The sequence below is a fragment of the Amphiura filiformis genome, chromosome 4 (genome assembly GCF_039555335.1).
Source record: "Amphiura filiformis chromosome 4, Afil_fr2py, whole genome shotgun sequence".
Taxonomy (NCBI): domain Eukaryota; kingdom Metazoa; phylum Echinodermata; class Ophiuroidea; order Amphilepidida; family Amphiuridae; genus Amphiura; species Amphiura filiformis.
In genome coordinates, this window is record NC_092631.1 from 39,860,647 (window position 1) to 39,913,557 (window position 52,911).

General features: G+C 36.0%; 1 protein-coding gene across 2 annotated transcripts; it reads left to right on the plus strand.

Moving 5' to 3' along the window:
- The first annotated feature begins 10,252 nt into the window (after positions 1–10,252).
- On the plus strand, positions 10,253–44,048 carry LOC140150887 (solute carrier family 49 member 4-like). 2 transcript variants are annotated; one of them, XM_072173047.1, is made up of 13 exons: positions 10,253–10,392; positions 18,767–19,053; positions 21,259–21,369; positions 22,232–22,322; positions 23,251–23,457; positions 26,136–26,167; positions 33,771–33,848; positions 34,071–34,200; positions 36,384–36,492; positions 39,785–39,852; positions 40,471–40,589; positions 42,218–42,400; positions 43,094–44,048. In XM_072173047.1, exons 2-13 carry the CDS (start codon positions 18,831–18,833, stop codon positions 43,216–43,218), a joined length of 1,476 nt encoding a protein of 491 aa, XP_072029148.1. In that variant the 5' UTR covers positions 10,253–10,392; positions 18,767–18,830; the 3' UTR covers positions 43,219–44,048. The 2 variants fall into 2 exon arrangements, with proteins under 2 accessions (XP_072029148.1, XP_072029149.1); XM_072173048.1 differs by having other exon boundaries at positions 10,254–10,396; positions 18,788–19,053.
- Positions 44,049–52,911: the final 8,863 nt, after the last annotated feature.

Genomic DNA, 52,911 nt, shown 5'->3' on the forward strand with positions numbered 1-52,911 from the left:
GACACAGTGCTATTTTAGGAAGCACGCAATTATGCAATGATCCGTAAAAGCGGGTTGTACAACTTGAGGTAATGCAATTTTGTATGCATTGCATGTATGGCCCTTTCAAAAATAGAATGCCTTCCCGAAACAAACGTGCCCCATATGTGTTTGATATTGTCCATATTTCGGTAATGGATGTTGATACTTTTATGCTATGAAGATTACTATAAAGCCATGTGCTGACTACTAAACATGCTTATGACCTTTAATATGCAATATGCATTTTGTTAAAGAGTGTAATGTATACTCGTGTTAGTTATTACATAGCCTGACGAACCTATTCAACTAAACATTGCTAAATAGAGAGCCTTTCAGAAGGAGAAAGGTGTTAAAGCTCATGTTTTTACATTTCATTCCAGCCTACATAAAACAGGAACAAAATATTTCGTCAATCTAATGGGAACTATTAACCCCACAAGTATTCCCTGCTGATTGGATACAAGAACATTATTATGATTGATGGAGCAAATGAGCAGCATCGTTATAGGTTTGGAGAGGATAGAGCTTTAATATCTGGAAGCTGTATTATAATCAATTGGTCACTCAGATGCATATATCGTTTGGACGTAGACGATTTTTCATGTTCTGTTTTTCTTTCTTACATCTAAGCCTACCGTTAACGTTAAATCAACATTATTCCAAATTTTACGTTGTATTTGGAAATGCATGAGAAGCAAAAATGTTCATATTAATGCCCCGTAGGATAATACATACTTCAGGTTGTGGTGGACGTACCATAATTCACCACATTTTTATTCACCCTATCTAAATAAAACATATCTAGGCCGTTACATTTTCTGGGGTAAGCAGAAAAATATGATCTTTCTTCTTTTTGAGAAAATGCTTTGCACTGGATATACTGATAGAACTGGGTTTGTTTTTTCAACTGTACAACACTCATTTGTATTATGTCTAGTTTTACAAAACGCTATGTTTCCATTTATACCTTCACATTCAATATCCATCGACATAACGCTGAAAACGTTCCAATCTTGTAAATCCAAAATCAGAAGCCTGCATGGATATAGTTGACATTTGTTGGTTATATTCGTAGCGATTCTTTTTTTCTGACGACAAAAAGTTCAGATTCAAAGAGTATCCTGTCTTTTTTGAAGTAATTGTAATCATTATTATGATATATCCGATGACAATGTAACAAGCATCTATTTCCGTTAGAAGGATTAGTTTATTGATGGGTAGCATTGCTTGTAAATCCGTCAACTTCATCTTTAAATCCAGATATAGATCACGATTTATAATTTGCAATATTATCGGCGCAGGAGCAATATTGTGTGATTCATGCATAATATAAAAAGTAGTATTACTTTAGACCTAGTACTACTCAGATCTAACGAAATGCAAGTGTGTTAGTTCTTATTCCTGAACTTAAAAATTACCTAGGTACTTTGAATGCAAAATATATCACACGAAAAAATGAATTGGAGTCACGTCGACATAAAGATATTCAAATGGCAAATATTATGCTTTACCACCACTGGTTTACGAACCTGTTCTGTAACATGACATCTGTACAACGTTTTGAATTAAATCTGGAACTTACATTTTACAACTTGCTACGTTGCACCTGATACCCTCAAACTTCATCAGGCAACTGACCCGCTGGTCTGGTCATGTGACACTTGAAGATGACTAGGGATCACCTTGTTGCCCGGTCCCATGCGTGAGATAAGTTGTGTCCCAGTCCCCTTTTTTGTGAAGTGATTGCTACTCTACTCTCTCCCAGATAGGTTCCTTGATGCATCTCCTGTGCCACTGCTCCTCATTATCAGTTTTTATCAGTATTTAAAATGTGATTCTGTGAAACAGTAGCGACCATGTTCAAATTTTGTTATGGAATTCTTGTAATTATACTCTAGTTGCATTGGTGTTCCTTGTGAAAAAATGCATTTGCATAGTCAATATTAGTAAATTGGCGTATTTTGTGAGAAATAGAGCTAAGAGGTGTCCTCACAGCATGCATAAGTAGTGTGTAGTCAAAAGTGTGTATTTAAAATGTGATTTTGTGAAGCAGTAGCAACCATGAGCAAGTTTTGTTATGGCGTTGTTGTAATGACCTATGCAATATTTATGTGTACAATCGGGGTGGTGAAATCTCAAAATGGTCTCCCAAACATCGCCCCATTCGCCGTGACAAAAGGCTTTGCCCCCTGACCTTTCCCCCTTATAAATCACCACCCCGGGGTATTATAAATATTGCACAACCCATAATTATACTTCTCTAGTTGTATACGCTGGCGAAGTTATGTAATAATCGGATTAACTACCAGAGCAACAGGTGAAAACAATTTTTGAATATACCGCGCTGCACTGGTACGTTCACGCGGTACCTCTGCATTGAACCATGTCATGTTGGTCACACGCACCTGTAAGATTAGTATCTTTGAAAAGACCGGTATTGTATTCAATCTATGTATGAATTGTTATCCGTTTACCCTTCACAATTAGACTCACCCGTACTAATACGGCACCACACATTTTATGCGTCATAACTCCCAAACAAGCATCAGTTAAAAACAACATGAGTCTAAAACTTTTAGAACTCCCGAAATCAATTCTCAGTATCTTCATATATCTGCATTTTCTGTAATTTCCCTTGTTTCTGTCGTTTCTGTTATTTCTGCATTCTGTCTTTAACACCTGCCGTTCCAGTAATAGATTTAATTCAAAACTTTAAACATTCATGACTTCTAAACCCATTTCCGTTCCTGTATGATCTAGTGGTTGAAGATGCAAAAAGTAAAAACAAAATCATTTAAGTCAGTGACTTTTTTGACTCCAAATCATTTCTTTAATTCCCTCGCACATTCAGTAAATATACCTGTCAAGATACGAACTTTTACACAGGGTTCGCAGGTTTTTGCCGCAGGTGGAACAAAACAACGGTTCTGCGATTTTAACCGCTTGGCAAAAACGGTTTTTGCCAGTTTTTGATGGCAAAAATGGCAAACACTTAAAAAGTAATAGCATGGTTTTGAGATCACCTATTTTAAATGACTATTGCCCGGGGAATAGTTTAGCTTTTACGTAACTCTTAAAAAGGAGGACATACAGCTAATTTGATGACTGCATTTATTAGCAATCAGATGCTCTGAATCAGATGACAGGAATCTATATATGAGATATATAAAAATGAAACCAATCACATTTTTATCCTTTCAGATTTAAGGATGATTCCACGGAAAATCGCAAACCCAGGGACCCATAGCGCCCTGTATTTGTAGACATCTGTCACGGATCATCACTGTATATTAAATAATTGTTATGTTAAATCTTGTGACATGACCGATTATGTTCGTCTCAGAGCGTCGAGCCAGTTACAGAATATGATATAATATATAATATCTACCAGTCAAATTCTTTGCATTATGATGTCAGGGGTGATGGATTCCATTTAGAGAAATATTCTGCAGACATTTTGACATGTAATATAAACGAGATTCGTTGACATTAAAGGCATTCTAACTGTTCTTCAAACCACTGTAATTCTCTCGGTTTAATTTTTTTAAATTTATTTTATTTGTTGTTCTTTGTTTTCTTTGTTTGGTTTTTTTTGCTTTTGCACGTATAATTTTTTCCCTCTATAAAATTGTAGCTTATTTTTATGGTATTAACACATATTGAAATTCGGTATTTGCGCGCTTCATTGAAAATACCAAGTAAACAAATCAGCCAGTGGAGAAAAAACAACAGTTAAACTAATCGGTTGCTTACTTTTAAAACTTTGCGGCTGATACCATCACACTTCATCAAGCAACAGACACGCTGGGCTGGTCGTCTGATACTTGAGGAAGCAGCCGTCACTAAACGAGAAAGGGGGACTGAGACACAACTAACCTCACGCATTGAAGTAGCAGCATAGAATGAGAAGTAAACGACTTGCACCAGTTACAGCAATTTGTAGGATATCCCCTTAGAGGATATCCATCTTAAACCGTGTGGTTACAGATCCAATCAGGACATTCAATAAAAACACAAGTAAAGACAGACAACTAGGAGGAAGTTCAATATATCAGCAAGAGAGCTAGAGGAGGTTCATTTTGGAAACAAATTGTTTTATCAGTGGCGGGTGTACTGGAACTTTTGTTAAAAAACTATATGGCTTGCGGTTCTCTGCTCACACATTATATTCAAAGAATAACTTTTGAAATTGGAGTTATCTCGGACTGTTTAAAAAAATAAACCAGACATCCAAAGCAATACTCTCAATACGCATAGTGCATTAGTTACTTTTTTGTAAGAATACGAGTGGTCTGTAATCACAGTAGTAAAATACAGAATTTCTGCACATTGTTCCAATAAAGCAATTTTTAACCCGATCATGGGCCAAAATTGAGTGAACCACAATAAATTTTTTGGTGGGGGTGTATACTAGCTATACTTTGATCAGCTCGTAATCGGCGGGAAATGTTAGGCTTTTACTACACTACGCCGAAAAGTAAACCCACATTAAGAGTGCTATAGTTGACCTATCTGCTGACTCCCCAGCAAACACAAAACGTTTTCGACATCATTCGCAAAAGCTATAAACGGTTGTCAGAAAATGTTTAAATGTCGGGTTATATAAAGGGTAAAAGGGTATAAAACGTTTTCATAACATTCAAAAACATTTGTTGATAATCTACTGCCCAACAAGCACAAAATGTTTTACAGAAAACGTTTAAATGTCGGGTTATATAAAGGGTATAAGAATGTTTTAATAACATTCCAAAAACATTTTTGAAAACTCGATACAAAACATTCTAAACAGAATGTTATTTTGCTAAAAATGTTTGCCCAAAATATTGGCAAAAACGTTTTCATGACCTTTATATAACCCGACATTTAAATGTTATTAAAACGTTTTGAATAAAACATTTTAAGAACATTTCTGTGTTTTCTGAGTGCAAATATTTTAACATAATGTTAAGTGTTGACAAAATATTTGGCAAAAAACGTTTGCGAAAATAGTTTACAATAACATTTTTAAAAACGTTAAAAAATATTGTTGTGGTGTGTTTTCATATAAAACGTTTTAAAACGTTTTCATGACCTTTATATTACCCGACATTTTAATGTTATTAAAACGTTTTTACCTAAAAAAAGCCAAAATATAACTTATTTATAACGTTTTTAAAACGTTTTTGTGTTTGCTGGGTCTGCTCTATTATTTTGTGAGTTAAAGAAAGTTAACAAAAGTATAGTGACTTGAATTAATAATTCGTGATGCTTCTGGCGAGATGTTCAATATAAAACATATTGATATTAATCCACGATGTTAAAAGGCCCGCCGATTACGAGCTGATCAAAGTATACTCGCGCACATTGTCCCACCTCAGGGTGTTTACGCTTTTTTGGTCAAAAAAGCCCCCCCCCTGAAAAAAGTCCACTTTTTCAAAATCAGCACCCCAATAAAATCCTGCGTACGGGCCTGAAAGCAACATCATCATTTTACTACACCAGACTCGGTAGTCTCGTTTGCACTCTCCGTCAGGTACAAGTACTACAATGAACACAAATTTACCCCGGTGGCATTAAAATTATTGCCATGCAGCATAACAGCTCTTCTTTTCTAATGTACACATATAGCATTGACCAGGGCCTTTAGGGATGAACATCATAATTTCATGTTGCCCCTATTGCTACATTGTTTTCTGGAAAGAACTCATCAACAGAAGTATTTTGGTGGTTAAATGGTCAAAATCGGTCAAAAACTTTTCGAATTATGAATTTTCAAAGTTTCCCATTCTGACCCGTCATTGGAACGAAATAAATTGACAAAGTCTAAAAATAGCAATGTGAGCAAAAGTGGAATAAGCATATATTTACCTTTTTATATTTCTTTATTTTAATATATATGCAAACATGAAGCAAGCATATTGTGAAAGTATCAAAGGGGTTTCTTATGAAATGGCACTTTACTAGCCAATAGCATTAAGTATTTCTTCAAACCGAAGCACTGAAATCATGCTTTTAAAAACATTTGCCAAAAATCATCCATAATGGCCGAAGTGGCACAAAATCAAAAGTCCAGGTGAACTTTTTTCCACAACAATATACACTACACATAAGAAAAATACTAATGTACTACAAGGGATTTTCAACATAGGAACCCAAACAATCAAGTACCAACATGCACAGCTTTGTCCTGATATCACTTCTGGGGTTTTTACAAAATGTTTAACCTATATTGTGATTGGCAGCAGCATAAGGTATCTCTTTGATAGCTGATAATGCCCAGCCATTCAGCAAGTGGCTAATAACTGACCTTGATAGGCTTGAATGAATACTGTCATCTGCTACAAAACCATCACACTCTAGGACCTGGTCACTCCATATGCTACAGGGAGCACAGTACTTTAACAATGGAGTGAAAGACTCATTATTGAATAGGCGCGTATTTTAAAAGTACAGCTCCTGTGCGTGTATAGCAGTAAGTCAGTGCAGATGGTATAGATAGGGATTTCATGTTGCCCCTATTGCTACCTCTTTGATAGCTGATAATGCCCAGCCATTCAGCAAGTGGCTAATAACTGACCTTGATAGGCTTGAATGAATACTGTCATCTGCTACAAAACCATCACACTCTAGGACCTGGTCACTCCATATGCTACAGGGAGCACAGTACTTTAACAATGGAGTGAAAGACTCATTATTGATTAGGCGCGTATTTTAAAAGTACAGCTCCTGTGCGTGTATAGCAGCAAGTCAGTGGTATGAATATAAGAAAATGTTTAGGGTTGAGATCAGGTGAAAAATACAACAAATGAGCACGAAACTTCACATTTATGTTCAGAAAGGTGTCTATTTAAGGGGGGGGGGGTCGATCTTTTGTGCGTAATTATAGAGGGCCAGGGGATTCACTCTATCATTAAAAAAAATATTTGAAGAAGTCAAAGAGCCCTATGAATAAAAACTGTAGTGTAATTCACGCCAGATACAATTTCTTTATACGACAAAATTAATTGTTGTAATCGATCAAAAAACAAACGTTTTATATCAATTTTAAATTTAGCCTGAATCCGTAAATATGGTACCTCTCGCCCTTTTTTAGGTCAATTCTATTTTTACCATTATGCAGCGAACCATTGTTGAAGCTATTTCACATACATGTACAAAACATTCTAGAGAAAGAATGAGGACATATAGTGTTGAAATATCTTTTGTTGATTTCGAATGATAATGTCATGAAGTCGTAAATTTTAAGGTCAAATTCCTAAAACCAAAACAAAACATTGCGACGCAGATAATTCCCGACTTACGCAATTTCATCATCACATCAGTGTCTTTATTATTTGTTTGAAACCTTTCCCAAACGTTCGTGCTATTTATGCATAAAACGGCTAATCTATCTTTACAAAACGCGTCTTTTTTAGTAAACAAAAGGCTAAAGATGGCATTATGAGATTTATCTTTTATCATTACACTCATCCGCTCAACTGCCACGGTGGCCGAGTGGTAAAGCGCTAGACGCGTAATCGAAGGAAGTTTCGAATCGCTGGTTCGAGTCCCAACGAAGCCTGTGGAAACTTCTTTTTTCTTCAAAATTCATGATCGCATTCCGAAATGAGTCACTTGTCGGTAAATCATGTATCGTATCCTTAACATGATTCGAAAGGTGTATGAAAACAGTCCAAAGGGAAGCTGGTGATTTAATTTTTAACTCGAGATCTACTTGTCCATTTTTTTAACCTTTTTACAGAGGGTATGATAGAGGTAATAACGACAACTCTGCCAAATTACAGCTCAGTAGGTTAAGGTTTTCACCTGATCTTATTCATCTGAATATTTTGTGCCATTCTGAGCAGTGCTGCATTTGGCCACTGGCAATTAAGCGCACTGTGGCGATGGACCAATTTTGACTCACACTTACAGAAAAACCAAATAAGTTATGTTGCTGTAATTTGCAGGATAGTTACAAAACATAATTGGCATTAACATCTCTAATTTTTACAGAAAAATTATGAAAAATAAAAGAATGAGCTCAATTTAGAAATGTCTGTGCAAGCAGTGCACAGTTGAGCGCCCTGCATGTCTATGGGAGTGTTCTAATCAAGTTGATGGTTCATTGGTCATCCCTAGTATAAATATAAGAAAATGTTTAGGGTTGAGATCAGGTGAAAAATACAACAAATAAGCACGAAACTTCACATTTATGTTCAGAAAGGTGTCTATTTAACATGATTCGAAAGGTGTATGGAAATTCCAAAGGGAAGCTGGTGATTTAATTTTTAACTCGAGATCTACTTGTCCATTTTTTTAACCTTTTTACAGAGGGTATAATAGAGGTAATAACAACAACTCTGCCAAATTACACAAGCAGTGCACAGTTGAGCTCCCTGCATGTCTATGGGAGTGTTCTAATCAAGTTGATGGTTCATTGGTCATCCCTACTATAATACTGTAGAGTTGGAGAATTGAAGGCATGACACTCCTGTTAATTAAATCAAAAGCTTTCTTGAAGTCGATAAATGTGATGGTGAGCAGAAGTTGACATAGCCTAAGATGAACTTATTCGCATTATTGGATCTATTGTGGTCTCTAATTCTTGTCAACGATATCTTGTTGTATAATTTCAGTTCAATCCCTCTATAGTTATTTACACATTGGCCTATTATTCCAGATTTCAATGCCCAATATGATGAGTAAGTATCTCTTCTAGTTATGTTCCAGTTATGTTCTGAGCAATAATGTCCTCTGGATAACATTTAACCCGATATTTTCATTGTGCTGTGTAATTATCTTGACGTGATAGGAGGAAATACGTTTTAATCATAATGACATTTGGATGACATTTGACCCCTAATTTTTCATGCAAAATTGTTGGCACCCCAATTATTCTAAAAACTTTCGTCAAAATCGAACAAAGCATATGGCTGCGATGGTTTATTATTATGTGATTGACAGAAGAAATAAACAGTACTATACCCTTAGGGATGAAATCGACCAGCGGTTGCCTACCGGTTCTGTCCGGTTCCGTCCGGTTTCCATTCTTTAGGGGAATAGAAACCGGACGGAACCAGACTGAACTTGCGGTCCGAGCCGCCCATCGAGTTTCATCCCTTAGCAAATGTTGGAAATTGGCTGAGGAAAATAATTTATATTAAATATTGCAGCATATGGCACTCGATCTCCAGATTCTTCTATGATTTCATTAAGAGTTTTGATCGAATTTCATCGAAATTACCCTTAACAACACTAACGAAAATCAAAGTTAGAACAGGTTTCAGAGGCGCTAATTAAGGAAAGGGCGCTAATATGATGGTAATTATTTTGATGCAATTTGATTCGGGGTAAATGCCAGTTTTTAGCAATATCAAGTATCAAAAAGCAAACTTCGGTATTATTAGGTCGCCTTTGTAAATATTATAAGAAGAATGACACTTTTAAATAAATAGTAATGTCATCATTTTTTGGAATAAAATGAATATTATGATCTTGTTTTGCCAAACGAAACACATGTAAATCCTAATTATTTAGGCTATAAAAGTTAAAATTCACTATTTGGCCAAATTTATGAATTAAGGGCCAACAACATGCATTTTGGCTTGTTTTTCTGACAATCGAGTCACAAAAATCAAAGACTTGGAACAAGTCTAAGCATTCAAAATCTTGATAATGTGCTGAAATTTTGCTCAAAATTTCACCTTTTGTGTTACTTTAATTAAATGATTGCTTATAAGAATGAAACATGTCTTTTCCAAAAATTAGAATGCATTAACTGAAATTAGTCTTGGTACAAGTCTTAGGGCTTGATTGTCACAGCATACGAAAAACACCCTAAAAACGCATGTTTATGGCCCTTGTTTACAAAAATTGGCCAACTATTAAAATTTCACTTTTTTTACCAGTTAGGACTAACTACAGGATTAGGATTTAGCTATCTTTCATATGGTAAAACAGGATAATATATTTTTAATCCCAAAATATTAGTTTTGTATTTTTCTGCAATAGGGAGTAATTGTCCTTATTGTGTTACTGTTTTTTACAAATCATCAACTATTTTCACTGTTTTCTATAATTATAGTATTACACATGTATCCAATGCCAATTAAGAGAAAGGTCCCATGGCACCACATATCCGTTAAAAATATTCTATGTAATATGAGTCAACGTATTTTGGTAAACCCTGTATTTTTCAAGTTCACTGGATCCTTTGTGTTTGCATACTATTTCCTTATTTCTAGAATACCCGCATGCATTAGTCATTGCATGGTGTTCAAATACATGACCTGTGAACTGTGCAATTTCCCACCGGCTGTGATGATACTCTTTCAGCTGACTCTTTGATGGTATGATTGCACAATAATACTCCGATTTACAGTACCGTATCGTTTTTATGCCTACATGCCGGTAAGTGTTATATTTATCAATAATTATGACTTTCAGATTTAAAATGAAGATTGATTGTTTTTTTTAATGATGATGTTCCTTTATAATTGGACCCATATGGTGAGTCGAAATATTATAGACATGAAATACATACAGATCCCCTCTGAAATTTGTTGTGCAGTTGATATATCTTGATGGGCTGTGCAATGATTATTAGCCCCTATAGTATTAGCCCGGGTAGGGTAAACTTGGTGGCAGGCAAGAATATATTGGGTAGCCAAGGAAGGGGGTGTGGACAAGCATTATTATTGACATGTCGAAAGAGGCAGGGCCCAGCAATTTGTGGTGGCATAATATTGACTGAGCACCTTTTAAAGTACACGCTTTCTTAGGAAAACACTATGCAAAATATTCTGCTCGCAACATGTATACACTCGCATATACATCCAGACAATTTAAGCTTAGGTTTGCAAATTTGCATTTTGGCATGTGTAAGGGGGGGGGGCAAAGTTTTTTTTTTTTCTGGTAGGTCGAGAAGGGAGGTAAGCAACTATCTGGCAGGCTGAGAGGCGCCGTTTGGTAATGCCCCCGGACCGGTTCATAATTATTGCACAACCATTAATTATTAAAAATTTCTATCTTACCCCTTCTCGATATAGATGTATTTATAAATGCTAGTTCTATTGAAAACATGCCCCATAAGATGTCGGATAAATGTGTACCAAATAGCGTGTATTTATATTGTATCAAAAAGTCTGTTGAACAAATTACAAGCAATAGGCACCAGAAGGTCTTGGGGTATTCAGTGGTAATTGCAACTTGTTGACCTTGCAGGTACTGCACGTGTACATTCAGCACAATATAGGTAGCAGTTCATGAACCATGTGTTTACAGCCGAATCGATCATCGATTTCGAAAATAAAGGTTACCATAAATGACCACAATGATGTTTTCCTTAATTTGAGATAAAGGTGACGGCAAATAATACAGAAATCATCAAGTTCTGATACAAAAACAGACGGATGGTACAGATTCAAAACTTGCAATTTCCGTTTCAGTGAACGCCAGTGTTTACTGTGGCAGACACCATTGATTTGCTTCACAAACAAGTAAGCAATATGAAAACCAATAATAACACCTTTACCCATGATAGTTGCTTACCATTGCATCAGATTTTGGGTCACGGTTGGTGCTTGTTACAGTTTTTTTTTTTAATGTTTAACCATTTTCAACGAACAAGGGCTTAAATAATTTAGAAAACACCAAATGTTGTGATTTTTGAAATCAACCGTCACATTAACTGCAAAGTATATATCCGCGGTATATAAACGGTACCATAACGTTGTTAATAACATCTCATAATTCATAATGCTTTTTAAGTGTTGAAAATTATTTTGCAAAACTATTTGCAAACATATATTTTTAATACAACAACGTATATGAGGTTATATTTTTGACCTGCGACCCAATTGTGTTTCATGTAATGTATGGAACTATCAAAACCTTTTAATCAGGTAAAATACATATTACATTCCGAAACCATGATCAATATTGAAAGTATATTATATTAGTGCAAATATTTACAGGGTGATCAAAACAAGGGATCGGATAGCAACGTTTGCACAGTATCTTTTGTGGACATGAGAGCACATATCGAATTGCATTCTTACTACGAGGAATGTTCTTTTGATATCAAGTAATTTTGTGTTTTTTTGGGATATATTCACATCTTTGGTAATGTCAGGGCGTTCTATCCATTAGTGACATCGTCAAGTTACCACCGTACTTCGTTTTAAAATAGCAAAACCTATCTTGACACTTTTTGTTCCTTTCCTTGTATTTAATGTAGTAACATCTCAAATCTCAAAGTTAGATCATTTTACCTCATCAGCCGAGACCCTCAAGAGGGCGCCAGCCAAAACATAACGCATTAATGATAGCCTAGCAAAACAATATTATCTCAAGATAGATCACCATTTACCATATTAATGAGTCTTGTTATAGTTGAATCATTTTCTTACGATCCGTGACCATTCACAGCATACCTTTGTTTCTCTGTGGATTTGACTAGATGGACATATTCTAAGATAAAAATAGCTCTTATGTCTCTCCCAAAATGGCGGGAAAATCTATTTATAGCTCATTTTTCAAAATGGCCGCCAGTGACATTTTGAAAAACATGAATATCTATATACCATGTTCTGGATAGGCTATAATGACAAATAATATGCCGTTTTCCACTATCTTTGGCATGCCCAACCTTTTAAGATAAAATTCAAAGTGTTGAGAGGTCATCTTGACCCCTAAATCCAAGATGGCCGCCAGTTCCATATTGAAAAACATGAAAATCGATATATCTTGAAGTGGATAGGCTATAATAACAAACAATGTGTCGTTTTCAACTATATTTGGCATGCAAAACCGTTTAAGATCATATTCAAAGAGTTTGGGGTCACATTGATCTCTAAATCCAAGATGGCCGCCAGCGCCATATTGACAAAAACATGAAAATCTATATACCATGAAGTGGATAGGCTATACTGACAAACAATGTGTCGTTTTCAACTATTTTTGGCATGCCAACTCTTTTTTTGTCATATTCAAAGTGTTTGTGGGTCATCTTGAACCCTAAATTCAAGATGGCCGCCAGCGTCATATTGAAAAACATGAAAATCGATATATCATGAAGTGGATTGACTATAATAACCAACAATGTGTCGTTTTCAACTATTTTGGCATGCAAAACCATTTAAGATCATATTCAAAGAGTTTGGGGTCACCTTGACTCCTAAATCCAAGATGGCCGCCAGCACCATATTGACAAAAACATGAAGTGGATAGGCTATACTGACAAATGTTCCACTATTTTTGGCATGCCAAACCTTGTCATGTCGTATTCAAAGTGTTTGGGGGGGCATCTTGACCCCTAAATCCAAGATGACTGTTATGAACATCGATATTTAAGATGTGACACACATGAGGCCAATGCTTATTTTTACTCAATTACTTATACTATAGATTTTGAAAGTGTTACCTTTGTTCTTTTAGGGAAGTTGCACGTTAAGAGCATGTGATGGAGAACAGAACAGACACTAAAGAGCTACAGAGCAACCAAGAGACTGATAAACTAGAATGCATGCTGAAAGATCATTGCCCAGTAAAAGACAGTTTAGAAAAAGTAGAGAAATGGGAGAACATTAAGGACAAATTTTTACAATGGAAGGGCCTTGATAAATTTCAACATGTCAATACAACAGTGGAATGGGATAAAGGACCTACAGGCTGAGTCAAAAAGAAGTAAACTCATGTTTGAGGGGCTGTAACTCGAAATCTTTCAGGAATCTGCTAAATATGAAAGTACCACTGGAAAGAGCAACTTCTACACATCTAAAAAAAAAAGAATTGTTGCAATTGCTCACAGCAAACTCAAGTTATACTCATTTGAATACAACCACCCATTTTTGTAGCTGCACACGGTTTCACTTCCCAAGTAGGGGCCTACCTATTATATTGATTGGTAAGGCGCGATATTCAAATGCAAATAAAGTTCTGTGGCAGGTGTGGTTTCGATCAATAATTCCTACATGTTAAAGGGCTCTTTTCAATATGAATTTTACCTCATTGCACTATATTATAATAAAACGGGCCAAATGACAACATGGCACCACAATTTACAGCACGGCAGCGCACGTTTCTGTCGACGATTAAGTATTATGAAACTAAGAGTCCCACTGAAGTTTCTGAACTACCTTTTTCGTCTCCGATTTCCTACAGCTAACCGGGTTTCATGTAAGGGAGCAGTATATAAGAATGTGAACAAGCTCAATGTGCATGGGACACTAAGGAACAGACAGCCGGAAGCTTCAGGCAGACCACGAACTGCTAGATCACAAGTAAACATTGCTAGAGTTAGACATGCGTTACAACAAGACCAAAGATCAGCTCAATCCTTTACCCAACATTCCCCAATCAAGTTTCTGCCGGATCGTTCATAAAGACTGGTATAATTGGTATCCCTACAAACTATATTACCGTCATGGACTTTGTTGAATATTAATTAAAGCAAAAGTAGTTTTTTCAACAATAAATCCTGTTAGCACTTTGCTGATTCGTCGCAATTGAAATGGATGAAAATCAATCAGCCGTGTGCAGCTACAAAAATGGGTGGTTGTATTCAAATGAGTATAACTTTAGTTTGCTGTGAGCAATTGCAACAATTCTTTATTTTATTTAGACGGGTAGAATTTGCTCTTTCCAGTGGTATTTTTCTTTTTAGCAGATTCCATGCAGATCTCGAGTTACAGCCCCTCAAACATGAGTTTACTTCTTTTTGACTCAGCCTGTAAGGGTTATCATATGCATGCTACCTGTTGTACCACGATGTCTAACACACACGCTCACTGCCAAGCCACAAAACGCAAGCACAAATCTGAGAAGAAAAAAAAAAAGGCTGGGATGTCCGGTCAGCAATCATCTTTCTCAGGACCTCCTCCCAAGAAAGTTCGTTCAAGTATAGGTGTTCTGCATGATAAGGCATTGTGCGTCCACAAAAGTCTGGTAACCGGGACAAAAACACTTTTGTTACTTTTGACACAAGATGCATGGAGAAGATTCAAGGCACACACTATCTACATTGCAGATGAGGATACACGAGAGCGGTTAGATACCTTTATAACGTCAATCCCAGACAGGCAAACAGCATGTGGCTTGGAAATCAGATACCACCGTCATTGCTGGCGTCAATATGTCAGCAATCAAGCGAGAGATAATCTCAGTTAAAATGCAGAACATCTACAGCATATTAACCTTCGGGAGGCTCAAGCTTTGTTCTTTCAACATATCGAACAAGTCATATTTAAAGATCGTGAAATACGCACCCTTGAAGGACTGCTCCAAGATTACATTCGCATTACTTCAAACTACGGGCACTTTTCCCAAGTAAGGTCCAGCTACCTCAAGGAACTTCTGATTAAAGAATTTGGAAAAGACATAGGATTTCACGTACGTATTCAGAAGAAAGTTAGTGAGCTTGTGTATGATACAAGCACTTCTGATACATACATCGAGGCCGCGCTGTTATCACTGGAAGTAACGGATGACCAGTTGGTCAAGAATGTCGCAACACGACTCAGAACAGGTCATCAAAACAACCACTGTTCCTTGGCCCCCGTATACATGAGGTGGAGCAAGCTGAAAACTTGAGTGAGCTCCTACTAAAGTTCATTACCTGGTTGAAAAAACCTAACACAGGTCTAACTGATGACAACCCAAAGGTCCGATCAATTGCGTCAATCTTAGGGAGAGATCGTTATTTACGACAGGGGAATGGGCATTTAGAGGGGGAACCTGAATTCTTTATTTGATCTTGAGGTGGAAACGCAAAATTGTTTGTTGAACCAGGAGGGGTGATTGTTAAGTTTAAAAGGGGGAATCTAACAATTTTTAGTGGACGCGAGGGGGGAAAGCAAATTTTTAAATTCCGCCCTTGTTTTTACGAATTTCTCCATTTAAAACTTAACAATCCCCCTCCTGGTTCAACAAAAAATTTCAACCCCCCTCAAGATAAAAAAAATCAGGTTCCCCCTTCAAAATGCCAACCCCTGTCGTAAATAACGATTGCTCTCTAAGATTGACGAAATTGATCAGACCTTTGGGTTGTCATCAGCTGAACCTTTTTTTCAACCAGTTAATGAGCTTTAGTAAAACTAAAAGTAACAAAGCCAAGGAACAGTGTTCTTTGATCCTGTTACTCTAGACATTGTTGACGCACAATGCCTAATGTACATGCAGAACACAAGCTCACTACATTCTTCTGAACGAAGTTTCTTCTTTGATCAGGAGGTCCTGAGAAAGATGATTACTGACCGTACATCCCAGCCTTTTTTTTTTATTTCTCAGATTTGTGCTTGCGTTTTGTGGCTTGGCAGTGAGCGTGTGTGTTTTTGTCCTAGACATCGTGGTGCAAATGCAAGTAGCATGCATATGATAACCCTTTAGGTCCTTTATCCCATTCCACTGTTGTATTGACATGTTGAAATTTATCAAGGCCCTTCCATTGTAAAAAATTTATCAAGGCCCTTCCATTGTAAAAATTTGTCCTTAATGTTCTCCCATTTCTCTACTTTTTCTAAACTGTCTTTTACAGGGCAATGATCTTTCAACATGCATTCTAGTTTATCAGTCTCTTGGTTGCTCTGTAGCTCTTTAGTGTCTGTTCTGTTCTCCATCACATGCTCTTAACGTGCAACTTCCCTAAAAGAACAAAGGTAACACTTTCAAAATCTATAGTATAAGTAATTGAGTAAAAATAAGCATTGGCCTCATGTGTGTCACATCTTAAATATCGATGTTCATGTTTTTCGACATGGCTTAGACAGTCATCTTGGATTTAGGGGTCAAGATGCCCCCAAACACTTTGAATACGACATGACAAGGTTTGGCATGCCAAAAATAGTGGAACATTTGTCAGTATAGCCTATCCACTTCATGTTTTTGTCAATATGGTGCTGGCGGCCATCTTGGATTTAGGAGTCAAGGTGACCCCAAACTCTTTGAATATGATCTTAAATGGTTTTGCATGCCAAAATAGTTGAAAACGACACAATGTTGGTTATTATAGTCAATCCACTTCATGATATATCGATTTTCATGTTTTTCAATATGACGCTGGCGGCCATCTTGGATTTAGGGTTCAAGATGACCCCAAACACTTTGAATATGACAAAAAAAGAGTTGGCATGCCACAAATAGTTGAAAACGACACATTGTTTGTCAGTATAGCCTATCCACTTCATGGTATATAGATTTTCATGTTTTTTTGTCAATATGGCGCTGGCGGCCATCTTGGATTTAGAGATCAATGTGACCCCAAACTCTTTGAATATGATCTTAAACGGTTTTGCATGCCAAATATAGTTGAAAACGATACATTGTTTGTTATTATAGCCTGTCCACTTCAAGATATATCGATTTTCATGTTTTTCAATATGGAACTGGCGGCCATCTTGGATTTAGGGGTCAAGATGACCTCTCAACACTTTGAATTTTATCTTAAAAGGTTGGGCATGCCAAAGATAGTGAAAAACGGCATATTATTTGTCATTGTAGCCTATCCAGAACATGGTATATAGATATTCATGTTTTTCAAAATGTCACCGGCGGCCATTTTGAAAAATGAGCTATAAATATATTTTCCCGACATTTTTGGGAGGGACATAGGAGCTATTTTTTCTTAGAATATGTCCATCTTGTCAAATCCACAGAGAAACAAAGGTATGCTATGAATGGTCACGGATCGTAAGAAAATGATTCAACTATTATGTTTATTTGTGTTACGAAGTAAATCCATATCAAGCAATCTAATTCCGAAAAATGATTGTTATTTCAAAATTACTCAACCAAATTAACCCAAATTTTTGCAAATATTTTTATTAATTTATTTGATAAAAAAGAAAAACGTCAAGTGTTCACACTTCAAAGCTCTTTTTTTAGAAACAGCGATTTTCAAGTTAGATAATTTTACCAAATCAGGGTCGTGTATTAAAATGAAAGTTCAACTTGGCAAGTCACTGAAAAAACACTGCATGGTATAGATGAGTTGACTTGTGACGTAATTGCCTGGTAGTATGCGTGCGAATCATATTTTGTTCAGGGCCCGTGCTTTTAAAACACCGCCACATCACGATACGGCTATTGAACAGTTTAGTGGTTGTATGCAGTTCGCTCAAGCATATCGATATAACAATCCATTGCCTTTGTTGATAAGCTCAACTATAGATATCAATCCAGCAATACAATGATGAACGCAAATTAGTCCTATCGAAATACAACTACCATACCATATGTTACGCTGTAAAAATTATATCAATGAATATAATTATAATCATGATTATTGATAATCTGGACAGTGCACATAAGACTCTTTGAACAAGTGTTTAAAGCATTCTTAAATTTGTTTACAGTGTGATAAAACACACTATAAAATTAACATCCTCTTTCCAATAGTATGAAGCTCTGTGTGTTCAAAGCAATATTAAATAATAGTCTGACACATTTACAACGAACTATACATTGGCTGAGCTATTTGAGGGAGAATGCACCCGGAAACTATTTAGACAATTCAGGCACAGTTAGGTTCAGAGGTTACTGCCTTATAATTATGTTACACTATAAATAGGTTTACTCATGGGCAGAAAATTCTACTTCAACTAGTCTCTTATACATTTGTTATTGTTGATCTTTTTGGAATAAAAACCCCTAAAATGTAATGACAATGAGCCAGGGGTATCTGGTGTGCTTTTCTGATGATGTTAACTTTAAATATGATGTAATCTTTAAACAACAGGTTTGCAGTCGCAATTGATAATTGCTATTGTGAACTATTGTTATTGTGTAGGCTATTGATGTGTGTTGGTAGTGATTTTCTCTCAATGTGACGAAAATTCTGACGCAATACCAAAATGACGGATTATTCAAAAAAGGACGAGAATGAGCCTCTTCTCGCATCAGATCTTTCACCGAGTATCAATTCGGTAAATAATATGTACCAACCCACATCAAATGGGAACACGAATGAAGTGTATCGGACTTATTGGGCCAGATGGTATATATTGATTTTATTTTCATTGGTGGCTTTCATGAATTACGTAACGTGGAATACGTGGGGACCGATAGCTGACACCGGTAAGTATACTCCTCTCTCTCTGACATTCTATGGAAAATCCCAACGTTATGAAATATTGCAAAACTATGTTAATATAGACGCCAAGGAAAAGCTATGAAGCCTCTATCTGCCATCCGGGCAGGTCGCACACGCACATGACCACACTCTGTGGACACTATGTTTGTCACACAGCAAGATAAAATCTTGTTAAAAATCATACAGTCAGCTACCTGCACAACCGATTCTTTTGTTCTGCAAGGCTCACTCAGTCATTTAATGAGGCAATACAAACGATCGAAATTGGTGTTGAAATGAGCAAAATTTTGAGTTACACCTTTTCAGTGTAAAATTTTTTCTCAGCCAAATGAAAAGCAATAATTTTCATTTTTTCAATAAATGGCTGGAAAAACTATAATGCTTGATACTGATTTTTTTTTAAATCCTGGTGTTAAACTTGGGCCTGAAATTCAGTCATTTAGTGTAAGATATTCGATTTTTATAGGCTTCAGCTCGGCCCGCGAGCTTTTTCTTGGATCAACCTTTTAGCTTTTCAAAGTAATATAGTTCGCTAATGAAGGATTTTCCCCAACTTTCTAAAGCACATCACCGTGAGCTATATATCATAGTTTTGTCAGAATTTCCGTTTTGATTTCACCATCTTTCACTGTCGGCTGAAAAAATTTCTAAATCAACACGTGAAATCTAAAGGCTAGTACTAGCATTGTGGATCGATATCCCTGGGTTTAATAGGAATACCGGCATGGCTGTAGTGTTGCCAGAACTTCAATATAGCAAAGAAATTCCCAGACCTATAGCGCTCCTACTGATCATGTTTAACCAGAACACCCAATTGGGGATTTAATCGCTGGTCGGGCAATTTGCTTTCAATGAAAAATTGACCTGGATAACAACAAAGGAAATATCGACTATTTCAGCTGGTTGCTCTCGAGATAAAAGTACTCACCATTGCCTACTTTTACTTAGTTTGACATTTTCGGAGACTGAATGGAAAAAGGGTAAAACAAAAACGGAAATTCTGACAAAACTATAACATATAGACCCACACGATGTGCTTTACAGAGGTGGGAAATATCTTTCTTTAGCAAACTATGTTAGTTTGAGACGCTAAAACATGAATTCCGTAAAAAGCTCGCAGGCGAATTCAAGGCCTATAAAAATCAAAAATATCACACTAAAAGACACAATTTGATGCTTAATTTTAACACCAGGATTTAAAAAAAATGCATATCCAAGCACCAAGTTTTTAACTGACATTACTGAAGAAAAAAAAATATTGCTTTATATTTGACCGAGAAAATTAATTTCATAGCAAAAGGTGTATCTCTGAATTGTGCTGATTTTTACATGTATCGATCGACTTTTAGCGCGACTAAGCATTTCTAAAGAATTGGTTGTCCAGGCGGCAGACTGCATAATTACAGTGCGCAAAGAATTAGGGTACCATTTATTTTCACCCCTGTATGTCCTAGACAAATATGTCAATATTAAAGCAAGTAGCCAGTACATGTAATCTATAGCACTGATTCAAGACATCATTTGTTGAAATTGGTTCAGAATTAAAGAAACGGTGACCTAAAACCTAAGGAAGGAACGATATCAGCACTTTATGCTCTATTTCAATGAAAGCACGACGTTAGTTTTATGGGTTAATTTCTCGTTCATTCTCTTTTTTAAGAAAGCTTCGTGTACAAATCAATAGGACATGCAATGGAGAAACTACAACTTTTGAATTTGCATCTTCCGTGGTTTTTGTTGAGGATACACAGGGGTAGCTATATTAGGCAGTGGTTGGTAATTCACAAAGAGGATACCCCATGATTGAAAAGGAATACAAAGGGAACATCAAAGAAAAAAATTGGGACAATCAGGAACACTGGATATGCTAGTGTTATCGTCTGTCATCTTACCACTGACTGCGCCGGGTTTCGCGTTTTTACTTTGCTAGCATAGAACAGACACAACATAATCCAACATAAAAAACTATGATGAAATGGTTTTGGTTATTGGTTAACATAACCGAAGCAGTCAACTTTAGAAGTGACGGGTAAATGCCCGCTATTAGACCTCCCTTTTTTGAAGTCGAAAATACCCGATAAAATCAACTTCCCGACGTCGATAGGCACAAATCCACATCAAAACCGCTCCTGTAACTCATTGAATTGATTATTAAGCTGCATGTCAATATAATAACTTATCTTTTAAAGCAAAAACAGTACTTGGATGGACTAACGCTGATATCGCTCTTTTAACCAATTGGGGTTGTATCGCTTACGTACTATCTGCCCCATTCTTCTCCTGGGTTATGGATGTCAAGGGTAAGTATGAATACATCCTTACGAGTCTGATTTGTATCCGATCCTTTATTCTCGAGGACTATTACTTTAAAATTTTAACTAAAGCAAATTGTGCCAGTAGATAGTAACATTGTTTGAATTTAGTCCTGTATAGGATTGAAACGAGCCATTTTCAACCATTTATTGTTATGCATCTTAATATAAACCTCGTTAAGAGCTCGGATAGCGAGCGACGTTTGTACATTATTATTGTGGGACCTGAGAGCACTTCAGACACACCCACCAAATTGCATTCTGCATACGATAAATGTCCTTCTGATATTAAAGAATTTTGATTTTTAGAAATTGACGATATAATACAAATTTGATGGAAATTATTAAAAATTGTTATTTTTGACATTAAGTCATTTGAAGTAAACTTTTTAAGTTTAATGCTATATACTTTAAGTGTATGTAGCTGTAATGAAAAGCCGATCATTAATTGATAGACGTTTCGTATTTAGATAAACATAAAATTTCATAAAACATTATTTTATATCTGTTGGGAAACTTAAATATAAGACCGGCCAGCATCCCACGGGGAGGAGACAAGACTTCTCGCGGGAGTTTGGGTTGGGGCGGGGTGTGGGTAGCTGCCCATTTTGTCCCCCAACCCCACCCACACGCCACTGATGTATGCCAATATATTTGCTCCCCTTGTCTCCTCCTGTTACATTAGTCATCATCCTTGCACGTCTATATCTATCAAGTACGTCAAGTATAATAATTTTATGATGCTTTCCTGCGCACTTCCTTGTAACTCGTAAAGATACATTTTAGGCAGCATAAAGAAGTTTTTCTTAGGAATGGTATACCATTTGTACTAAGTGTTTTGTTTTTACAGGTTTGAAGATGTCAATGTTGATAACTTCTACTCTTCAAATGATTGGAGTAGCAATACGTTGTATACCAGTTCCACTGAAATATTTAAAATGGTATGTATTTTTGATCTAAAGCAATAACGGCCTCAGATATTGGAGCCATTAAAATAGGGGGATCGTTTCTGATCGTTCCATTAACTTTCTCTTCGGCAAAAACGTCCAAAACTAAAACTAACTTGTCCAAAATTTGGCGACAATTTTGCCAGGCATACAAGGTGTATAAAATAACCCGGGGTATTTTCATTGGAAAGGGGACAGGAGGGTGTGCGGCAAAATTGGGGTGCATTTTGGAATAACTTTGTGACGCTATTTTCAGGAAATTGGTTTACATGGTTTAGAGCTCTGTTGTTTTTCAAGATTGTGTCAAAAATCAGACAAGTTTTTTAAACAGAAATAACAGAAATAATATATATCATCTTTACCCAATAAAAAAAAAGAGAACCCCATACCCTCGGGAAAATTACTAAAGCCATCAATCATTGCAGCTTGAATACATACATGTAACATTTAAGAGTGAGAATACCTTGGCATTTTCTCGTTTCAACAGACAGACCAACCAGCCCTACCCCTTGCAGGTGATGGACAATCAAAACAGTTTTTTTTTTTTTTTCCCAGGGCTTCCCAAACTTTTCCCTGTGACCCAACATTCATAAGAAAGATTGAGCACGACCTATAGCATAACACAAATATTAAGGGAAATCCGGACAAAATTTTCAAGGAGCAAAATTTTCAAAGAGTCCCGCTGACTAGCTCGTAGAATGACTCTGACTTTCCCGTGACATTTGCAATTATAATGTACGAATGGGTCGAAATACGGTTACATGACCGATACGATGGTGTCCTGCATTTTAATGCACGGTGATTTTATTTTCCCCGGGAAGTCCCGCAACCCATTTAAGAAGAGGTCATGACCACAACAAAGGGTCGCGACCCACGGTTTGGAAACAGTTGGCCAAACCTATACAATTGCTTTCTCCATCAGGGTGATGAATATAGGACATATATTCCTTGGATTGGCTGGTCCTCTTCTTCAGGCCGGTCCTCCGCTCGTCTCTGCTGTGTGGTTTCCACCTCATCAACGCACCACTTCCACAGCATTTCTTACAGCTATGACGTACATGGGTATTGCCTGCTCATTTTTGATTGGTCCATTAATTGTGTCCGATGTTCAGCATAAAAATGGCACATCGTAAGTTCAACTGTTTTTGTTGTTGTCCATTTTCAATTTCGCCGAATCAGCAAAGTGCTAACAGGATTTATTGTTGAAAAGACAACTTTTGCTTTTAATTAATATTCAACAAAGTCCAAGACGGTACTATAGTTGGTAGGATACCAATTGAAGTCTTTACGAACGATCCGGCAGAAGCTTGATTGGGGAATGTTGGGTAAAGGATTGAGCTGATCTTTGGTCTTGCTGTAACGCATGTCTAACTCTAGCAATGTTCACTTATGATCTAGCAGTTCGTGGTCTGCCTGAAGCTTCCGGCTGTCTGTTCCTTAGTGTCCCATGCACATTGAGCTTGTTCACATTCTTATATACTGCTCCCTTATATGAAACCCGGGTAGCTGTAGGAAATTGGAGACGAAAAAGACGCTGAACTTCAGTGGGAGTCTTAGTTTCATGATACTTCGTCGACAGAAACGTGCGATCCCGTGCGGTAAATTGTGGTGCCATGTTGTCATTTGGCCCGTTTTATTATAATGTAGTGCAATGCGGTAAACAGTTAGGACGCTGGACAACCGATTGTAATTGTTCTGCAAGGCTCACTCAGTCATTTAATAAGGCAATACAAACGATCGAATTTGGTATTCAAATGAACAAAACTTTGAGTTACACCTTTTCAGTGTAAATTTTTTTTCTCGGCCAAATGAAAAGCAATAATTTTAATTTTTTCAGTAAATGTCAGGAAAAACTGTAATGCTTGATACTGTATTTTTTTTTCAAATCTTAGTGTTAAACTTAGTCGTGAAATTCAGTCATTTAGTGTCAGATTTTCGATGTTGATAGGCTTCAACTCTGCCCGCGAGGCTTTTTTTTTGATCAACCTTTTAGCTTTTCAAAGCTATAGTTCGCTAAAGAAGGATTTTTCCCAACTTTCTAACGCACATCACCGTGAGCGATATATCATAGTTTTGTCAGAATTTCCGTTTTGATTCCATACTTTTTGACTACCAGCTGAAACATTTTCAAATCCACGCGTGAAATACTAGCATTGTGGATCGATATCTCTGGGTGCCCGGCCTGGATACAGTGTTGCCAGAACTTCAATATAGCAAAGAAATTACCTAGTGTTTCAATTGTCATGAAGGTGACTGGGTATAGTGCCTTTTGTTTGTGTTTGTTTGAAATTGCTTAAACCCACCGAAAGTCATAATGAAGCAGCCAAAACAATACAAGGTTAAACATGGTAGTTTATAACAACCTATTATAATGACCTAAAGGAAAAATGTATGGCGACAATGGGCCTTGCATTGTAAGTCATGGTTAAAATGTGTTGAGTACCCACCCCACCCCCATAGGCCTACATAATATTACATACCGGTACCTTATAATATTTATATAGCACGGCTATAGCTATACATTTAGAAAGTAGGTCCTATAGCGCTAAATTATGACAAATAGGCCTACACAAACCCGAACGCAAGTCTGAAGGGTGTAATGAAAATGCCAACCCGCGATGGGGGGGGGTCATTCAAAATTCACCAGGAGATAGGAGGGACAGAAAATTAAAATCCCCTCTAATAACAAACAAACAAACAAACAAACAGACAAAATGGTTTTCATAATCATGGAATCCATAGCCCCTATAAATTGAAATTGCAGGCTATCACGGGAGCAAATTTCCAAAATTCACCTCATTTACCAGAATTGGGGATTTGGGCTACCAAATCGCTGGTCAGGCAATCCTGGTTTTCAATGGAAAAGGGATCTGGTTGACAACAATTGAAATATCGATTATTTCTGCTGGTTGCTCTCGAGATAAAGTACTGAGTTTGACATTTTCTGAGCATGAAGAGAAAAATGGTAAAATAAAACCGGAAATTCTGACAAAACTATAATATATAGACCCACACGATGTGCTTTACAGAGGTGGGAAATATCTTTCTTTAGCAAACTATATTAGTTTGAGACGCTAAAAAATGAATTCCGTAAAAAGCTCGCGGGCGAACTAAAGGCCTATAAAAATCAAAAATATCACACTAAAAGACAAAATATGATGCTTGAATTTTAACACCAGGTTTTAAAAACAAATGTATATCCAAGCACTATGTCTTTAACTGACATTACTGAAGAAAAAAAAAATATTGCTTTATATTTGACCGAGAAAATCAATTTCATAGCAAAAAGGTGTATCTCTGAATTGTGCTGATTTTAACATGTATCGATCGACTTTTAGCGCGACTATGCATTTCTAAAGAATTGTTTGTCCTGCGTCCTAACTGTAAAATTCATATTGAAAAGAGCCCTTTAACATGTAGGAATTATTGATCGAAACCACACCTGTCACAGAACTTAATTTGCATTTGAATATCGCGCCTTACCAATCAATATAATAGGTAGGCCCCTACTTGGGAAGTGAAACCGCGTGCAGCTACAAAAATGGGTGGTTGTATTCAAATGAGTATAACTTGAGTTTGCTGTGAGCAATTGCAACAATTCTTTTTTTTTATTTAGACGTGTAGAATTTCTTACATATCTTGAGTTACACCCCCTCAAACATGAGTTTGCTTCTTTGTGACTCAGCCTGTAGAATACATAGAATTCCTTTTAAATTGCATTAGATTATTCAACAAGAGCATGGACCAAACTTCTTCCCTAATTTCCTTCTCTTAATTCTGTTTTTTTTTTGTATTCTCTTGTTATAGAATAAACGAAAGCATCTACGACTCATATGAAGGTAAGACGGTGCTTATTTGCGTAACATCAATGATTCATAAAGCGATATTTTATTTATATCATCGCGCTATATGATACACCAACAACAACAACAACAACAACAACAACAACAACAACAACAACAACAACAACAACAACAACAACAACAACAGTTACAACAACAAAAGGAAGGAAACAAAAATCCAACTTTTACAGCAAACATAACAAAAAATTAGTTTCGAGGTTTTATATAAACAATATATTTGTATTTTCCCCATAAAATGTTTGCTTTAATTATCAGATATATCTCCTTTTAATTTCGAGCCGAACAAATGATATAACAATTATAATTTCGTTCTACCGCCTATATCGGTCAATGCTTGTAGAAATCCGCCGATTGAGGTTGATGACTTGAATATCCTGTATTCTTTAGCTCTGATTTAAGACCACGGTTGCTTGGTTTTTAGTTTTATTTCGCCATTAAATAACTTTTACATAAGTATAGCAAAATCATATGGTAGGAGACCAAACAGAGCAGGGCTCGAACAATTTTGGCACCCTTTACAATAAGTTAAACATTTAGGACGAAACACAATCAAAAGACGTATCAAGACATAATTATGTGCAGACAAAGACCGGACAGGACACGTGAGACAGACAATGTTGGCAATGGTTTAAGATTACTTATTATAATACATATTAATAATAATTATGCAATTACATGATTATACAAACTAACAAAATTATTCATAACGAGATAATAACTCACATTTGTACTTATTTTTGAAACTTATCAGAGTAAGTGAATTTTTGGTATTTAAACTAACATTATTCCATAATATACGTCTAGCCCTTTTCTATTCACAGATTATCCATTGTATTCCTTTTGTTTGTGGTTCGTTGCCTCGACCATTACCTAGAGTAATGGAGGTAGCTAGCTGCCCAGAGACCGTTATCAACACAATAGAGAGATTGCGGAGAGGCGTTCACGGGAAACGCCATACGGGTTACGGATTTCTGCATTTTGCGGTAGAACGTCATATTCCCGTTCACATCCAAACTAGCCTCCTACACAGCCAGTTTGTGTCGGTCCTAACGCTCGTCGTTCCTAGTATGTTCGTGATAGCCGCATAGGGTCTGAACCAAGACTACGTGTAAACGCAATTGCAATCATGATGGCGCTATACTGAGACAAATAATCTAAAGGTAATAGGAAGCACCCATTGATTCACCTTGGGTGCATCGAACCAGAGAAGATTATCTTCTTTCATCGAACTACTTTCCTCGGTATTGATATGTAAATACGACTGGCTGTATCTATAATGCTCTAAGCATTCAGTCCAGATTAGCGATATTTGAGTTTTGCGGGCTATTGGAAAATGAGTATAGGCCTATATGTTCAAACGTGTATGCTATTTGTCTAAATAATCTAAACAGAGTTTGGTGTTGGATGCCTGGGAAGTCTTGGTGTATATTATTCGAATAGCAAGAAACAAACTCCATTATCATATAAATAATAACCTGTTTACTTTCTATTAGCAAGTTGAAAATAGATAATCTAATATGCCTAGTTCGATTACTACCCAGCAAACACAAATATATTACAGAAAACGTTAAATGTCGGGTTAAAGGTTATGTGAGGGTCAAGGGCATTAAAAAAGTTTTAATAACATTCAAAAAAACCTTTGTTTTAAACTTGTTGATAAACGTTCTAACACAATAGACACTTAAATATGTTTACTTTAGCATTTCGAATTTTGGCTTAGAATGTTGTTGTATTATTTTTTCAGTATAACACGAGTTTTCATGATTTTTATATAAACATGCATCGATATGTTATCAAAACGTTTTAACTAAAACCAAAAACACATGCATTATCATGTTTTAAAAACATTTTAGTATCCATAAGCAAAACACTTTGACAGCTGTTTTTAATGCACAACGAAAAAGCAAGGCGAAAAATAGCGTTGCACGAACTTCTGTTCCCCGTCCCAAACAGACAATTATACCGCATTTATGCCGTAACACGACACAATCTTGCCTAAAACGCCTCTTCGCAAGCTAATTTTTGGACGGCATTTTCCACACACAAATGAATAGGCAATCTGCCCGTTCGAATTCGCGTCGAAACAAATCGAAATTTGTTCACTTCTTCTTGTCTATACGAGATCAAATTTTAACCCCCAAAATGGATTTTATTACATGTCGGACTCTACTTGTTCTATTAGGATACTTTGATTCGTTTCATAACATGATAAACATAACATTTTCCTGCATTTTATAATGCGTTTTTTTGTCATTTTGGAACGTCATTTTTTGCTACCAACCGCAACGTAATCGCCTTACGGTTATTCCACGATTGACCAATTCACAATAGATTTCACCCTCTAGAGGGCATAATAACCGATTTTCGACTAATGTAGCTTGCTGTTCGCGTTCCCGTGTCACGTTTCACGTAAATTTCGCAATCTCTCTAATAGCTCAAGATAACGGTCTCGGGCAGCGAGCTAAACAAAAGGAATACCATGGACATTCTAGAAACACTATGGAAAGGATCACAACATACATGTAGAATCTGAGTTGGTTACTATTATTTGGAAAAAATGCATTTACAGCTCGATTTAAATGCAAATGTTACATGGCAAGAGAAAATTATAGAGGGCTCCTGCAGTCCGTATAACAGTAATTAAATTTTAATTAGCATAACGAAGTAAATATTCATAAATAAAAAGTAACCGTTTCGTTGAATGTAAACTCAGTACATGTATATAAACTTGCCATTGGTTTTTAGAAGGGAATCTGCCTTTATCCTTGCCCAACCCAAAAACGCTCAACGGTCCATGCAAATTAGCTGCTAGGCAAGAACCCCGGGATACTACCCGACCAGTGGAGCTTCGCAAACTAACCTGCGGTACTCATTACAAGTCAAGAGGCTGGGGGTGCAAAGCCTTACTGTGACCTACCCATAATGGGGAGCACCATTGGACACAACGTTACTAGGTCTTTCAAATATCTGCTTATACTCACATTTTTCTAAGATATAAATTTCATGGTGTTGAAACAGATTGTAGTCCATATAATTTGCATTATTCATTAATTATTTGAATAACAATGGTCACGGGGTGAATAAACTCCAGCGGATTAAAGCAAGTGAATAACCTACCAAACCACTTCAAACACAATTGTCAATTGAGATCAATTCTGTATTGATTTGATTAAATCACTTGCATTTGTCATTAAATAGACTCGCACGTAGGACACATGGGAAGAATATTACACTATCTCGAGGTGTTTTTATTTTGGGAAAAAACCCACAACTTTTACAAAATAATACATCAGTTTTTTCCATTTTGTTTTTTGGAAATGAATACACTCTTACAACAATTTCGTTTATTTTTGCTCGCCGTATATGTAAGATAAACGGTTCAAAACGGACCATCAGCATAGATAATCGGTGTCTTGTTGAGGTTTGGTTCGAATCTTATTCGCTCGGAAGGCTCGACCCCTTCGGGGTCTCGCCTTCCGAGCGACTAACATGCTCACCATACCTCAACAAGACACCGATTATCTATGGTAATGGTCTGTTCCTCACCCTTTATCTACTACGTATAGGACCTTGTCGTCTAACAGTGTTACGGGCTAAATCATTTTTAAAATGATGTGCTCTATACATATCAGGTGATCTAGTATTATGTGTATGGATCGTACTAGCTTTAATAAAATAATTTGCAAAAATATCTGGTAGAAGATCATTATAAAATTTATACATGAAAATTGCTTTCTGCAATTTGTGGATATCATACACTGTAAGACTATTGAATGAAGCAAAAAGGGGCGGAGTGTGGGCAAGAAAGTGAGAATTCGAACACAATCGAATTATTCGCTTTTGTTTAATGTGAATTTTGTTTAAGTTACAGTTATTTTGATCAGCCCAAATAATATTGCAATAGTTAATGTGTGGCAAGACCAAACTTATATATAATGCAAACAATGTTTTTAAAGGTAAGACATGTTTGAGCCGAAATAAAATACCAGAATATTTGGACACAATATTAGCTATATATGTTGTGTGGTGGTTCCAAGTAAAGGACTCATCCAGTGTGATACCAAGGAATTTAATAGAAGAAACCTTTGAAATTGATACATTGTCAACATATATGGCTGAATTGTGATACATTCGATTGCTAAATCTGTTTTTAAAAATAATGTACTTGGTTTTATTTATATTGAGTGATAATTTATTTGCTTTAAGCCAGTTGGAAATGTTACATAATTCTTGATTTATTGTGTTGATAAGATAGGTGAAGTCTTTATGGGAAGCCAAGAGATTAGTGTCATCTGCGAAAATTATAAATTTGAAAAACTTTGAGGAGTAAACAATATCATTCAAATATAAGATGAAAAGTAAAGGACCTAAAATTGAACCTTGAGGAACTCCGCAAGTGGGATGAATTAATGATGATTTAACGTTATTAAACGAAACATACTGTGACCTATTCATGAGGTAGTTCCTGAACCACTCGAAGGCAACGCCACGTACACCGTAGTGAGTTAGTTTAGATAAAAGAATGTCATGGTTTAGCGTGTCAAATGCCTTCGAGAGGTCCAGGAAGATCCCAACGCTATGCTGATTGTTATCTAAGTCAGTGACAATTTTGTTGTATGCATCCATAATAGCCATAAAGAAGAATGATTTGGGCGAAAACCAAATTGAGATTGATGCAAAATATTGAGACTTGAAATAAAACCATATAATCTATTTTGCACAACTCGCTCAAGAATTTTCGAAAAAACAGGGAGGACGGATATTGGCCTATAATTACAAAATTTGTGCCGGTCATCGTTCTTGAAAATAGGAATGACTTTGGCCATTTTAACTGATTTGGGACAATGCCGGTGGTTAATGATAAATTAATTATATGAGCAAGAGGAGAAGCTATGATTGTGCGGACGGATTTAACAATATCAGGTTGTATTTCATCAAAGCCACTACTTTTACTTGATTTGAATGAACGACAGATATCTATCATTTCCTCGGGGTCAGTTGGAGTAAAAAACAGAGAATTATTTGGGGAATTAATATTGCGCAGAAAAGTATGAAAATTAGCATCAGTTTGGATTTTGTGGGCTAGGTTAGGACCTACATTTGCAAAATAAGAATTGAATTTATTAGCTATTATGTTTTGATCTATAATTTGCGCATGGTGAGCGTTATCATCGTAGAAAAATGACGGTAGAGGGTTTTTTTTTTTTGCGACCGAGAATATCATTTAGGGTATTCCAAATAAGTTTAGTTATATGTTTACAATTTTCGAGTTTGTTTGCATAATAATTCTTTTTTGCGGCTCTTATAAGGGAAGTAAGTTTGTTGCGGTAAGAAATATAAGTATTTTTATTGCTTGATGAAGGATGACCAATATATTTCCTGTAGAGCTTTTCTTTTCTGTGAATTGATTTGAGAATTACAGATGTGATCCATGGTTTACGTGGTATATGCCGGTTACGTGAATTTCGAGTACCGCGTGCCTTAAGGGCGTACTACACCCATATATTGGTTTGATTGGTCTAAATAAATATTTTTTCATTTATAGCTAGGCGATATATGCACGGATCATGTGAAATAAAAAAAATATGAAAAAAGAAGAAAAAAGTGCTTTTAAACAATTGTAGTAAGTCATTTTAGCCCTATATATATTTTGTTTACTGTATCCTAGTTACTCAGATGCGTGTTTCATAACAAACCATGATTTATTCTATTCAGCATGTTCAAGTAGGGTACATGAATAGAATACATTAAATCCTTTGTTATGCTCTCTATAGAAAATCTAGTGGTGCATGCAAAATATATAAACACTTACACAATGGATGTATAGTCATTAGTCAATAATATTATAATGTGTTGTTAGGAGAAGAAAAGGCTATTAGGTCACCGTATGTCAGGTTATAGGTCAATTGGTTCAGGTCAAATTTAAGCATCAATTTTGAATACACATGTGAGAGTTTGTGATATCATAATGAGGAATAATTTTGATATTCTGTCTTTAACTGGATATATATCGAGAAGTGCAAGGTGGATATACTAATATACCTTGGGATGTAAATGGTGAGTACAATTTAGAATGCCTAGTTGCGATGGATTTCACAAATAAATATAAAATAGTTACCAAAATCACAAACGTTAAGCTTACGGAAAACTACCCAATATGGTGGTATAGGTGACAAGAAATACAATTTTTTTCAACATTGCTGTAGTATGGTTGTGGTAACCTGTTACCTGTGGCTTAATTAAGTTTCAGTGAAATAATGTCGCAAGTTAAAAATACAAAATATAGCTCAACATTGAAAATAGAAGCATTTTAACCAGTTCCTTTTTTGACAGTTGTGGAGCACCAAGTTCATGAAGTCAAAAAGAAATCAGGAACCACTTATTCCCATTTTACATATCAACTTTATTTCCCTAACGTGTTAGCAACACATATCCAAAATTTTAACGAAATCCGTTGATAGTAAGCTTTCCAAAATGAAGTGAATTTAAATCATCAGTGATGTACCACCTTTTGGCTTCTACTTTTAAAAGCATGTAAGCTACGTTGATACCGATGCCACCAATAAAACGAGAAGATTTGCCCTTCATTTTGCATACCACTTTGTCCATTTTTTTTTGTAATTTCTTCACAAAATGCAAAAAAATGCAAAAAAAAAATCAATGGGTGTAGTACCCCCTTAACGGGAAAATGAATGTTATAAATATGAAGGAATTTACTAATAAATGCTTCGTACGAACCATCAGCAGATGTCATATCAGTGACAAACTTCCAATCAATCAATTTCAAATGATTATAAAAATGTTCAATTGAACTTTGGTTATAAGTGCGAGTAGTGCCAATGTGTGGTTGAATAAATCGAAGTGGCATTGATTTTGTATATTGAAAGATTGGAAAATGGTCAGTTAGACCCACTACACACACAACAGATTTGATTTGATGGTCAAGAACATTCGTAAAAATATTATCAATCAAAGTTGCAGTAGTAGGTGTCACTCTGGTAGGTCTATCAATCAATGAATACATACTATTATTATGGAATGTTTCCAGAAAATTATTAATAATATCATTTTCACTGTGTTTTAGTAGATCTAAATTAAAATCGCCGGAAATATAACAATTTTGTTTTCAGCAGAAATAGTGTTGAGGCTATGATCAAGATCGGTAATAAATAAATTAACATCAGTTCTGTGTGCACGATAAATTGAACCAATAATTGTATTCTTGGTGGTGGGACTTAGAATTTCAATAAAAACAGATTCTGAATGGGGCAAATCAATGTCATTTGTACAAAGTTTCAAATCATCTCTGATACGGTAAGAAAGTGAGTTGTGGACATAAATAGCCGTTCCACCACTCCTCCTGTGACATGTAGGGGTGTGTTTCCAGTGTGTAGTTATTTTTTTGAGAAAAATGCAAAATTAGTCACACAATTTTTCAGGGGGTGTAGTACCACCTTATGACCTTGATGTTTTTCGGTATGTATTATACTTAGATTGAGACTATCTAGATAACACTTTGCACAGCGCTTCAGGCGCAAAACAACTTCCCTGATCTAATAATAATTTCTTTCTTCTAAAGGAGATAAACCTCATACAACAATGATACCAAGTGTTAAACATGACCATCTACAAGAAATAAACCTACTTATGTACATAGGTAAGTCGCCACTAAGGTTACCTGACCATTCATAGATAATTATAGAGGGTCAGGGGATTCGCTCTATCATTAAAACAATATTTGAAGAAATCAAAGAGCCATTGGAGTATAAAAAAAATGTCGTGTAATCATTTTTTTACGGTTTTTTGTGACGGATAAAAAATCTAGTTCTAGGATTAGTTAAACATGTTAAAGACGACGATAAAACGTTTCTGTTTCCAGAAGCGGGATTTATGGCAATTTTGTTCATTATGACGTTGGTTTATTTCCCTTCAAAACCTCCAACACCACCTAGTGCATCTGCCGAAACAAAACGAGAGGACTTTCTAGCGGGTGCCAAAATTTTATTCAGGTGAGTATTGTTATGATTTCCTGATATCAGCTAATTCTCTTCACATGAGGCCGTGTGTCCTGAACTCGCCACCCTTAGCGTTACATGACAAATATTATGAATTTTTACACCAATCGGGTTTCTAATTAGATTATCTCGACAATCATCAACCCTAAACTAGCAAAAGTATACATTTTTGGAAAGCTGAAGGCATCAGCAATTCCAATATATACATTTCCACTTATTATACAGGGTGACCTGCAAGTTATACAGGGTGGAATAAAAAGATTTTGATAAAAATGGGTCACTCAATGCATTGCTTATTACCAACTTACAGTAATAAACTGGAAGTAAACAACATTCATTTGGTTAGAGGAAATGGAGAGCCAACTGACTTCGGAAGAAACCAAAATCACAGCTGTTTGGTAATCTCGGAATATAGGGTGTCCCAAAGTATGTTAGATTTTTTTACAATTCAACATATTTTGAACCTAAACATTTTCCCCCTAACCAATACAGAAAAAATATGTCCATATTTAGATTCCTCGTCAAATTTCCCTCAGAAAATCTATACTTTGACTATGATAGGATAAGTAATTAAAATTTTACAGTAACTTTCAGATTTTGAAGACATCTGCATTACTTACTACAGTGTTTAATATGACAACGGGTATGTTTTTTATGGAAAAGTTTGTATTTTCTACACTAAACCAATCATAAATGATTAAAAACAATTAGTAGAATTGTTTAGCTGTAAGGCCGATTTTAGATTTCTTGTTATTTGTCAACATTAACATGTATTCTTTCACTTGAAACTGATAAAATACAACTTGCTAATATTTACTCGTAGTTTTGCTTGATTTGTTTCACTCTTTTCAACTCTAAAAAGTCACATGGCTCAAGACAGCTTAGTAAATTGGTGGGAAATAATGAGTCAGAAATGCGCGAATGCGAAATATTGTGATTACGCGCGCGAGTCGCGTCGCGTGACGCGGCGCAACTATGCGCGTATGTCCAACGCAGTCAAGGCGAATTCGGTATGTTGTTCACGCCAGTCAAAATGCCACTTAAATTTTTTTAATTATTTTGAATTTTGGCGCACTGAAAGCAGACATTATAGATTTATTGGTGCAAAAAGATGCATATTTAGACCATGCACCAGGTACAGCTTTTACAAGCGTGAAAATCGTACCGTTTTAAAATATAAGGACGTTTTGTGCATAATTTTGAAATTTTTTTACTAAAACGTCGATTTCTCAGAGTTCACTTTTGACAATATTGCACGATTTTTGTGACAAGATAACTCGAAAAATATGCAAGCAAAAAGTAAACTTTTTGCACTATCGTGTAGAGTATATCAAAGCCTAGGGAAGGTTTTCTCATTTTTTAAACAAAAATATACACCAATGCACCAATACTACAGGTAGTAACTGGGCCGCCGAGTGCTAATATATATTTATTTTGGAAGGTTCGTGTTTGTTTTAAATTTTGGGGCGTTTTTCCAAAATTTCATATTTTTGTTGATTTTTCAAAAAAGCGACATGCCAAAGACAAATCTTTTTGCACATACTTTGTTATTGCTAATACAACTCTTTTCTGCATACCTACGTTACAATTCGTTGTGGTGATTTAGTAATATTATAAATTTTGTGACTGCATTTTTGCGTTTTCGATGCGATTTTAGGCTTACCGTGATTTAACGTTGATATCTGGTCTTGCTCCTTTTATAATTTTACTTTGACCGTCGGCTTTTGTAAATAACAGAATGTAGATTGGCTCTGAATAAGTATCCTAGTCCTCTTGGTGGTTTTTTTCATGATATAATTAGTTTGTATTTGCATGTAACAACCCAAAATCGACCTCTGAATTCGGGGTTGAATGCTGTTTCCGGAATACCTGTGGACTCAAACAAGTGCACGGGTTCGATTCCCACCTATGTCTATTTTTTTTAAAGACTTGGAAAATTACTGCAGTAAGTTTATTTGGCGCGCGATCTCAGTTATTCATTTTCTGATGGCTGTGCCTCTTACAGGCACCCTCCCTCTGGAATCCAAACCACGGTTCGCTCATAACACCTCCCTTAATAAGTCTGGTGTCAAATTCTTAGATTTCTCTACTTCCTACGTCCGTGAGTAAGAAGGTGAACGGTAAAGCGATGATGATGAGTATGTATATATAAAGTTTATTTACCTCTCTCCATACAGGAGTAGCCAGTTCTGGCTTCCTGCGTTATGCTATAGCATAAGTTCGGGATTTTACGATGTATGGGGAACGCAGCTAGACGCCATATTTGGCATCGATAAAGTCAGCCAGGTAATTACTTAATAGGATTTTCAATAAAAACTGATAAATAATTCTGAAATAGTTGTTGTCTTCTGCATATTATCAGGTTTCAATCCGTATTTAACAGTCATTTAACAGGTAAAAAATCTCATCCTTTGAGCTAAGATGGATATGATTTGAGTGACAGTGTGATCCAAATTATTGGAATTTCATTGTACTGCGGCTGAGAGTTTACCCCTAGAACTACAAACATACCAATTTGTAAGCGCTCTTAAGCAAGGTCATAGTTCATTGAATTTACAACCGTATGACAAAACAGGCGACAATGGTAACTTTTTGCACAAGATTTGCAATTTAAAGAAAATTGGCCATTGCTCATTCTAGTGTAGCGACGCTAGTATAATGGACAATATAAGTCCCGGTGGGTTCAGTCTTCACTGAAAATGTGTACGCATGATGGTTCCAATTAGGGGTACTTTTCAAGAAATGTCTGCGGAATTTTCGAGGACAAAATTGTTCGCGATTGTCCAAATTAGGGGTGTTTTGGAGCAAAATTGTCCTTGAAATGAAAAATAGGGTGTATTTCTAGGACTTGCGTCCACGTTTTACCACTACAGTTTTCGTTATTGTCCTCATTTCCCCGTGAAATAGGGGGAAAAATTCAAAAGCATCCTTGAAATGGTAAAAATAGGGGTATTTATTTTGGAAAAATGTCCTTGATTCCTCGCGATAAGGGGGTGAAATGAAAATGCGTCCTCAAAATGATAAAAATAGGGGAGGTATTTGGGGGCAAATTTTCCTTGATTTCGTGCAAAATAGGGGGTAAAATTGCTGCAAATGTCCTCGATTCCCGTGAAATAGGGGTCATTTTCAAATCCTGGAACGGTCATACGTCCTACCTTTAAATACAAACTGAACCCACCGGGATATAAGTGTGCTTTATCATTTAATGACATAACATTTGAACATCATTGTAAGGAACACTTGAAGTTTTGACTTTTACAACCTACATTTTGGCCAAAAAATGTGCTTGGATAGGTAGTTTTCAACATATTTTCCACATTCGCCTTGCTATAACATTGAATTGCGTTATCTGTTGACCTAGTGACGAAAAGTGATTTCATGGGGAAGTGATAGCTTTCGTTTGATATAAAAAAAAAACAACCTCTGATTGGATGAAGGGAACACTTGAGGTTTCGACAAGAACACATCAAAGAGGCCCATTTTCAGCTAGAAGCTCCACAGCTCTTATATTGCTATGCACTCAACCGTGTAGTGTAATCAAAGACTGTGGGGAGACAATTCACTGCTTGCTTGAGAGCTCTTGGAGGAAAATGTGTGCTCAGGTGTGTCGAGGTGAAAACTGTGCGCATGATGGTTTATAGGAGAATCGTTTTGGTATAGAAACCTTTACATATGGGGAGGGGGTTGTACCACCCCCAAAAAATTTTCATCCGTCATAAAAAAGTTCGTGTTTACGCAAAAACAGCCTCAACTATTCGAAGATCCATCATTGCGCTCATTTTTATCCCAGCAACTTACCTGGGTGTATAGGACGGGCCATCAAAAATTACCACACAGGGGGGTTTGTGAGGCCCATCATTGGTTTCTACAGTAAAATCTATGATTTTCATTTCGCTATTGTAAAATTATTCCAAGAGCTACTGACTTTTTACTTGTTAGATACTCGCATATTCGTAGAAGTTTTAGCCTATACTTTCGTACATAGCCAGAATTTCCCAAATTTGCATGGCCGCGCTCACATTATGACATTTTGGCGACATTATGTGGGGAATGTTTGTACTTATTTGGGTATCACTAAATAGCTAAACACTGGTACCAAATATAACGGTGTCTGACCTTTATAATAGAAAATTAGGGGGTTGCAACACCCTCCTCATAGACCGTGTTACAGAATATGGCTCAGTAATTCTAGTTAATACCTATTCACCCCTATCAATGTAATGTATGGACTATATATATAAAGTCTGCACAAAAAGTAACGCAGCTGTTATAAATACGCCTATAGCTTCAGAACTAATAATTGTTTTCACAATATTTCAACATAGAAAGAAGGATGATTTATTTACGCGCATTTTGATAACCCATTTGTCAAATGTCATTCAAATTTAACAACACAGTAGTACTTTTAAAGTAAACTACCCGAATTTAAAAGTTGCAGCTTAGAGCGATCAATGGTTATTACACAGGCATTATGGCGCGTATATCCTCCATAATCTTCGCGCTGGCTTCAATGCAATACAAATAGCTACAACTTTTAAATTCGGGTATTTTTCTTTCAAAACAATGTTATGTTGTTAATATTAAAATTGGACAATGCGCGTAAATAAATCACCCTTCCTTTTATGTTGAAATACTGTGAAAACAATTATTAGTTCTGAAGCTATATTCGAATTTATAACAGCTGCGTTACTTTTTGTGCAGACTTTAGATGACTTTCTGCAACACATTGCTTCAACATCCCAGCAAACACAAAAACGTTTTAAAAACGTTTTAAATAAGTTATATTTTGGCTTTTGGTTTAGGTAAAAACGTTTTAATAACATTAAAATGTCGGGTTATATAAAGGTCATGATAACGTTTTAAAACGTTTTGTATGAAAACACACTACAACAATATTTTTTAATGTTTTCAAAAATGTTATTTTAAACTATTTTTGCAAACATTTTTGCCAAATATTTTGTCAATACTTAAATAACATTATGTTAAAATATTTGAACCCAGCAAACACAGAAATGTTCTTAAAATGTTATTTTGAAAACCTTTTAATAACATTTAAATGTCGGGTTATATAAAGGTCATGAAAACGTTTTTAAAACGTTATTGCAAATATTTTGGGAAAACATTTTTCGGAAAATATTTTTTCAACCCCAAAATAACATTCTGTTTAGAATGTTTTGTATCAAGTTTTCAATAAATGTTTTTGGAATGTTATTAAAACGTTTTTATACCCTTTATATAACCCGACATTTAAACGTTTTTGTATTACATTTTTGTTTGCTGAGCAGTAGATTATCAACAAATGTTTTTTAAGGTTATGCAAACGTTTTATACTCTTAATATACCCTTTATATAACCCGACATTTAAACGTTTTCTGACAACCTTTTATAACCTTTTGCGAATGATGTCGAAAACGTTTTGTGTTTGCTGGGATCTTCAAGTAATTTTGTACTGAGAAACCAGTCTCGAAATTGCAGACCTGTCCGATGACTATATAGCACCATCTGAAGGACCACTCTCCTGTAACATTTTGTTAAAGACATTATATCTCATGTTTTGTGTGTTGGTTGTATACCGCAGGGAATTGTGGGATGGATAGGATTTTACTCTAATATTGCTGGTACGATCGGAAGTATGATTTTGGCAAGGTAAATATCAAGCGAACAGAGCAGAAAGTTTCGACATTAGTTTTTTTTACTGATACTATCTGTACAATGTTGTTTGAAAACATAAAACATTTTGTTTAAGCATTAAAGAAAGTGGTGAAATCTCTTGATTAGTAACTTCTTCAACATTTTTTTAAATTTAATTCTGATCAAGTTGGGTCATATGGGTGTTAACTTTTATAAATACTTGGTGGCAACAAAGTATTACGAACCATTTGGGCTATCCTATTTGAAATCCATGCATCCCCTTAGGCTGCGATCACATAGAAGTATACGGTATACGGTATTCGCTATTCGGTATACGAAATACGCTCATTCGATCAGGCTGAGTTAACAAAGGAGTATACTATGTGAACTCAGCATGATCGAATGAGGGTATTTCGTATAGCGAATACCGTATACCGTATACTTCTATGTGATCGCAGCCTTAGGAAGACATATTAATCTACCACACAGGGAGTGTGAATTTATGAATGACTCAGCTCCATTTGAAATCTGTGTGGGAGATGAAGGCCACATCTTTTATAGGGGGTGTATGATTTTCAACTGACAGCCCATTGTCGGCGAGTCGACAGTTTCGTTTGTATTAATATATTGCAGAATCGTCGATCTGATAGGTGGTAAAATGAAGCTTGTACTTCTTGTGTTGACTTTTTGCGGAACTGTTTGTGTAGTTTGGATAACACTGATGTGTGACAATATAATTACATTCAATTTACGTAAGTTTGACCAATTAGGTAAAATATTCAATAATTATTGATTGAAGTCTTTGGGGACATTTGTAACATAATTGTGATACAACAAACGTATATTGTTTATCTTATGGTGCACTCATATCATCATCATCATTTGAATTAAGTTCTGTCCGGCAGGAGGCCTCTACGGGGCAAATCACACGATAAGTACTAATACTAAAGCAGGTGATATAACTGTAATTATGAAGAGCTTATTTCCAAACCGTGTTAAGTCCACAACCCCATGTGTCTCATTTACTTGTGCGATACAATCGCAATTACTTTGACAAGTTTGACATTACCAACAATGAGTTGTACCATCAACAAGCTATTATTTACCACACTGCTGCATAACAATATGCAGACTATTGTTCTCATTTGGGAAACAAAGGCCTCACACAGTAGTGTTACTGTACATCTATCCACATGTTTGCTTTGTAATGATACATCCAACTGAAATGTTAATACCTATAATAGCATCACAACCCATTGCAATATCGCACAGGTAAATCAGAAACATGGGTTTGTGGACTTAACACGGTTTGAAAATAAGCTCTTCATATATGAATATTTATAGAACCGAACTGGCGTCGTAAAACAGTCCAACAAAATTAGAGCCATATCAATTGTAATAGTTGGTTTATTGCACAGGGTCTATATTAGTTGGCTACAGTCATCAAATCTAACAAAATATGTGTCCGTTAAAAGACTTCTTCATTTATCGTATACTGTTCCACCATGCCATGATGTGACAGAAAGACATTCATTCTATAGCACTACTAATGCAATGATCATGACGTAGCGCCTTGAATTGAATGTTGCAATGTAAACATTAGTTTGAGTCAAGTGTAGCACTTCAAATAATCATTATTACCTGTTGAGTAAAAAGGAACAGAGCAACACAAATTCATTGCACTTTTACATTGTAGGCCTATATTTTATGTGATTGTAGAATATGAATGACATTGATTAAATGAGTGAGAGAGTGAAGTAGGTCTTGTGAGAAGCAATGTGGGTGTGTATTATTTTGTTGACAGTGTGTATGATGGGTGTGTGGGGTGGGTGAGGTGAGCTTGATGTTTTTTTCATTAGACTGTTAATATATTATTGGTTTGATATATGTGATGCGATCAGGCAAAATCAGTCGGAACTCGGCAATTTTAAATTTTCAGTTTTCTATTGGATAGTAAAAAGTATTTACAAATCTGGATTTTGCAGAAAACCCCATTGAAATTGAACAACCAGTTCCAAAGATATGAGCAATTAAAGAGTTCCCAAAACAAGGGGAAACAAAAGGAAAAAATGCCTTTGTTTGGCTATATCTCAAAATCAATATTTCCGAGTTCCGACTGATTTGGCTTGATCGCATCACATAATATATTTTGATAAATGTTTGTATTTTAATTGTAACATTTTGCAATTCAGATTGAAATAAGTCATTAATGATTGATTGATTGATTGATTGATTGAATGAATGAGTGAATGAATGAATGAATGAATGAATGAATGAATGAATTAATTAATGAATGCAGGAAGGAAGGAAGGAATGAATGATGAATGAACTTTACGGAGCTGACTTTCCATGAAAAAAATTATTATTTATACCATTCCAGCCAGTGTATACGTATCCTTAATAGTATTAGCAGTCATCATCAGAACTACTATTCCGTTATACTTTGAGATAACCGTGGAAGGCACCTATCCTGTAGCAGAAGGTATCACTGCAATGATTATGACCTGGCTGAATAACTTGTATGGTCTTATATTTCTTCTAGTTTTTTTGAGCCCATCAATAGGTAAGGATCGTTGTAAAATTACGCTGAAATGGAAAAGAAGGTTTGGTGTGTTTAAAATTGAACTGTTTGTGTAATTCAACTTAGTGAATTAGCCAGCGGAGTGCCCCCCCCCCCCTCGAAAAAAAAAATTAAAATAATAAAAACTGAAAGAGAAAATTGCCCTCTGATAAAAAGAAAGGTGCCTGGGGACACGGAAAAGAAAGGGGCAAGCCGGCAAGAGCCCGCTTTTCACCAAGATTCACCCGCACTTTTTTTAAAGCGCGAAGAGTTAACATGCGCAGTCTCTCTCCAGTATATATAGACATGTATAATCCCACGTAAATACCGCGCCGAATCAAAATGTTGCAATCGCGATGCGAGTGGCCGGACTGAGTGGTAATAAGAAACAATAATTTTAACTATCATTTCACAATTTTGGGGTATTGTATTTTGCTGTTCTCTTTTTCAGTCTCTCGTTATGCCTGTCTCTCTTCTAGTGGCATATTGCGTACATGGGGTGGGGGGGGGGGGGGGGGGGAAAAAACCATAGAGTTGAAACATCCCAATGGAGTTGAAATGTGCAAATGTTTATTGTATTATATAATTCTATAAAGTTATTGATATTTCTGCCAAATTATATACACGTATAACGATCTGTTTCATGAGTTAGTGCTTCGTATTAATGCTTATTAATTTCTTTTTATAAATCTGCAGGCGTTCTCTGGACGAACTACTCACTACTTGGTGCAATGGCTATATGTATACCCATGCTGCTTGTTTATCAAGAGAGATATAATCGGTTATCACAAGACACAGTGGCAGAAAATAAACATGATTAAATGTAAATGATTTTAACATTTTTGTACATCTGTTACAATATGTATAATTATTAATTTACGTACAAATGTTAGCAATCATTTCTAAAATGGATAGGCCTACATATTATTGTATGACGAGCTGTTTAAATAGTGTATGTACCAGGCATGAAAATGATAATTCATTAAAAAAAAACCTGAAAAGTTTGAAAAAGCCTGAAAAAGCCTGTGAAATGAGACTAAAAAATGCTAAAAGCGAGCTGAAAAGTGCGGAAATTTGGACCATAAAAAAGCAGGAAATCCTGCAAAAGCAGGACAATTCAGACGTACCTGAATTGTACCAATGATCGTTAGCCGGTGATATGAGAATCTCTAATGGCAATTGGTCCGGGGACACATTCCTAAGGATTTGGGTTAATAAGTGTAGCTGGGATTACCTTTCAAAGGAGAACTACAGTAAAATGAAGTATTTCTTGGCAAACTGGAACATGCGCGTTGCGTCAATGTAGCGTACTAAGCGTGTATGCAATGAAAGGCGCGTGTATGCTTTCTTCTGTACCGCGCTATATTCGCGTGTGTTTATCCTTTAAAACATTGACCATTATCTAAGGATTTCTCGCGAAAAAAACCCTAACAATTTAAACGACACGTCACAATATTCCTCACCTACCTCGACATGTTTAATTTCTTTGCTTTCTTAACCGACCAATTGTAAGCATGGGTGGATCCAAGTTTTCAAAGGGGGTGGGGGTTTATCCATCATTAAATCCCATAATGTTTAGGTCTAATCATTATGCCTGAAATAAGGAAGGAATTTTTACTAAAATAGAAATAAATTTATCAGTGAGGGTGAGCATGGTGAGTGTGAGCATGGTGAGTGTGAGCCTGGGTATATTATTTGTTTTGATATCTTGATTAATATTATATTTTTTATACTTATGTTACATTTAATACGTAATTTGCAGCAATGTTTCTACAGTTTTGAATATACCTGCAATTATGGTTTTCTTAATATGTGTGTATTTTTAATAAAATTAATGTAAATCACCATGTTACTATTTGAATGTTTTGAATAAATACAACTAAAAGTGAAAAATATACACGAAACATGCCAACATGTTTTTAAAAAAATCTGTTAAGCTTTTGAATTGATAAATTATGGTACTGAATGAATAATTTTTTCTCTTTTATTGCAAAATATGTTGCACTTGTCGATATTGATATTGCGCTATTCCATTTAATTTCCACTCTACCCAGTGGAAGATTTTAGAAATATTTTCCACATGGGGAGTATGATTTTCAAATGAAATGATATGAATACATTAGGCGGTTACATTTTGAATTTCACACACCCTCCTAGAAATATTCAGCAGAGGATGTATGAATCTGTAATAGAGTTGGTTAATGTGCTAATTCCATTTGAAGTTCGTACTCCTCCTGAGGAAGGTATTTCCAAAATCTTCCACGGAGTTAGTGTGGATTTTGAGTTGAATAGTCCATTTTACAAAATGGAAATCACCATGTCTCATCAGAACTGCTATACACTGAGATAACTGTGGACGGAACCTATCCTGTAGCAGAAGGTACTACTGCAGTGATCATGATCTGGTTCAAAAAGTTGTACGGTATTTTTAAAGCGACTGCTTTTTGTTGAGGGGGGGGGGGGTAATCCCGGTAAATTGGTAAAGTAATATTTAACTAAATAATAGTGAGGAAAATAATGATACATCTGGTAGCTTAGCTCATACACAAGCTGTCCCAGAAAAAACACCTGTTGAATGAATTTGGATATAACTCGAGAAATATAGTGCAACAATGAACAAAAAGAAGAAAAAAAGAAAGAAAGAAAAAGAAAGAAAAGAAAACAGCATGAAGCCCATCATAATTTGAATCTCATAAGCATGTAAGCTAATTTTACATAAATCGGTTGACTGACTGCGAAGAAATGAAGGACTGCATAACGCATGTGTCATTTACTTCATTCCAAGTTTGAAAAAACGATCATTCAACACAAATATAAATAATGTGCACATGGTTATCAAGGCAATGTACTTTATATTTTGTTCGGTTGAAATCCCTTTCGTTGTTACGTTAGCATTCATAATGATTCTTTAGCATTCGAAATGACTTGGCGGTGACTTGACACCTGTTGTGAAGTATTATTTAAATACTTTTTACTTACGTGATGTGCCGCTTGTCAAAAGTGCCCCTGAATGAAATCGATGGCCAAGTACCCTTAAGGTTAGCAACTATTTCAAACTGTTGCGATTTGGTAGTTCACAGCATCTTGCGAATGGTAGTGAGCTTTGGCAATTGCATTGATCAATTCATAGCGAACATGTAGAAGAATTCAATTTTAGGTGTTTGTGTGTACATATAAATATAATATACAGTTTGAGACATCCGCTGTTGTTAGTCAGGCGGGTGTTTGTGTATACATAGCAATATTACGTATAATTCATAGCTTGAGGCAACCACGTTTGTTAGTAAGGCTGGTTATATTTGGCCTAAAATGTCATCATATTGATTTCTTGTCGACCGCACGTAGTATCTAATGGAGACAAATGGGGTTAACTAAACACGAGTTGTGCATAAAAAGTACCATTAAATAGGAAGATCTGTGTCTCCTTTCGGTAGATAAATCCGCGAAATTTTGGACCTCGAAGTGTGATGTGTGACGACATTTCTGTACCTAAATAATTCACAAGTTAAGATATACTTTCATTCGGAATTCTCATCCTAATACGCTAATAGGCTATCATGAATATGAGTTTCTCATTGGTAATATGACATTAACTGCAATGATTTGCTTGCAAGTATCTCGTAGAAAAACAAACAAACATGCTCACAATTTTGACTGGTTTAAATCGGAATCATCGACGTTGCCTTTACATTCAAGTCTACAATAATCTTTCAGATGTCATATGCTAACTATACTATATACCCAGCAAACACAAAACGTTTTCGACATCATTCGCAAAAGGTTATAAAAGGTTGTCAGAAAACGTTTAAATGTCGGGTTATATAAAGGGTATATTAAGAGTATAAAACGTTTTCATAACCTTAAAAACATTTTTTGATAATCTACTGCTCAGCAAACAAAAATGTTTTACAGAAAACGTTTAAATGTCCGGTTATATAAAGGGTATAAAACCGTTTTAATAACATTCCAAAAACATTCTTGAAAACTTGATACAAAACATTCTAAGCAGAATGGTATTTTGGGGTTGAAAAATATTTTGCGAAAATGTTTGCCCAAAATATTTTCAATAACGTTTAAAAAACGTTTTCATGACCTTTATATAACCCGACATTTAAATGTTATTAAAAGGTTTTGAAAAAAACATTTTAAGAACATTTTGTGTTTGCTGGGTTCAAATATTTTAACATAATGTTATTTAAGTATTGACACAATATTTGACAAAAATGTTTGCAAAAATAGTTTACAATAACATTTTTTTAAACATTTAAAAATATTGTTGTAGTGTGTTTTCATACAAAACGTTTTAAAACGTTATCATGACCTTTATATAACCCGACATTTTAATGTTATTAAAACGTTTTACCTAAACCAAAAGCCAAAATATAACTTATTTAAAACGTTTTTAAAACGTGTTTGTGTTTGCTGGGTATATAATACACTCTCAGAACATTGGTTAAAAATTTTAACCAACTTGGTTAAAATTTTAACCAACCATGTATTTACAGGTGAACAGCCCAACAGTTGGTTATATCGTTAACCAACCTGGGTTGGTTAACAATATAACCACAGGTTGGTTAAAAACATTGACCAACTACTGGTTAACATTACGGTAACCAACCAGTTGGGCAAAGCATGTTGAGCAAAATGGGCAAAATATAACCAATAGTTGGTTAAACACTGTGAATGGGAAGTTCATTTCATTGTTCATATTTTAACCAATTGGAGACATTTGAAGGTAGGAAATTATATTATAAACATTTTATCGGGTATAACTTTTAGTTTAAGTGTGTGCGAGGCCAGACTGTGAGCAAGACTTACGATGCTAATATCGACGACAGCTACCACCACAACCGGTAAGCTTAAGCTTACCGGTTGTGGTGTTAGTTGTTGTCGATAAAGCATCGTAAGTCTTGCTCACAGTCTCGGCCTCGCACACACTTAAACTAAGTGTTATACCCGATGAATTGATATACTTTATAATATAATTTCCTACCTTCAAATGTCTCCAACAGATCTTGAAGACCCCGATCCACAGCTTTGCAGCAAGCCACTCATATCGGCCATCTTGTTTTCTGAAATGCATTTTTGCCCAACACAATGACCAATCACAGTTCGCAAAGGAACACCATGTGACCATGGTTGGGCAAAACCATACTTTGCCCAACTTTATTGGCGGGAAAAGGATGTTTTTTACCAACATTGTGTAAATACCATATTGACAGGTTTGACCAACCATGTATTAAACTGTATTTTGCCCAACTTCAAGAATCTTAACCATTGTTGGGCATTTTTTAACCAACTGTTTTCTGCCCACTCATTTTTTATCCAATGTTCTGAGAGTGTAGACCCCACTTGCTATGTGACAATGCATTATGTAAGCTTACCTTTAACCGGAGATCTCCACAAAATGTTTCATGTAACATTTTCTTTAAATATATTTGCAAATAATGCTATTTGAGCAAACTCGCAATGTAATGTAATGGTCCGTAAGAAGGTTGTACAAATGCACTTTTGCATGCATTGCATGTATGGCCCTTGAAACAAATGTGGCTCGTATGAATTTGATACCGGGGGGGGGGGGTACTCAAGTTTGGTTTGGTAGGGACGTGCCGCTGAGAATTTGAAAGTGGACCCATAAATATACCAATTTTTCAAGAAATTTTGACCCATTGATATACCAAAAGTCAAAAGTTTCGGCCGAATTTAACCCAAATTGTCTTAGTTTAATTTTGACAATTTTGGTTAGATTAAAGGTCCGTAACCCGATCGACAGCATCATCCCCCGATTTTTTTCATTGTTGATGAGGTTTTGGTATCACATAATAGATACTATTTTTCTCATTACTATCCTGAAATTTGACGCTCCAAATCGATGTATTTCCGGAGAAATCATGAAACACAGCGGTTTAATACAGGTTACCAGTTGTTCGCATTTTACACGACACGGGAGTTTTGGGTAGTCATAGAATGAAATCGGAATAGATTCGAAGACTTCACCCCAGTACCAATTCGTCCGCAAAAATACATCAAATACGCCCTCTAATGTCAAACTATAGATGGCGCTATAATGATTTAAAACAAAAAACAAAAATAAAGAAATACATCAGAGGCGAAATAAATAAGGAAACATGACCTGTATTGTCAAGCATGATACGAGGAATATGAAAAAAATTATGAGAGCACCTCCCCTCATTAAAAAATTAGTTAAAAAATAAAACAAAGACAAATCATAAATATGTGAAAATGTGCATCATATAGTTAAAAATAAAGAAATAATTAAGCGAAGTAAATACAGCATGGGCTATCTTGTCAAGAATGATAATGAGCGCAGTGATATGTAATGTTTTTTAAGATTAATCAGTATGAATAGAGGGTATAAAAGTGTACAGGGGCGAGCCGGTTTTCAGTGCCAAGGCGAACACTTCCTGTTTCCACCGGGACATGCGCTCGGCCGTTGTTTCGGGATGCCTGACCAGAATGCAATTCGCGCGTACCAGTGTATTGGCTTGCTAATATGCTAATTATTCACATTTATGCTGTTATTGTATGTAAGTTTGAAGAGAATCCATAATTTTGAAAATACCAAAAGGCTGAAAATGCTACCCATATTTGCGGCAAGTCCCCGTATGGCCATTTGTACTGAGTACCTCCCCCCTGGATTTGATATTGTTCATATTTTATTAAAGTGCTCGGATAACGACGTTTTCACATATTTTTTGTGGGACCTGAGAGCAAGTTAAACTATTCTTGTTGCAGAGAGAAGGTTCAGATTTCTGTCTCTTTTTGAAAGCATGCAACTATTTGAAAGATATGACATATCCGACGAGGCAATGTGACATACCCAACATACATCTATTACCGTTAGACAGATTGGTGTATTGCTTGTAAAGCCCTCAGCTTCAACTTTAAATCCCAATTTAAATCACGATTTATAATTTGTGATATGTAATATACAAACTATGTTATTACCTAGATCTACGAAATACATGTTTTGTTATCTCTGATTGCTGGATTTTAAAGAGAATGCAACATATATTACGCGATGAAGTAAATTGGAGTCACGTCGACAAGGCAATTTGAATGGCAAATCTGCTTATTGCTGAAAGACAAATTTTACTTTTCTTAGTTTGTTTCATCGGACACAATGCGCAATTTCATCGAATCATATAGTTAAAATACAGCCAGTTTTTAGAAAAGGGGGCTCATAGTTATTGCACAGCCCCTAACAATTGGTAAAAATAAAAGCCTTCAACAAAATCAAGTTTTATTTGTATCATGAATTTTTATTCTAAAATAGACCTCGGAATGATAAACACGACTAATTGTCTCCCTCGTTCGTCTTGCACTTATTTAACTTGCCTTGCAGCATAGATCACAAAATCAAGTTTTATTTGTATCATGAATTTTTATTCCAAAATAGACCTCGGAATGATAAACACGACTAATTGTCTCCCTCGTTTGTCTTGCATTTATTTAACTTGCCTTGCAGCATAGATCACTAAATATCGCAGCATACGTATACAGACAGAATATTTCTAAATTTTCCATCTTTTCAAAAATTTGGATAAAACCTGTCTGCTTTTATTCATTGGGATTTCATCCACGTATTAAGTCAAAATGTCACTTCCGTCATAATAATGCCTTTAAACATCCATTACCGTACCGTGATTGTTGACTTTTGAAGCCGTCAGCGCTGTTTATAAATCATAAAATAGATGTTTGCAAATCAGATTTGAGTTATGGACCACTTCTGTCTAAATCGTATGCGGGTAAAGATACAACAATGTAAATTCCATCACTATAGACGATGTAAGTAGAAAATACGACTTAGAAATGGGGAATCGAAAAATTCATGAAATGACTCACGCACTGAAATAATAAATACAATAATCAGGAATACATAAAATATGCTACGAGCAAATATCAAATTTCCTTCCTTACAATACGGCGATCGGCCCTCGTGAATAATGCCGTCCCACCGTCGTCCACGCCAGGTAAAGAATTTTTTTTGTATAGGCATCAAAGCACGTGTAAACTGCTGCCTCTGACCGCTGAGAGTAGCTTCTATTACAAAATAAGCCTATACTTGTACTCCGCGCTCGGTGAGCGATTGGTTAAAACCCAATCATTGGCTAAAAACAAATCGCTAATAGCTCAGCGATGCAGCTATGCGTTTTTTTTAAGGCTAAACCTATTATCACTGTATTGTTGAAGGTCGAGTCTTTCAATGGTCTGTATAGAATAGTAAACTCAGGGACAATAAGATCACATTCCTCCACCAGATTCTTTTGATATGAATATATTCTCAAACAGTTGAATATATCAAGTTGTTTTCGGTAAATTTCAAAACCTTTAGAAATTGCAGTTGAATATATGTGTTGAAAGAATGGTAATCGCATCTCAGTGTATTGAACTTCCTGTCAGTGTATTGAAAACAAAAACTGACAACAAATCGAATTTTCTTGTATTGGCACCAATAAAGAGGGTAATGAGCATGTGTAGATCGTAATAATGAGTCATTTCAGCTGATAAATGACAACGCCATATTCGTAATGGGGGGTGGAACGTGTATTTTTATCGTAACCGGCGGTGTGATTAGCCTGAGTCGATCGGCCTATCTCGAACAAACTCGCCATACGTGGCTGTTGAAGAACTAGTGGATTCGCCCTACTATCATGGTGATTGTTGACCCAAAGATATAGGGATGATGACGCTGTGCGTTCATGAGTTCTGGTAGTCTGGCACGGTAAGTGACTTGCAAAGGCATGTTTGCTTTAATTTGTGTTGGCTTATTATATTTATACATTTAAGTGTATCATTTTGTATACAAAATTATTTATATATTGGAGGAAAAAGAAAACATTTCAAATGTCAATGCCGGAGATCAGAAATGGCGTTAAAGGTAACTATAATCTAAGACAGAATTTAACAGACTAGTCTGCGTTGATGTCACTGTCAATCAAACTCCCTAAGTATCCCCGACGATACCTTATCAGTACATTTCATGCAAATGCATTGCCGACCAGCCCTCCGGGTCGGCACTTCAGAAGACCACTCAAAATGAACCGACGGTCCCGTCTTAATCGACTGAATGAAATATTTGGGGGGGGTGGTCATATACCGAGAACTGACAAGATAAAGTGACAAGTGGAGATTAGCGACTAACAGGTGGGATCCGGGGCCATGGTGGGGTCCAGGGACAAACCCCGGCGGTAGACCGGCGAAACCGATGGTCCCATCTCAACCGACAAAATGGAATACTGGGGTTCCTGGTCCTGGTCAACAATTTAGCAAGGTTTCTGGAGGTCTCTCGCTTCAGGCAGTCTCCCGGAGACTTCCGGGACGTCTCCGACTTTTTTCACATGCAAATTAGGTATCCCACAGGTATCCCAGAACTTTGGGAGACTTTCGGGAGCTAGTGCCCAGAAGTCTCCCAGAGTTCCCAGAAACTAGGCGGTTGTGGGAGACTTTTGGGAGCTAGTGCCAAGAAGCACCCAAGAAAGCGGCTTCTTGGAGATCTCCAGGAGACCTCCCACAGGAGACCTCCCAGAAATGCTTACTAAGTATCCCAGAACATGGTTTTGGGATACCTTATTTGCATGTGAAAAAAGTAGGAGACCTCCCGGACACCTTTCTGGAGGTTTCCGGCTTACATATAGCTATATTTTGCTATGGGTGTTTATGAAATCCCGTGCAAAGGTTGCTCGAAAACATACATTGGTGAGAACAAAGACGGCTGCGTCCGTATGAGTGAGCACAAGAGGGAGACATAGAAATCTAGCCAGCTAAATCCCCGGGTTAAAATACACCGGCTCCAAAAGAACAGGATCGCGTATACGCGAAGACATGCAACGTCGCTGGCGTGATTGTTAGACACGGTACAATCTAACAATCGACCCTCATGGATATGCGAGAATTCACAACATACAATGCACGGGCACTTTGACTGTTGATACATGACCTGTAGTAGTCTGTGGTGTCAGCAATGTGACATATAAGATGTCCCATGACACCAGGTTGAAAATGTGATGCGAGCCAACTTCCCAGCAAACACAAAAACGTTTTTAAAAACGTTTTAAATAAGTTATATTTTGGGTTTTGGTTTAGGTAAAAACGTTTTAATAACATTAAAATGTCGGGTTATATAAAGGTCATGAAATCGTTTTAAAACGTTTTGTATGAAAACACACTACAAAAATATTTTTAAAATGTTTTTTAAAATGTCATTGTTAACTATTTTTGCAAAAATTTTTGACCAAATATTTTGTCAACACTTAAATAACATTATGTTAAAATATTTGCACCCAGTAAAAACAGAAATGTTCTTCAAATGTTTTTTACAAAACGTTTTAATAACATTTAAATGTCGGGTTATATTAAGGTCGTGAAAACATTTTAAAAACGTTATTGTAAATATTTTGGGCAAACATATTTTGCAAAATATTTGTTCAACCCCAAAATAACATTCTGTTTAGAATGATTTGTACCAAGTTTTCACAAATGTTTTTGGAATG

What these genes read in the sequence shown, in the direction of transcription:
- LOC140150887 (XM_072173047.1), top strand. Translation starts at nt 18,831, where the DNA reads ATGACGGATTATTCAAAAAAGGACGAGAATGAGCCTCTTCTCGCATCA. An exon ending in CAGCATAAAAATGGCACATC is followed by an intron (nt 23,458 to 26,135) that starts GTAAGTTCAACT and finishes CTCTTGTTATAG; the next exon opens with AATAAACGAAAGCATCTACG. An exon ending in TATAATTACATTCAATTTAC is followed by an intron (nt 40,590 to 42,217) that starts GTAAGTTTGACC and finishes ATACCATTCCAG; the next exon opens with CCAGTGTATACGTATCCTTA.